General features: G+C 38.0%; 11 protein-coding genes and 1 pseudogene across 18 annotated transcripts in view; 6 read left to right on the forward strand and 6 right to left on the reverse strand.

The window, feature by feature from the left end:
- LOC149379541 (uridine 5'-monophosphate synthase / UMP synthase (PYRE-F) (UMPS)) overlaps positions 1-1,650 on the reverse strand; it is a 3,079-nt gene extending 1,429 nt beyond the window's left edge. Inside the window, exons 1-2 of the mRNA XM_089602422.1 lie at positions 750-1,650; positions 360-443 (exon numbers count right to left, since the gene is read on the reverse strand). Coding sequence (XP_089458548.1) covers positions 360-443; positions 750-1,562 — 897 coding nt within the window. The 5' untranslated portion in view covers positions 1,563-1,650. The remainder of the gene's footprint in view (positions 1-359; positions 444-749) is intronic.
- A 998-nt stretch (positions 1,651-2,648) lies between these two features.
- On the reverse strand, positions 2,649-4,570 carry LOC149379542 (Ribosomal protein L20). Of its 2 annotated transcripts, none has more exons than XM_089602252.1 (3): positions 4,363-4,570; positions 3,829-4,037; positions 2,649-3,075 (listed from the first exon to the last, which is right to left on the reverse strand). In XM_089602252.1, exons 2-3 carry the CDS (start codon positions 4,012-4,014, stop codon positions 2,884-2,886), a joined length of 378 nt encoding a protein of 125 aa, XP_089458378.1. In that variant the 5' UTR covers positions 4,015-4,037; positions 4,363-4,570; the 3' UTR covers positions 2,649-2,883. The 2 variants fall into 2 exon arrangements, with proteins under 2 accessions (XP_089458378.1, XP_089458379.1); XM_089602253.1 differs by having other exon boundaries at positions 3,829-4,026; positions 4,363-4,561.
- Positions 4,571-6,855: 2,285 nt separating this feature from the next.
- LOC149379543 (S-adenosyl-L-methionine-dependent methyltransferases superfamily protein) lies at positions 6,856-9,399 on the forward strand. Of its 2 annotated transcripts, none has more exons than XM_089602354.1 (8): positions 6,856-7,003; positions 7,260-7,485; positions 7,570-7,704; positions 7,788-8,037; positions 8,134-8,320; positions 8,584-8,768; positions 8,943-9,080; positions 9,147-9,399. In XM_089602354.1, exons 1-8 carry the CDS (start codon positions 6,901-6,903, stop codon positions 9,231-9,233), a joined length of 1,311 nt encoding a protein of 436 aa, XP_089458480.1. In that variant the 5' UTR covers positions 6,856-6,900; the 3' UTR covers positions 9,234-9,399. The 2 variants fall into 2 exon arrangements, with proteins under 2 accessions (XP_089458480.1, XP_089458478.1); XM_089602352.1 differs by having other exon boundaries at positions 6,859-7,003; positions 9,172-9,399.
- A 5,619-nt stretch (positions 9,400-15,018) lies between these two features.
- LOC149379544 (protein STRICTOSIDINE SYNTHASE-LIKE 12 pseudogene) lies at positions 15,019-17,680 on the forward strand (annotated as a pseudogene). Its single transcript, XR_016294244.1, has 3 exons — positions 15,019-15,248; positions 15,352-15,624; positions 17,000-17,680. The product of XR_016294244.1 is annotated as a protein STRICTOSIDINE SYNTHASE-LIKE 12 pseudogene (transcript).
- A 441-nt stretch (positions 17,681-18,121) lies between these two features.
- On the reverse strand, positions 18,122-24,994 carry LOC149379545 (uncharacterized). Its single transcript, XM_089604031.1, has 5 exons — positions 23,967-24,994; positions 23,289-23,866; positions 19,583-19,660; positions 18,885-19,215; positions 18,122-18,782 (listed from the first exon to the last, which is right to left on the reverse strand). Exons 1-5 carry the CDS (start codon positions 24,064-24,066, stop codon positions 18,202-18,204), a joined length of 1,668 nt encoding a protein of 555 aa, XP_089460157.1. The 5' UTR covers positions 24,067-24,994; the 3' UTR covers positions 18,122-18,201.
- A 3,317-nt stretch (positions 24,995-28,311) lies between these two features.
- On the forward strand, positions 28,312-30,975 carry LOC149379546 (Calcium-dependent ARF-type GTPase activating protein family). 2 transcript variants are annotated; one of them, XM_089603228.1, is made up of 9 exons: positions 28,312-28,700; positions 28,874-28,948; positions 29,087-29,171; positions 29,271-29,346; positions 29,431-29,594; positions 29,736-29,970; positions 30,047-30,163; positions 30,256-30,351; positions 30,521-30,975. In XM_089603228.1, the coding sequence occupies exons 1-9, from the start codon at positions 28,643-28,645 to the stop codon at positions 30,800-30,802; spliced, it is 1,188 nt and encodes a 395-aa protein (XP_089459354.1). In that variant the 5' UTR covers positions 28,312-28,642; the 3' UTR covers positions 30,803-30,975. The 2 variants fall into 2 exon arrangements, with proteins under 2 accessions (XP_089459354.1, XP_089459353.1); XM_089603227.1 differs by having other exon boundaries at positions 28,868-28,948; positions 30,521-30,974.
- A 38-nt stretch (positions 30,976-31,013) lies between these two features.
- SRR1 (sensitivity to red light reduced protein (SRR1)) lies at positions 31,014-32,023 on the reverse strand. The gene has a single exon (XM_089603230.1). The coding sequence runs from the start codon at positions 31,964-31,966 to the stop codon at positions 31,136-31,138; it is 831 nt and encodes a 276-aa protein (XP_089459356.1). The 5' UTR covers positions 31,967-32,023; the 3' UTR covers positions 31,014-31,135.
- A 989-nt stretch (positions 32,024-33,012) lies between these two features.
- LOC149379548 (putative disease resistance RPP13-like protein 1) lies at positions 33,013-38,134 on the forward strand. The gene is made up of 2 exons (XM_089603522.1): positions 33,013-33,193; positions 33,659-38,134. Exon 2 carries the CDS (start codon positions 33,674-33,676, stop codon positions 37,862-37,864), a length of 4,191 nt encoding a protein of 1,396 aa, XP_089459648.1. The 5' UTR covers positions 33,013-33,193; positions 33,659-33,673; the 3' UTR covers positions 37,865-38,134.
- Positions 38,135-38,447: 313 nt separating this feature from the next.
- Positions 38,448-44,983, reverse strand: FY (Transducin/WD40 repeat-like superfamily protein). Of its 2 annotated transcripts, none has more exons than XM_089603300.1 (17): positions 44,746-44,983; positions 44,594-44,662; positions 44,415-44,519; positions 44,228-44,323; positions 44,041-44,123; positions 43,871-43,942; positions 43,681-43,778; positions 43,389-43,448; positions 43,231-43,291; positions 43,061-43,148; positions 42,888-42,951; positions 42,340-42,418; positions 41,872-41,961; positions 41,447-41,535; positions 40,635-41,167; positions 39,782-40,027; positions 38,448-38,792 (listed from the first exon to the last, which is right to left on the reverse strand). In XM_089603300.1, exons 1-17 carry the CDS (start codon positions 44,845-44,847, stop codon positions 38,721-38,723), a joined length of 2,007 nt encoding a protein of 668 aa, XP_089459426.1. In that variant the 5' UTR covers positions 44,848-44,983; the 3' UTR covers positions 38,448-38,720. The 2 variants fall into 2 exon arrangements, with proteins under 2 accessions (XP_089459426.1, XP_089459425.1); XM_089603299.1 differs by having other exon boundaries at positions 39,782-40,036.
- A 6,558-nt stretch (positions 44,984-51,541) lies between these two features.
- Positions 51,542-54,637, forward strand: LOC149379550 (cytochrome c oxidase assembly protein COX11, mitochondrial-like). 2 transcript variants are annotated; one of them, XM_089604311.1, is made up of 8 exons: positions 51,542-51,705; positions 52,047-52,170; positions 52,271-52,634; positions 53,169-53,221; positions 53,546-53,618; positions 53,705-53,809; positions 54,051-54,131; positions 54,211-54,637. In XM_089604311.1, exons 2-8 carry the CDS (start codon positions 52,097-52,099, stop codon positions 54,310-54,312), a joined length of 852 nt encoding a protein of 283 aa, XP_089460437.1. In that variant the 5' UTR covers positions 51,542-51,705; positions 52,047-52,096; the 3' UTR covers positions 54,313-54,637. The 2 variants fall into 2 exon arrangements, with proteins under 2 accessions (XP_089460437.1, XP_089460438.1); XM_089604312.1 differs by having other exon boundaries at positions 51,544-51,986; positions 52,085-52,170.
- A 4,633-nt stretch (positions 54,638-59,270) lies between these two features.
- LOC149379551 (SNF2 domain-containing protein / helicase domain-containing protein / F-box family protein) lies at positions 59,271-65,337 on the forward strand. The gene is made up of 9 exons (XM_089602974.1): positions 59,271-59,913; positions 60,371-62,908; positions 62,997-63,210; positions 63,324-63,563; positions 63,651-63,710; positions 63,806-63,936; positions 64,088-64,202; positions 64,694-64,846; positions 64,974-65,337. Exons 1-8 carry the CDS (start codon positions 59,354-59,356, stop codon positions 64,838-64,840), a joined length of 4,005 nt encoding a protein of 1,334 aa, XP_089459100.1. The 5' UTR covers positions 59,271-59,353; the 3' UTR covers positions 64,841-64,846; positions 64,974-65,337.
- A 128-nt stretch (positions 65,338-65,465) lies between these two features.
- LOC149379552 (PH, RCC1 and FYVE domains-containing protein 1-like) overlaps positions 65,466-67,690 on the reverse strand; it is a 6,684-nt gene continuing 4,459 nt past the window's right edge. For both annotated transcript variants that reach the window (XM_089602975.1, XM_089602976.1), the window contains 3 exons: positions 67,036-67,182; positions 66,562-66,911; positions 65,466-65,760 (listed from right to left, as the gene is read on the reverse strand). In XM_089602975.1, the coding sequence (XP_089459101.1) occupies positions 65,661-65,760; positions 66,562-66,911; positions 67,036-67,182 (597 nt within the window). In that variant the 3' untranslated portion in view covers positions 65,466-65,660. The remainder of the gene's footprint in view (positions 65,761-66,561; positions 66,912-67,035; positions 67,183-67,690) is intronic.

Here is a 67,690-nt window from a genome sequence, read left to right on the forward strand (position 1 = left end):
GAAACATAAACGCTGAAAAATACATTACCGCACATAACTGAATGTGTCAAATATTAGGTTGAAAACTTGTTGAAAGAAAGAGGTGAAAAGAAGAAGAAAGAGATAACAAAACAAAGGTTGCAATAAATATAGCTATCTCAGAACGGAGAACGGTAAGTGCATCGGATAAAATGATGTCGATTACGGTTAAACTTTAATTCAGAAGTAGAGATCACAATGGTTGAAGTCAAATTCTTTTACGCAGTTTACATTTAACATGTCTAAACTGCAATCCATGAACATCATTCTGAAGCTAATATAGCAACCAAAAGACCCTTTTATCGACGTAAGGAAGTACATTCCAAAGGTCAGAAATATACCGCCCGAAGTTTAGAACCAAAATCTGGGGTGAAATCAGGGAATATGTCCACGTGAGTCTTCAACAGGCAAATCTCTGGGCCAATCTGCAGAGGAAAAAAAAATGTAATGAAACAAAGCTGATTCACATGGCTCCTCCATAACACAGTGATTAGTGTATCAAAACAAGACTAGTGCTTCGGTTAAACACACTTCTAACATGCTGCAGAACAGTGATCCAATAAACCAGTAATTCACAAAAACCTGATCTATAACTATATCTGAAACAGTTTGTATCATAATATTCTCTAATCAAACTTAAACTGGAAGAAATGAACACTCATTATACATTCCTAACAAAAACAACAATACTTCAAACCAAACCCTAAATCACACCAAAAAGTCGGAAATACCTTCTCAGCGAGGTCGAGCAACTCGGCGGCGGTCCCCACATCAGCAGCGACACACAGATTGCTCTTCTTCTTGGCCATGACCTCGAACATCCTCTTCCCGGCGGGGTTCTTCGACATCGCTGCCCTCTCCTCAAACTTCCACACCTTCGCAGGAGTCGGCGCCACCGTCACCGGAACATTCACCCTCCGATTCTCCTCCATGAATCGGAGCACCCGCTCCGCCGTATCATCGTCGAGCCTCCCATTCCCCCTGAGAACTCCGACGATTTCGCTCAACCTCGCGACCGAATGAAGCCGAATCCCATTCTCGGCGAGATTCTCCCTCCCGCCCTGCTCGCGATCGATGAGCACCACCGCGTCGCGGACGACGATCCCGGCGGCGCGGAGTGGCGCGACGGTCTCGAGGACGGAGGCGCCGCTGGTGACGAGGTCCTCGACGACGAGGCAGGTCTCTCCGGCGGAGAAGTGTCCCTCGATGGACTTGGCGGTGCCGTAGTCCTTGACCTCCTTCCGGCGCATGAGCATCGGCACGGCGGAGGAGAGAGAGATCGCCGTGGCGATGGGGAGCGCGGTGTAGGGAACGCCGCAGAGGAGAGAGAAGGGAGTCTGGGGAGGGAGGGTTGAGAGGATGAGGGAGGACACGTGGCGGAGGAGGGAGGGGTGGGAGACGATGACTCGGAGGTCGATGTAGATCGGCGAGGTTATGCCGGACTTGAGCTTGAAGGTGCCGAACTTCACGGCGGAGACGTCGTGGAGTTGGAGGATCAGGGACTCCATTGACGGCGATGGCGGCGAAGGAGGAGAAGATGACATTTCTCTCTTTTTTGAGGGTTTTAGAGACGATTCAGTGAGGGTTTTGTTTTTTTTGGGGTTTAGCGGTAAGGGTCGCTATTGCAGCTCTCAACTTGGTATAGATATGGGTCCGAACTTCCGAATATATTCTATACGGGTCCCACCGGTCATTTTGTGAGATTTGTTTTTCAAGAGGCTGATATTCTTTAATAAGTAATTATACCGAAATCCTGAAAATCAAGTCAATTTCTTTAAATGTTAAAAAAAAAAAATTGGATCAATTTATTTAAATTTTAAAAAAATTCAGCCAATCATCGTGAGCCGACTTTTAAAAACTTCAAATTTTAAGCTCATGATCGTGGACGTTAAATAATAGAGGGTTGATTGCTCCAATGCGTGTGCTGAATTGCAGAACGTGATGTATTATAATAAAAATATTGTAGAGTATTTATATTTTTATTTTACAAAAAATTTGAAAAATAGTCAATTTAAACAATTTATATTGCTAAATAGCCAAAGTTTGGTAAATATTAGATAAATAGTCATAAATGATGACGTGACTTAATATGACAGTTGCTATTTACTTAATATTTACGTTTGTAAATATATAAAATTGACTATTTACCTAATATTTACTAAACCTTGACTATTTAGCAATTCCCAACGTTTAAGTTGGCTATTTTGCTAAATTACCCTTTATTTTATATATGATAACACTTTTTTTTATAATGATGTGCTCACTGGATACTCCTCGATAAATCCAATATGTGTCGGTAAACTACGCTAATAACGATAATTTTATCGGTACAAGTTACCCGTATCCCTCTATTGGTTTACTTGGATTACATAGTCTTAAAAATGCGAAGAGAAGAACTCCTAACGAATGAGAATTTTGTGATAGAAGTCATAGAACATAAAATACATTTTTTTTTTCTTCCTCAATTTCTCCTCATGTTTTCATTGAAAAAAACACTACTAAGATCCTTGTAACAAACAGAACCACAGCATCTTCATTTGTACATGGAGTTCACTAGTCATGTTTGTTTGCTATGTCATCCAAGCTTTCTTCCCTAATGTTTGTTAATTCAATAAACAGAGTCTTAGAAATGGTAGATAAATATCATTCTTGAGTGTGAGGAATTCTAACCTCTCAATTTACTTGGTCCAATATTAACATAAAGAAAGGTAATATCCATTCCATAATTTATTATACCAATGTTCTTTACCTCAACCCTGAAACACAGCGGCTATGTTTATAATAATAAATGAAAGAGAAGAAAACAAAAACGGCTCTTCGGCTGCTATCATTTCTATGATCAAAAGCAGAACAGATATGATGAAATTACAAAACAACGGCAAGGCCTTCCTTCTTTGGAGTAATGGGAGATTTCTTGTTACCAGGGAAGGAATTGCGAGATATGTCGACTAAGGCCTTGAAGCTGTAGGGTTCGTGCATCGACAGCTCAGACAGAACTTTCCGATTTAGCTGAACGTTCTCCTTCATCAGACCGTGCATAAAGTTGCCATACTTAACCTGACACCAAACACCACCAAGAATATTATTATTATCGATATAGTGTGATGGAAGAAGCTTTCTAGATTCCCCTTTCAATTATGACCAAAGACGTGCGTAATGACTGGTGCCCGTCCTTTTTAATTCCGTTTTGATTTAACCGAGAAAAAAATTATAATAAAAAATTGAAAAATCTATTAAAAAAAAGTCTTTTTTAAGTAATTTGTTATTCGTTAACCGTGGGGCGGTGGTTTTAATTTTGACCCAGAAATGCATAGCAGATTTCTAGCTGTGTTGAATAAAAAAAATTGACTTAACCTGCTAATCCCAAATAAAGAAAATGAAGAGGATGGGTTTAGGCATTCTTCACATGTCTAAGGTAGATGATTCCAGTTTTGGTACTTCATAATGAGTATTGCTATTATCATCTTTTGATGGAAACATTTGTAATCTATATTCTATACTGTACTATTCACCTTGAAAAGACTTGGCCAATCACAATTCACAGTTCAGGAAGAAAAGATTTTTTGGTTGAATAATAAAAATTACCCATGAAGCATAGGTCCGTTTGGTCCCATGTGGTTCAGAACTCAACGAGAGACCTATCCGAGCAATTTTACTCAAGTCCCTAGCCACACACAGGATTGTAGGGTTCAATGGGGTTTTTAAACACACAACTCGTAAAGCTACACATTAATGAAACAAGCTCATCATCGCCAAGCTAGTTCAATGAAAGAAGTAATCTGGTATGGTGGAGAAGATAAAAAAAAATACCCCGTGTTGGCGAGTACCAGCGTTGATGCGTTGAATCCAAAGGGATCGCATATCACGCTTCTTTGTCCTTCGATCTCTGTACGAATACTGTAACGCCTTCTCGACCCTCTCTCTCGCTATTCTAATGCAGTTCTTGGCCCTTCCACGGAACCCCTTCGCTAGCTTGAAGATCTTGTCCTTGTTCATTTTTCTTTTACACTTTTTTTACACTACAAAAAAAGCACAAACAAGCACAACAAAAGTGAGTGGCTATTTTTTTTTTTTTTTAGTTCGTTGAGCAATTACTACTCGAACTCAATGATTCGCAATCTATTAAGAACCAAACACCCCAAAAATCAACTCAGAAATTAAATTACACACAAGTAAAGATTGCGAACGAAAAGAGACTTAAGGCATAGCCTCCAGAGTCTTAATCTCGCGAGAGTAACAGCCATGGAATGTGGAACAGGACTAGCCCGTTAGATTGACGAAGCACAACGGAATTATTTGTCAAATCAGCAAGGAAAACCAGAGTGAGTTTCGAAATAGGCATACCGATTCAAAGGAATCAATGGCTCTTCGTTCGCCAGTCGGTGAGAGAGAGTCGAGATCTGCGTCCCCGCCGAGTCGAGAAATGAGTCGCCACCGAGTTAGGGTTTGGCCGCAGGGTACGAGTGGCGAAACAAAAATAGAGAAGTGAGGGACTGTGGGAGAGAATTTTACTCTACTTGTTACTGTTTTTGATGATTTTCGAAAAAAAAAAAAAAAAAAAAAAAATCCTTTAATGGAAAATAGTCGTGCTCTTTTTTTCAAGGCAAAAATAGTCATAAACCCTCTTTTTTTTTTTTTTTTTTTTTTTTAAGGGGATTCTCTATTAAGGAGGATGAAACCTAACTCGGACAAGATTTTAAACATTGCATTTACCGCACCATAAACTGTTAAATTGATTTTGAACTTAATAAAAATTTATTATTGATTTCGAGGTGATTTTGAATTTGAGCCTAATTACGTTTGGTTATTTTGTTGATTTTTGTGCTTTGATTTGTAGGTGATTTTAGTTATTTTTACAATGTATGAATAATTTTCATTTATTTCTTTATAAACAAACTATTGTAATTTACTTTTTTTTTTTTTTTTGCGGTTTACACATGCGGTAACAGTTTACCACACAATAATGATTACCTGTAAATTTAGTGATGATGTGTATTACGGTTGATATGTGATTTATTAGTAAAAACGGAGAACTTGCGTGATAGTGGCAAGCGGCAATTTAATCTTTGATTTGAGCTCAAATATTAGCTTCATCCAAACCATAAAATCAACTCCAAAGTTGCATTTTGAGGGGTTGAAATCAATGTCGCGCTAAATGTAGCATAACAATATTCATCAATGTATTAATTTTTATGTATTTACATTTTAGTCCTTTAAAAATGTCAAAATACATAATTAACCATAAAAATCAAAACAATATAATACACTAATTTCTCTCTTCTTTGGTCATGATCATTTCTCTTTACTCCAAAACTTGCGCCCAACCCTCCCTCTCTCTCTCTCTACAATGACGTCACGCCCCTGCACGATTCCTCCGAAGAACGACTAGCTCGCCGAAAACTCTTAAAAGAAATCGATCCATAGTCTCTACTTATCGTCGTCCCGTTCGTCTCCGTCTACGCTATCAATGATTCTTCTTATATATATGATTTAATTGATAAAGTTCGTTTGCAAACTCATTATATAATAAATTCGAATTGTTCTGCCTATAATTTTTATTATGATTCTCGTAGTTAACTCTAAATCTTTGTTTTTATTTTTTTAGTTAATTAATTTACCAGAAGAGTAAATTCAATTACCGTTCATTTTTTTTTTTGCTGTTTGGAATTGGTGATGATGATATATACATAGTTTATTTGATAATATTCGTTTGCAGGCTCATTATATAATCAATTCCAATTGTTATACCTAGGATTTTTGTTATGATTCTTGTAGACAATTTTGAAAAATTTTCTAGTTTTTTTTTGTTAATTAATTTACCAAAAGAGTAATTTTAATTTATTGTTTGTATTTTTGCTGTTTGGAATCGGCAGTGGCTGTTTGGAATCGGTGATGATGATATTTACATAGTTTAATTGATAATATACATTTGCAAACTCATTATGTGATCAATTCGGATTGTTATGCTGGAGATTTTTGTTATAATTCTCACAAATAACTCTAAAAATTTTCTGATTTTTCTAGTTAATTAATTTACTAGAAGACTAAATTCAATTTACTGATCGTATTTTTGCTGTTTGGAATCGGTGATGGTGAAGACTCGGACCGGCGGTAAATTAAATTAATTGGATAGAAAACTTAAAATTAACTTCGTAATAAATTTAATTAATTGGAAGAGTAAAATTAAATTAGTTACATATTAAGTCAAATAATTTTCGGTAAATTTAATTAATTGGAAGAGTAAATTAAATTAACTCTTCTTCACGTTGGTATAATTGTACCTGCAAAAATATGTGGACTATTTTTTTAATAAAATGAAACTTAGACTAGATCGTTAAAAAAAAGGTAGAGAATTGGCTAATTACAAAAATACTTGTTAATGTATTAACTCTAATTATTTTGTATAATTTAAAAGACACCGTATTAAAAATCTCATGTCTCAGAAAAAAAAAAAAAAAAAAAAAAAAAGGTTAAAAAATTGTACCGTTGTTATAAATCACCGTCAAACTATCACGGCAATATCGTTAGAAAACGCTATACCTCCGAGATTATAATGAGGTTTAAAAAGGAAAATAATCACTTCAGACCGTACTATATAGGCACACTAATTTTTTTTTTTTTTTTTGGTTAGAAAATGGTGTTGGTGGATCAATTCGTTGTCAAGAAAATTTTAGTCGGTAGCCAATCTACCGGTAACTTAAACTTTGTAGACGTTAAATGGCTCGAGTTTGTAAATTTACCACCTAAAGAAAAAAAATGTAAAAGTAGAATAAGTAATAAAGACACACGTCACCTGCCTAATGCATATTGTGTTTTAACTTAAGTTAACACTTCGCAGTTGATAAGGTTTTTCCAGGGTTTAACTGAAGAAGAAAAAAAAAAATGCAGCGACAGGTTCGGATGAGACTGGCAAAGGCTATGGCTCTTTCATCTTTGCCAGCCACGCCAACTCTTCAACAGCTCGCCTTTGCTCACAATCCCAAAGGTCTCTCTCTCAAACCCATTTACAGTTTTATCATATGATTCACAAGTGCCTATTTTCCATTTTTTTTTCATTCAACTCATTCCATTTTGCTGAGAATTTCCAATGAAATCTTGTTTTGTTAAAGTAGGAAAGGAAAGTCCATGCCTTTTTTTTTTGTCAGTGCTTTATGTTAAAATACGAATTTCCAATTTGTAGCTAGGGTTTGCCATATCTTTGATTCAACCGTGGGTTATTTTATGAATCGGGGTTAGGTCAGGCGTGGCGAGAGTGGTGCTGAAGAAAGGGAAAACCCAGCTGTTCAAGAACGGGAGCCCGATGGTGTACAGCGGTGCGGTGGACCGCATCGTAGGAAAACCGCCCCCGAAGAGCGGCGACTCCGTTCTTGTGGCCGACGGTGAAGACAAGCCCATCGGTTGGGGAATTTACAATTCCGTCTCCATGTTCTGTGTCCGAATCATGCAGCTCCAAGAGGAAGCGCAAGGGTAAACCCGTCATTTTTTTTTCACTGCCTTGTTATTTGTCCCTAGTGATGTTATCATGATTTTTTTTTTTTTTTTTTTTTGCAGAGACCCCTCGAGTGCGTTGAACATGGTGAATCTGCTCGAGACGAGAATAGACGCGGCCGCGAGATTACGCAAGGATTTGGGGCTTCCCTCGGACGATACAAACGCCTTTCGTCTCGTTAATAGCGAGGGCGATAGGTTTTTTTTTTAATTGTAACTTCGAACCCGTCGTATTTATTTGTTGCGATTTTTTTTCCCTCACCGTTTTAATTTCGCCGCAGATTATCGGGACTGATTGTCGATGTGTTTGGGGACGTAGCCGTGATAGCGTCGTCCGCGGCGTGGGTCGAGAAATACAGACCGGAGATTGAGCGGTTCGTTTGTGGAATAGGCGAAATCAATCACGTGAAATGGAGGCCGTCCATTGAAATTTTGAAAGAGGAAGGATTGGAAGCGTCGGATTTCAAAGAAGTCGATTCGTCTTCTTCTTCTTCTTCTTCTTCTTCTTCCTCTTCTCATCTGAGAATAAAGGCGAGAACTTTTACCATAAACTTAAAACGCTTTACACTCTGTTCTGTTTCTTTCGTTTTGGCATTTTCTAATCCGGTAATAGCTATTGGAGAATAGATAGTGGAAAACGGGATTCGCTATGCGATATCGCTTGAAGGACAGAAGACGGGATTCTATGCTGATCAGCGCGAGAACCGTCGATTCGTATCGACGATATCCAACGGTCGGAAAGTGCTCGATCTTTGCTGCTACAGCGGAGGATTCTCCCTGAACGCCGCTCGAGGCGGTGCTCTCAGTGTCACCGGTAATTACTTTAATTTGAGAGGCAACCTAAATCATTTTTACTTGCTTGTCTTGCAAGAAATTCGATGAAGAGACCAACATATCGGTTTTGTTAGTTGTATCAGGTGCCCCAAATCAGCTATTCTACTAGACTTTGCATATTTACTTTACCGAGTATAATAACGAAATTTATTCACTAGAGATTCTGCTATATGTTTTTATTTTCTATTATTATACCATCCGTTTTGCCTCTGACCAAGTATACCCAATGTTTCTGTTTATCAGGTGTTGATTCATCATTGCCAGCTATAGAGCTGGCCAAAGAAAATATCGCTCTCAATGGTATGGATCCGGGAAGAATATCGTTTCTGAAACAAGATGCGACAGTGTTCATGAAGGACGCTCTTTCTAGAAACGAAACTTGGGATATCGTCATTCTAGATCCTCCGAAATTGGCCCCGCGAAGAAAGGTATATAGATTTCATTGGTTCCCGCTATGATTTTTTTTAACGCACAGAATGAAACTCGGGTATAATACATACAAACAAGTTGCACTAAATAAGGAAGAGAGATAAAAAAAAACGAGGAGCGGGAAAAATTTCCTACATTAACAACATCCATTAATGGCTGCGTTATGGATTCAGGTGCTACAAAGTGCATTGGGAATGTATAGAAACCTAAACTCGTTGGCAATGCAATTGACGAAACCGGGCGGTCTTCTTATGACCTGTTCTTGCTCCGGTGCCATGACACAGAGCGGAAAGTTTTTGCCCACCCTTCAGGCAAGTGCTCTCTTACCAATCCGATAGCAGAGACTCGTGAATAGTATCTTATTCACTTGAATTTAGGGCGTATTGTATTTTTTCTCTTCAGGCCGCGGCGACAATGGCAAGAAGAAGAATTACAATTGTGAGACAAGGAGGAGTGGCGTGTGACCATCCCACCGACCCAGCTTACCCGGAAGGCACTTACCTCTCTAACATCCTTCTCAGAGTTCTTTGACTAATCACTTTGCTCAATTTTATTTTTATTTTTTTATTTTATGTACAAGTGAACACAATGTTCCAATTCATAGTGGCTAAATCAAGTGTTTTAAGCTCTGTTTTTTTTTTTTCATTATACGAACTTAGTGTCCTCCGGGATTTCTGTTCCACAAAAATATGACGGGCCGCCGAGCATTCTTTACCTTCAGCAAATAAGAGTCTCGTCCTCGTGCGGTGTCCGATCAATCACACTCTTTTGTCTCTCAACACAGTTCCGTCGAAATGGGGGACCCACCCCTTTTTCGGCTCGATAACTCTTGGTTGGGTGATGAGGAGTTTAAAGAAGTAATAATAAGCTAACTAAGCCACCAAAAATAAAGGAATTGTTAGTTAGCTAATGTTTCCTAAATTTTTAGTAAATAGCCATTAGCAATAATTTACACACTTGAAAATACGTAAATACCCGTTGAAACTTTCCAATAATTAGTGTAAATAATTGTTGGTGGTTATTTACAAAAAATTTACGAAACGTAACTATATAATTTTTTTTTATAAACTTAATTATCTAAAAAAAATTAAAATACAAACTTAAGTATATATAAAAAAAAATTATAAACGTAACTATATAAAAAAAAATAGAATAGAAACTTAAGTATATAATAAAAATTTTATAAACTTGATTATCTAAAAAAAATTAAAATACAAACTTAAGTATATAAAAAATTTATATAAACTTAATTATCTAAAAAAAATTAAAATACAAACTTAAGGATATAAAAAAAAATTTATAAACGTAACTATATAAAAAAAATAGAATAGAAACTTAAGTATATAATAAAAATTTATAAACTTAATTATCTAAAAAAATTAAAATACAAAGTTAAGTTAAAAAAAACCCCAATTGTTTACGTTACACACATACACGATTGACACACTTTCCTCCTCTCCAACGGCATACACACGCTGACACACTTCCGACACGTCCTCTGCCGATTCCGCCACGTGTCAGAAGGAAGTCTTCTGCATGCCATCCTCACGGTACACGGAAGTACCGTGAAGCACACGCACCACACGGAATTCCTTCATTCCGTGTGGTACCGAACTGACAAGCCAATGTGAGACCCTACCATCATTTGGGAGATTTATTTGAAAATTTTCATGGTCTTTTGTAGAGCCTTTTTGAGCAACTTCATCAGCACTTTGAAGACTTTTTTTAGCAGCTCTAATAACGTTCTGAAAATCATTCTCCCCCTCAAACTCAAAAACCCCTTTACATAGAGGTGAAAAGCTTGTATTCAAGGTCTTGAACCCCGCAAAATCATCAATTTCGAGATCATTGACCCCACCATCACAATGTGAGTTGGTGAAGTCCATCAATGGAGAATAAAAAGCACGTGGGAAATGACAAATGTGTGATAAAAAAAATGGCATGCAAGAGAAGAGATAGAAAACCCACCTTGAAAAAAAGAGACTTTTTTCAGAGCAAAAAGACTCCTTTTCTCACTACAAAGCTCCACACAACACCTGAAAAATGAAAGGGAGAAATGTAAAAAAAAAAAAAAAAATCAAGCTTAAAAGCTTAGAAAGAAAAGTGGAAGGAAGGAAAAACATATACGAAGCGAAGGCGGAAGGAGGGCGCTCGCCATCAATGCACTCGAATTGGAGATCGAAGGCGGTTGGGGAACCACTGAGCAAGCAACAATCCACCTCGAAAATACGCGAAGTTTCTTGATCAACTAAATCCTCCAAGAAACTAGGGGTTAATGTTATGAGAGATTTTTTCCGATCCAAAAAACATTAAAGCCCAACCCAAAAACAAAGAAGCATGGCGAGCCCGACCCAAGAAGCAGGTCGAAGAGTCCAAACTTAAGACAAACAAGGCTTGCCTCTAACCCCGCAAAGGCGATGCCCCTCCCATCTTGGGGACAGGGGTCGACCCCTACCTCCATGCTATTCCACCTCGGCAACAAGAATCGACCTCTATCCTCATTCTTTCTCGGCGACGAGGGTCGACATCTACCGTCATCCCATCTCACCGACAAGGGTCGATATCTACCCTCATTCCGTGTCAACCACAAGGGTCGACCTCTATCCTCGTCTCGTCTCAGCGACATGGGTCGACCCCCACCCTCAATCCATCAGGGCAATAGGGGTCGACCTCTACCATCATTCCTTCCAGGCGACGAGGGTCAACCTCAGCCCTCATCCCATCTCGACGACGAGGGTCGACCACTACCCTTATTCCGTCTCCGCGACAAGGGTCGACCTCTACCCTCGTCTCGTGGCGACAAGGGCCGACCCCCACCCGCCTTCCATCAGGGAAACAGGGGTCGACCTCTACCCTCATCTCGTCTCGACGACAGGGGTCGACCTCCACCCTCAACCCATCTGGGCAACATGGTCGACCTCTACCCTCATCCCGCCTCGACGACATGGGTCGACTTTTACCCTCATTCTGTCTCGATGACAAGGGTCGACCTCCACCATCGTCTTGTATTGGCGACAGGGGCCACCCTCAATCCATCAGGGCAATAGGGGTCGACCTCTAACCTAATTCCTTCTCGGCAGCGAGGGTCAACCTCTACCCTCATCCCATCTCGGCGACAAGGGTCGACCTCTACGCTCATCTCGCCTCGACGACAGGGGTCGACTTCTACCCTCATTCGGTGTCGACGACAAGGGTCGACATCTACCCTCATTCCGTCTCGGCGACAAGGGTTGACCTCTACCCTCATGGAAATAGAGGTTGACCTCTAACCCATATTAGAAGGGAGGACCCGAGTGAATGATGATTTTACCCGACTTATCACATCTCTATAAATACCTACAATCTTCTCATTTTGAGGTCAGTTTCTCATAACTTAAAAAAACCTCTGCTTCTCTCACATCTGAGACTCTCTCTCTTTAGAATTCTGAAGCATACCACTTGGACTAATGTTGAGCATCGGAGTGCCCGTCGGAGGAAACCCCTTCGCGCATCTCTAGCTCACGTTTCTCTCTTTTTCAGGTGAAGAGCCACCAGAGGTCTCTTTCCGGCACGGCGAAGGCGACGAGTGTTGAGACAACCACCCCGTTCGGCCACTGCGCGGTCATAGGGTCCAGTCCTAGACCGAACCGCGGACCGGTTTTAGTGTTGATCCATTTTCAGGTATTAACAATATCTATACTTGTTTTGGTCATTTAATATCCCTAATATTTAATCCAACAATTACAATGATAAAAAAAGTCCAAAATATTAGTAATTCGACGTCACCAAGTCAAAGTAAAAAAGGACGAATTGATCCAAAAAAAAAAAAATAGATTTTACGATAATATTCCCCTCAATAATTTTTTGTCCCCGAAATTACATAAATCGATGCGGATGACGCTCTTGAATCTCGGACTCAATTTTTCATGTCGACTCTTCGGTTCCATGGTGTTTCCAAAGTAACTTGCCTGGAATCTCACGCGTACACAAAATAACTCGACGTTTCAAAATTCAGCGTTAAAAATATAGTCAACAAAAGTCAACAATCGATGATCAACAGTACTTGGTCAACGTCAAACTCGAATTAACTCGTAGTCAACTAGGTTGGGTCAAATGGGTCATGAATAACCCAACCATTAAACTTTAGTTCCCATTATATGTATTAATTTAAATAAAATAGACTAAATCTTTAATTAAAGATAAAAATAAAATCCACTAATTTTTTTTATATGGTTAACCCCATAAATTATTTATTTTTATTTATATGCAGGATTTGAGCTCAACAGTTTGAAATAATTATTGGTCCAAATAAGTCTAAATGAACAGATATGGGTAGAATCAGATAACAGCCCGAATAAGAGAAACTAATAAATAATATATATACGGTTGAAAGATACTGTAACCTCCCCAAAAAAAAAATCTTACACTTTTTGCCAAATTTTTTAGTCTAAAAATTAACAAATTAATCTTCTCTCAACTTTTTATTTTATTTTATTTTATTTTATTTTTATATTAGCACCTATTTTAAGTTTCTGAATTTGGCTCCGTCTCTAAATAATGCACGTATGGAAAAATATGCAAACATCTGAAGGCATAAAAAAAAAACTAAAATATTCGTATTTATACATAACATATGCTTGGGAATAGATGCTGACTTTGTTAATATATCAATAATATAAGATCATTAAAAATCACCAACAAATATCGTAACTATAAACGGAGCAGCATTTGATTTATCAAACTCACCAAATAGAGTAAAAAAAAAAAAAAATCAAAGCGAACAATCCTTTGACGCAGCCATTATTTAAAAGTTCTGGACATGAATAAATGGAGAACGAAAATTTCAACTCAAATTTCAATCCGAAAATTATCCAATAATATTGATGATTTAGGGCTCTGACACCACATAATATAAATTTATTATCTAAAATCTAAATAACAATCAATAAATTTATACCAAACAATATCACATATCAAATCAAAGTGCAACAACCGTTAGATCTTATCGCGCTAAGCTGGATGTGCACTCTTATGAGAAGATAATGACTATTTTATGAGGATGTGCATTCACCGAGTAAACACAATTGGCCGAACTAAGTTATCATCTCTTATATCTATTTACTTTCATTTTACATTCTCATGCTAATTTGCTAAATTTATACGTTGTTAAGTAAAAACATAATCTAAACAGTAGATCTACTTTTTCATTGACAAATCCAGATCAAGAGAAAATAGTATATACATAAGCTTAACCGATTTTGGTGAATGTTTCATAAGTTTAAATACTTTTTCTTTCGATTATATTTCAATTATCCAGACTTATTATATTTGATTTTTGTATCGTCCGATCTTTAATCAGAGTGGTTAGTTTCTTCATATTTAAATATCAGATTTAAGATATGATTTACAATGTAAATCTCAGTTGGGCAACAAGTGAAGACTGGAGTTTTTGCTCGTGATTCGTGTCGTAATATGATAATAATTGGTTATCTGCATATAGATAAGTAACTCAAAAGTTATTTTGTTGTATTTATTATTGTTTGTTGTCCATTTTTCATCTTCTTCACGTAGAAGTTTTTAGATTTCTTTTACGTTATTTTTGTAATTTAAGTTTTTTGGCTTTTATCAATATATTATTTTGAGCAACCTTTATATAAAAAAATAATAATAAAGGATGATAATGCTGTTAATAAACGTTTTTTTTTTAAAATGAGTCTTGTATGGGTTTGGACTAATTTTCGGGTAAAATAACTATAGAGAGAGAGAGAGAGAGAGAGAGAGAGAGAGAGAGAGAGAAGAGACAAATCAAGATCAAGAAAAAATATACATGCCTAACTTTAACTGTTTTGTATTAATTTATTATTATCTTTATAGAAGATCACTAAAAATCTACGATATGATAAGATCATGATGATGATATTGATATATATATATATATATATATATATATATATATATATATTATATATATATAGGAAGCCAAACACTATATGTATATATATAGGATGCCAAACACTACGCATAGTGTATTGATACCCATGCTGCGTAACAAACTTTCTGTCGTAGAAGCTCGCCCGAATCAATAATTTACGAGTAGAACTTAAATATGCATATTTTAAACGATAACAAAATTTATGCATAATATAATTTTTGGCACAGCACTTATGTAATACACGAAGTCGTTCTATAAATACTAGCAGGTTTGTTTCTGCTATACCACATCATCCAGAAGAAGTAACAACTTTTAGTAGTTACTAAAGACTTAATAATATGAAGATCAAGCTTATTATATTTCTGTGCTTATCTTTTCCCTTCATAGCGCTTTCTCAAATCCCAATATTTAAATTTCGAAGAATTGATCTACCAAGCACTTCAAAAGGCCCAGAAGACACAGCTTTTGATTCCCGCGGTAGAGTCTATACGGGTATTTCCGATGGCCGAATCCTCAGATACGATGGCCGGTCAAGCTTTGTAGATCTTTACATTACTTCACCCAATAGGTAATAATAATTATTATTATACGTGTGGGTGGATACATATTACGGTCTCGTTTTGGATACTGATCATATGGATGTTTTTCTATTATATATGTTTTATTTTCAGGACCAGCTTGGTGTGTGATGGGACTAATGACCCAGCTAGGCTAGGCCTTATATGTGGGAGGCCATTGGGTCTAGGGTTTTATTATAGAGAGAACAAGCTATATGTTGCAGATGCTTTTAGAGGGCTTCTTGTTGTTCGAGATCGGGACAGGCTTGCACTTCCGGTAATCTCCAATGACACTTCCGATGGAGTCAAGTTCGGAAGTAGCTTGGACGTTGACCAACTTACCGGACTCGTTTATTACGTAATTGGTAGTACTAGATTCAATATCAGGTACGCATATACATATGTATAGGAGGAGTTAGACATATTCAAACCCTACGTTAAAATTGTAATGGAATTATCTAAAAAACTAAGAAAACAGCTCAACCTAAAACATAAAGTATGCACCATACTATAAAGCCGTACACATTAACCGGGTTATTTCTATAATTATTTGAATAGTTTGAAAATAATTTTAATTGAGGGCTTCATATATTTTCTTCATTAATTTTGTCAAATAATTAGCGAACTAGCCAATTAAAACTAGATAAATATTTTTAATTAGCCAACGTTTTGTAATTTTAGATAAATAGTCAACGTTTTGTAAATTTTAGATAAATAACTAACGTTTTAATAGAGTATTTCAGTTAATTTACGTGTGTAAATATTTGATCATGACTATTTACCAAAAACTTATTAAAGATTAGCTAAATGATAATCCAAAAATATAAATAAGGTTATATATCTAATAAACCCTTTGTTATTGTGTATTTATGCAATACCATTAAAAATTATGTTTGATTTTTTTCTGTATATTTTCTGAAGTAATTGGTGTGATATCTCTAGAATGTTAATTTCATAATTAATTATAAGATTTGGGCGTGATTTTTTTTAGGGTCAAGCGGCTATATAGCCAAATAGAACTTAAGTTTTTGTAAAATAGACATAGTTTGTCAACTATAAGCAAACTAGCCAAAGTAAGATTAATCTAGGTTGGATTAAATTTAATCCCAACGAACTATAAAGACAGAATGTAAGGTTTATGACGGCTGGATTAAAATTAATCGAGGCAGGATTAAAAGTCGTAATACTCTTAATTGGCTATTTTGCTATACCTAATGAAACTATGGCTACTTTGCAAAAGTCATAGTTTGAATTGGCTATTTCATACCATTTTTCCATTTTTTTAAGATGACTTTTAGAGAAGTTAAAAATTCCAAAAAAAAAAAAAAAAAAAAAAAAAAAAAAAAAAAAACATAAGTGTTTAGATAGACGAACGGCAATACGATATAATGACTAAAAAATAAACTAGCCCATAAGCTTATAGGCTAAGTGGGCCAAAGATACACATTCAAGAAATTAATTCATAACAAACAACTTTGCATTTGCTCTTGAAGATAGTATACAATAATTATTTACCATATATACGTAAATAATTACATTATTATTAATAGTTGTAAAACTAACGTAATTGGCATTGATCAGGTTTTCTAACAAAATTTAATAAAAAAGGATTAATTCTTTTAAATTGAATTGAAGTTTATAAAATATTATGAATCCATCCATAAGATTATTTTACAAGTCAATTAATATTTATTTTCGTGCCTAATAATATATCTTTGATTAATTTATAAAGTAATTAAGTACCTTTAATATGTTTATGCAGCCAAGTCCAGACAATAGTCCAGTCCAACGACGCAACAGGACAGTTACTAAAATACAATCCTAATAGTAATCTAGTGACACTACTTCTAGACAATCTTGGCGGCGCAGCTGGGATTGCATTGAGTTCAGACCGCTCTTATGTTCTTGTGACCGAGTTCGTATCTAAGAGAATCACAAAATATTGGTTGAGTGGTCCGAGAGCTTCCACATCACAAGTGATTACTACGTTTCAAGGTAGGCCTGAAAAAATTAAGAGGACTGTTGTTGGAGATTTTTGGGTGGCAGTGACCGAAATGAGTCCTAATGGCATTAATCTCCCGAAAGCGATACGAATCAACGGAAATGGACGAATTTTGTATACAGTAGATCTTAGTAGGTTTTACTACAATACCACAGTCGGTAGCTTCCAAGAGCGTGGCTTGCAGTACTATATTGGATCTCTTGATGCCGATTTTCTTGGTAAAATAAACTAAACTAAACTAATGAATAAATACCATGTACTACGTATGAGAATAAGAGAATAAGGTACTTGTGTTACTTCCTATACATTAGCTAGATCCTATGATCATAAAATTACAATATTTGGTATGCATTGGTAGCTGTTATAATGCCTGCAATAAACAATTACATACAGTGAATTTAAAGATATCAAATTTATGAGACTTCCGAATAATTTGTACGATGCTTCAACAGTCTAAACATTTACATTCTAATAGTAATGTCTGATGTTTCAAAAAACAAGATTAACTGATTAATTCCTAAAACGTGATAATCAGCGAGTTAATAATCCATAATGTTACCACAATGCCCAAAATGGTGTGTTATTTGGACAATATAGTCGGAGTTAGCTTGGCTAGCTAGATCTAGATCTAGATCTTTAATTGTCTTGGTATGATTTCCTAATTAATATATATTTTCATTTTATGAAATCTCGCGGTATTTATTAGGTGAGATATTATAAAAGTAATAAGTCGAGCTTAAAAAGCTAGAACTCGTTTCAAGACCTCTCGTCTTCAACCATTCTAGTTCATAATTATTTTGACAATATTTATATTTTCTATAACAGTTTAAATAGCTTTGTTAAATGTATATTTTATATTTAACAACTATATATATAATACAATTACTCCATTTTGTGGTAAAACTAAGATTAAGAATTTGTAAAAAAATTATTATTAAATAACCTCCCAAATGGTGAGAAAATCAAAGCCCTAAGTGCGTACGTTCCGGCTGGTGACGAGCCATTTTGTCCCTCTCTAGAACTTCCATCTTCGGCACAACGAGGATTTTGGCGACTGATTTTACAACTCTGAAAGGATTCACAATGTTCCCCAGCCTGAGCTCATGGAAAGCAACGTCTAAGATGGCTAGTCCGGACATGATTTGGTGAGCCAACCGCTTGCCGGTCTTGCAGTGGAACGCAAAGCACTCGCAGTTGTTCTCAGTAAGGCTAAACTCTCCGAACCCACCATTGTCTCCGGCGAACATCGACTCCGCTCGCTGGACCACCGTGTTGGGATCGTCGCAGTGGTTCGTACTGCAAGTCCCGACCCCGGAAAAGACAAAGTGCGACGATGATACGCCGTACTTGAAGAGATACAGCCTGTGGCCGCGGGAGAAACACTCGAGGCATGTCTTGACCACTCCTTTGTGTTTTCTCTTGTCGTAACCACAGATTTCACACACCGGTCTTATTGATTCCGATGATGATGAGCATGAAGATCCACTGTCGTCGTCCTTTGTTCGGTTGAAGTGGATTACTTTGTCGTCTCCTACGTAAATTCCTGCATGGGCAATGTGTATGTTGTCAGAAAAAATAATTTGAAATTATGATTAAAAGTTTATTTCATGATTTTGATGCTAGAGAGAGGATGTGTATAACTTACCGTGGTGGGAATAGGCATGGAGTTTTCTATAGCTGTAAATGTGATCTCCCATTTTGAGGTCGCTTTTCTTCACTTCGTTGGAGTCGAACAACGACGTCATGTTTTTATATGCTCTCTTTTTTTTTTTCTTTTTCTTGTTCTTTTTTTTGTTTTTTTTTTCTCTCACTTTATTGGAGGCGAAGTGGATTTGAGAGAAAGCAAAAAGGACTTCTATTGGAGAGCTGTTTCTGAACTCGTACCTCACATGACGGAGGAGGAGAGGAGTTAGGAAGAACTCAAGAAAGTCGATTTTACCCTTGTAATATGTTTGGTTGTAGGATAAAAATAGAATGGAATGAGAATGGAGATCAGAATAGCAATAGGAATGGAATGACAATGTATTTCAATTGTTTGGTTTGGTATTTAAATAAAAAAAAAACGTGGAAAAGAATCAAAGTGGATTTGACGAAAAGACCCTCGTTATGTTTTCAAAATTTTAAAATATTGCCACTCTCGTCTTCTTCGTTTATCACAGACCAAAACACCTTTGAATAAAAAAAACACAGACCAATACACCTCCACCATAACAGAAAAAAAAAAAAACACTTCCAACATGGGCTCTCTCCGCTGGTGCGCCCGATCATTCCTCACTGCCGCCAAGGCGACGGAGAGTTCTGTTTGACATCGCGATCCGCTCATATTAATCCGAATATCGCCACCTTAAACTCCGTCACGCCTGTCTTCACCGCTGCCGCCAACATGATCTTCAGACCACCACTCTTGGCGGTCGCCATTGACTGATGGATCGATACCAATGAAAAAAATATTGAATCTATCAATAAACTGTAAGTGAGCTTTTTCCCACAAATTTACTAACTCGAGTTTGGTTGGAATTCTCTAGCCTTGCTGAGGGGAAGTAAAGTATTGACCTTTGTCAACTTCTGAGCGAGAATTTATCCCAAATTTACAATCATTAGATTGTATTCAACACGGCGGTAGCTGTTATAATGCCTGCAATAAACTATTACATACGGTGAATTTAAAGATATCAAATTTATGAGACTTCCGAATTTGTACGATGCTTCAACAGTCTAAACATTTACATTCTAATAGTAATGCCTGATGTTTCAAACAACAAGATTAATTCCTAAAACGTGATAATCAGCGAGTTAATAATCCATCATGTCACCACAATGCCCAAAATGGTGTGTTATTTGGACAATATAGTCGGAGTTAGCTTGGCTAGCTAGATCTAGATCTAGATATTTAATTGTCTTGATATGATTTCCTAATTAATATATATTTTCATTTTATGAAAGGGAAAATAACACATTTATACCCTGTGTTTTAGTGAAATGTTGAGTTTAACCCTCGGTTTTCAAAAATGTCGAGTTCATACCCTTTGTTTAACTAAAATGACGAAATTATACCCTCTGTTTAACTAAAATGACGAAATTATACCCTGAAATGAATAACAGCGTCACAAATATCCCTTTCATTGATATTAACTCTTATATAAGAAAAACAAAATCAAATCTAAATCAGTGCCCTAACTTCCAAATTCTCAATTTTGAAATAAAAATAGCCTTAAATTGAAATTAAATAATAAAACTCATACCTCCTAAGAAATGACTTCATTCCATGTTCGAATTGTAACTCTAAATCCTGGATACTCTGTTCGAATATGCGATTTTTATGACTATCAACTATCGATGTTTACCCCTTTGCCTCTTTCTGTGTTCTTCACGATTAAGAGACTGTTGTTTATTTTCTAGTTTTTAAATAAATTACATATATGGCACGAATGAATAAAGATAATTGGTGTTTATATATAAATATTATAGTCAACGTCAATGAAAAGTCAATAAAAAGAATATTCGTGACACTGCTATCTATTTCAGGGTATAATTTCGTCATTTTAGTTAAACAGATGGTATAATTTTGTCATTTTAGTTAAACAGAGGGTATGAACTCGACATTTTTGAAAATCGAGGGTTAAACTCGACATTTCACTAAAACACAGGGTATAAATGTGTTATTTTCCCTTTATGAAATCTCGCGGTATCTATTAGGTGAGATATTATAAAAGTAATAAGTTGAGCTTAAAAAGCTAGAACTCGTTTCAAGACCTCTCGTCTTCAACCATATCTAGTTCATAATTATTTTGACAATATTTATATTTTCTATAACAGTTTAAATAGCTTTGATAAATGTATATTTTATATTTAACAACTATATATATAATTTACGTATCGTAAAAGGAAAATTTATATTACATAACAGTAACTAAAATTAATAAGTAAATTAAAAAAATATGAACTGGTGAATTACATAACGTACAGATTACACAATTTATCACACTACATAAAGAACTAAAAATTATAAAAACACACGGTATAATAGCAAATTATAGTACTTGGGTTTATAAGCACATTATTGAATAGATGAAAGACACTACTCGTAGACTTATAAAAAAAAACCTTAAACGCGTTCAGTCAACTCTGAAAAGTTCAAAGTAGAATATTGTGATAAATGTTTAATTTTTTTTAATAATCTAGCTATTTAATAGAAAGAATAAGCCAAAGTAATATTCTGATGACCTAATCTTATATAAAAATAAATACAGTTTTAGAAATGGGTGACTCTTGAGTGGTCAACGCTTCTCTATCTACTTTCCAAACCTAAAACACAGCGCACATCTCCCTTCAAAGTTGACTATTCAATATGCACATGCACCTCGTCTCGTGATATATCTCAACAAGTCTTCGTCAATCTAGCAAGAATAATTGGCAGAACCTGGACTGAGTGAGGTGTATTGTCATAAATGTTTGGAGACGCGCTCGGTCCTCGGGATTCTCCGTCGGGGTAACTCTGACATAACCTACGTAAATTAACTTTATAAAACTAAATATGAGCCAAATAACCAATCAAATCTAAATGTCTACAGTTAGAATTTCACGGTTAAATTTAATTACGAAAATCACTGTTAATTTTAACCGTGTGGTTATGAAATCATACAACAACGCTTTACTATTGAAACAGTAGTAATCACGGCCTTGCATGTTACAAATATTACTGAAATAATATTTATTTTACAAAAAAATAGACTAACTTGCTAGAAGAAATAAAAAAATAATTCTATCAGAGAATATGAATAAAAATAAGAACAACAGCTATACAATAGAACGGAAATAATAAGAAAAGAAAAAGGAGAAACGCACGCAAAGGTCGGATCGACAGTTTTCTTAAAGTAATATTGATCTTCCATGAGTGCTGAAAACGACGAGCAATTTATCTCTCATGATATAAAGGCGGAATGAGAAGAGGTTAGCACCAACAGAACTTCTCCGGTGAACCAAGACAGTAATAAAACCAACCACCGACTACAAAAGAAAAACATAAAACAATTTCGGAGAGTAAATTAAAGAGAATTCGTTTATGGAAGTATGTTCGAATGAGAGCTAAACCTCTATTATAGCCCACAAGGTCTGAGTGGTATTATAAGAATTTGAACTACAACCGTTCAGCTTTTATGGTCTTTAATCACATTAACGCTCGTTAAATAGATGATTACAACAATGTACAATGTTTAGGAAAAATTCGTTTATGGAAGTATGTTTGAATGAAAATGACCAAAAACAATTAAAATGAAAATAATAGTAACGATATATAATAAAAATGTTTTATATGCCTGGGATGAAGACAGATCAAATCACCAAAGAACCAGCGAGCCGTATAAAAAGGAGCATCAAGGATTCATTACATCAAATAGTACTGATTCATTACACGCAACAAGGATCCGGCACAAAAAAATCGGCGAAATTTTAAATTGGGCTAGAGTACTAGTTCTCATACTAATGATTGAATTTTAAATGGTTTAATTATTTTTTGTTCCAGTTCGGCCCGATCCCGCTTGTATTTATAAAGAGTCTGATCCAGTCCAAAATTTTGAAACCGCGGTGTAAATCGGACTGGTTAGTATTTTAAGAACATACATAATAAAAATTATTTCTATTCTTTGAACCATTTTAGTTTGTAACGTTGACAATAGTTATTTTCTAAGACAGTCTTAATAACTTTGTTAAATATTTTTTTGCGTTTATATTTGTTAACTACATAACATTAACTAAAAAAACTTAAAAAATGAACTGAATTACATAACTTATTAAAATAACACAATACACAATTGATCACAATACATAAAATACTATAAGAATTATACCAACATACGATATAATAGCAAAATATAGTACATGAGACGAGATGCAAATTGTTTTAAAAAATCGATAAGGAAATTTTATTTATACGAATAGACTGATAGTACTCTTTAATATATGATACAATTACTGCATTTTGTGGTAAAACTAAGATTGAGAATTTGTAAAAAATTATTATTAAATAACCTCCCAAATGGTGAGAAAATCAAAGCCCTAAGTGCGTACGTTCCGGCTGGTGACGAGCCATTTTGTCCCTCTCTAGAACTTCCATCTTCGGCGCGATGACGATTTTGGCGACTGATTTTACAGCTCTAAAAGGATTCACAATGTTCCTCAGCCTGAGCTCATGGAAAGCAACGTCAAGGAAGGCTTGCCCATACACGACTTGGTGGGGCAAAGGCTTCCCAGTCTTGCAGTGGGACGCGAAGCACTCGCAGTTGTTTTCGGTGAAGCTGTACTCTCCGAACCCACCATTGTCTCCGGCGAACATCGACTCCGCTCGCTGGACCACCGTGTTGGGATCGTCGCAGTGGTTCGTACTGCAAGTCCCGACCCCGGAAAAGACAAAGTGCGATGACGATACGCCGTACTTGAAGAGATACAACCCGTGGCCGCGGGAGAAACACTCGAGGCATGTCTTGACCACTCCTTTGTGCTTTCTCTTGTCGTAACCACAGATTTCACACACCGGTCTTATTGATTCCGATGATGATGAGGATGAAGATCCACTGTCGTCGTCCTTTGTTCGGTTGAAGTGGATTACTTTCTCTTCTCCTACGTAAATTCCTGCATGGGCGATGTGTGTTGTCAGAAAAAATAATTTGAAATTATGATTAAAAAATTATTTCATGATTTTCATGCTAGAGAGAGGATGTGTATGACTTACCGTGGTGGGAATAGGCATGGAGTTTTCTATAGCTGTAAATGTGATCTCCCTTTTTGAGGTCGCTTTTCTTCACTTCGTTGAAGTCGATCAACGACGTCATGTTTTTCTATGCTCTCTCTTTTTTTGATTTCTTGTTCTTCTTCTTTTTTCTCTCACTTTGTTGGAGGCGAAGTGGATTTGAGAGAAAGCAAAAAGGACTTCTGTTGGAGAGCTGTTTCTGAACTCGTACCTCACTAGATGGCCTATAAATACGAGATCATGAGAGCGCGAGAGTTCGGGTCGCGAGGGCTTGGGAGACGCTCCGAGTCAGCCAAGCCCGGAAAGGCAACCCCCGTCGCGCGGATCCGAAGAGCGAGAGAGCGCCGAAAACAACGGCCGCCTGAGATCGGCCTTGCACGCGCGAACCACCAAAGAAAAAGAACCCACCGAGCTCCGGCGAAGGACGAAAACTCACCGGATCTGGGGAGCGCCGGCTCTCATCGCACAGATCGGGAAAGGCCCGGAGAAGAAGCTCGGCGAGCGCCGACGAAGGAACGCCGGGGGACGGAGACCAGTCGCGCGAATCGGGGGCGGTGATTGCAGGTCCGAGTCGTCGGGCGCCGTCGCCCGGAGAGGCGCGGGAGAGACAACCCTCCTCGTCGCAAGGCGTCACCGGGGCGGAGCAGAGCCGGCCGTCGAACCAGCCTCCGCCGCGCAGATCTGGAGAGTGAGAGCCTTCGTTGCTTGCACCAGAGATGAAGCCCGCCTGAGACCGGGGCTGAGGAGCGTCGCCAGAACCGGAGAAACCCGAGGAACCTGCACCTGGTCGGAGGAGCCTGCGCGTCCACCGCCGAAAAGAGGAAGCTCCGATGGGCTCGGGACGGCGTTCTCCACCAAGCCCGACGAATATGACCCCCGGCCGAGCGCAACTTCCAACCCCAAAGCTTGTTCCTGGATTGAAGAAACCAGACGGAGGAGGAGAGGAGTTAGGAAGAACTCAAAAAACTCGATTTTACCCTTTGGGTCAGTAAAACCAACGAAGAAGAAGACGTGTGGTGTCGGTTTATCGAGATGGAAGAGAGAGGATTTGATCGAGTATTTGAATTTGCTAGGAAATGGGAGGAAACCCTAATAATGACGAAAAATATATTCATTGACTTTTCAAAGGTTTCTTTTTAAATTATCACCGAACAACTACAGATTATCTCGTGTAAGTGTTTGTTGTAAATTGCTAAATTATTTTTTCACACAACCTTGAGGTTTGATTACTTTTTTCCCCCTTTTCGCTATGTTAAAATATTAAAACATAAAGTATACAAAATATATTTAATAAACTTAAGATTCTATATTTACTTTGAAACATGAAAAACTTATTTTAAAAAAATCATATATATATTTATGAAATCACACGAATTAAGTCACGTGAAACGTTGAAATTACAAACTAGCCAACGATTCAACATTGGTCCCGTTTGGTTCAGTTTTTCAGGGCCTGTTTTTGCTTTTTGAAAATAGCAAATTGAAAAAAAACGTTTGGTGAAACAGCTGTTTCTAAAAACATCAAAATCCTTTTTCAATATCGTACGTAACTGCCGAAAGCTACAATTATTAGTTTTTGCTAAAAGCGATTAACATCCTGAACCACAATTACTTGAATGTCCTCATAATTTAATCCCGAAATTATTTCCTAATAACCATCTAACAAACAGACGTAAGACTAACGTACAAAACTATGAACAGATTGACCAACAGATTATAGTAATTGGCTATGTTTGTTTTATCAGAAGAAATGGTAAACAAATATCTGCTGAAATTTCTCAACAGATTATCAAAAATATTTGTATAAATAAATTAACAAATTATTAGAAAATACACAAAAATACACAGTTTCAAATACAAAAATGAAAACCCGTAAGCACTTACGTATTTCATTACTCTGAACATTAAGCTGGGAAAGAAACTGAGAAGAATTTATTCAAGGTTAGTCTATTTTTTTTTTCCAAATAATCTGAGTAGAATGTGAATAAAGTGTGAATGAGAAACACGTCAAATATCTCAAATATTTTAAAATATTTTATTCAGTGAGCTATTTCTTCGAGTTTTTTTCATTGAGCTGTGTCTTTGAGTTCTTAAAATATTTTATTCAATGAGCTATTTCTTCCTAGTATTAATTGCTCTTTATTTATTCCCTCTGCAAGACTTGAGCGGAAACAAACTCAGTGAAAACAAAAATGGTGGAGAGAGAGAGAGAGAGAGAAAGTGAAACAATGAGAATGAATAAAATGAAATAAAATAATATATTAAATAAAATAGGGAACTGTAATTAAAAAGTAAAAGTAAGGATAAAATTGTAATTACATAAATAAATAAAATAGCTAAGGTCCTATTTGTGACTTTTTTTCAAAAAAGTCCAAAAAAGTCAAAACCCTTTTTTTTACTCCTAGTTTGAGCAATTTCCCTAAACTCTAATGGTATATAAACCATACCAATAAGTTCAATGTGAGACTCTTGAAATTCACATCCTTTATACACAATAAATGTGCCTCTTTAAGCATACTTTATGCATCAATTTCTCATTCATTATAGTAATGATTTTGGCAAATAAATAATCAATCTTATACCCGTCGCAACGAGAAATAAGAATACGCAAGAATTAACCAATTTTGATGAGTGGACCCCATTCAAATATTAGCCACAAATTACTCATAGAATTGTTAATAAATACTCTTTATTAACCCTTCTTCCAACAACCCTTAGACCCAAACAGATCTCCAAACCCTTCTCAGCTATGTTCATCTATGTTCGTCCTTGACTCAAACCCTAAAAATCACCATGGATGTACCTTCGAAACTCGGGGTAATGTGCAACTATTGCGGGCACATCGTACCACATATGCGAACGAAGTCCCTCTTCTATGCCGGCGGCGAGATCAGAATTGTTTCCCTGAACCCGAACTCCGTTACGAACCTCTCATCGCTGGTCTCTCACCTCAACTCAAGCTTCGAGATTGCTTCGTCGTCGCGCTCAAATACCAGCTTCTGAATCACGATCTTGACTCTCTCATCTCCGCTCTCACCGATGAAGATCTCATGATGTTGCCGAAAGGAGCTTCAACGCCTCGATTCGAGCTCAAGATCTTGTTCCGTCTTGTCGTCATCATCATTATCAGTCGCAAAGTAGGCTGTTCGTGTTCGATCGCCGTCGGAGATCGAAAGTCGGAGATCGTCGTCGAGTTTTTCTACATCTTCTCCTTCTTCTTTTTCTTTTTCTGATTTATCGCACAGTGGATTAAAAATTTTAAAAGAATGATTAAATTTTTTGACATTTTATTATTCTTCCTTTATTACTTTTGGTTTATCGAATAGTGGATTAAAGTTTTTGAAAGTGTGATTAAATTTTTTGACATCATCTTCTTTCTTTCTACTTTTGGTTTATCGAAGAGTGGATTAAATTTTTTGAAAGCATGATTAAATTTTTTTTTTCATCTTAATCTTCTTCTTTTTCTACTTTAGTTTATCGAAGAGTTGATTAAATTTTTTGAAAGCATGATTAAATTTTTTGGCGTCTTCTTCTTCTGGTTTATCGAATAGTGGATTAATGTAGAAAGTACAGTGGATTAAAATTTTGAAAACTTAGATTAGTATATTAGTATTTTTACATTATAAGTAGCTAAAATTCACTAACTTCTGAAACATTGGCTATTTTGCTAAACACTAAGTTTGAAATGGGTAGTTCATACAAAAATTCATTTTTTTTAATATGCAATTATAGACTTATCTAATTATCAGTTATCTTGTTTTAGGGTGATCTGTACATGAATTCACACTCGATAATTGAATTAAATTACAGGTGTAAAATGAAGGACGAAAAAAAACTAAAAAAATTAGTTTAGACATTAAATTGGAAGAAATGTAAGAACGTGAGAGTGACCCTTAACCCCTCAACATCCGACCATTGGACTCTATATTTATTTTATTTTTTTTATATATACGATAACGAATCTTACAGTCTATATTTAATACGAATAATGATTTTAGTTATGCTCATCACATCTAGATTTCTTTTATTTTAAAATTAATTCGAACCAACATGCATTCCCTGTCTAGTTTTATATATTGTCTTTGATTTGATCTTGTTATTTTAAAATTAATTCGAACCAACATACATTCCCTGTCTAGTTTTATATATTGTCTTTGATTTGATCTTGTTATCCACTTGTTTATAAAAATAATTAACAAATATATTTTTTTTTATTAAAAAATAATATTGTTATCCACTTTTTTTGCACCAATCATTATTCTCAGGATTGACTTTTCGTCGTATAAACAACAAAATGTGAAACATGCACTTTCTTTGGTATTGATCAATCTCCATTTCTCAAAAAAAAAAACTCCATTGATGCAGAGATAGAAAAAAATAGAAGATCCAGTGTTTCACAAATTGGTTATCTTTCATAACTCAGTCCTAATATATCAGATTTAGTATTAGAACATCCCAAATTCCTTCGCCAATCGCCATTGTTTGTTGAGATCTTGGACTCTTATTTTTAGCATTATTCATATTTTATGTGATCGTGAATTGTTTTCTCAAAGGGCTATCAATGAAGGTGGTTCCAAAAAAAATGTCTATTCTCGGAATGTAGATATTTTTTTGTTATCCCATTTTTGTATTTTTAATGCATGATTTGAATGTGAATAAATGGAGAGCCTGGAGATATCTAGCCATCAAGACAACTCTGGTCCTAGAGCAGTTTCAGGTACGATTTCATTTCCAATTTCAATTATTTTAAAAGGCAATTAATAATGTAATTCATGACAAGATTTCTCAATTGGGATTGGATTTTGACATTGCTTTTTAGTGCATTTCTATCTTTCTCTCTCAAATGTTTAATCCTTACATTGGATTGGAATGCTATTTTTGAAGGATCAGGTTCGTGTTTGTATGATCTGTTACGGTCCGATTCAGCGAACTTCAAAGACCAAAGAGATCTAGAGAAACCATGTGGTAATTATTTTTTTCTTTCTTTATTTTCATAGCCAGAAAAGTCCATGAGAGTTCAATTTTTGGAGATGCATATTTGGTAAAACTCTATGGTTGTGGGTTTTTTTTTGTTGCTGAAATAGCTCTCTGATTGGAACGCAGGTTCGCAAGAACGGTTGGAACATTTCATGGACCAATCTGGAAACCGGCGCTGCGCTGATTGTGGAGCGCCGGATCCAAAATGGGTGTAAGAAAAAAAAATTAAATAAAGACCTCAGAAAAATTTTCATTTAAAATTATGTAATTGTTTTAGTGGATTTATATATGTGTCCATGCTTTGGTTCAGATCTGTAACATTCGGAGTGCTGATTTGTATAAAGTGCTCGGGAATACATAGAAGCCTCGGCGTTCATATTTCGAAGGTATAAGACTACTCTTGTGTATTCGAATTTTGTTGCTCTTCGATCCGAAACAAAAATGTGGTTTGGCTTGGTGTGTGTGTGTAGGTTCTATCGGTGAAACTGGACGATTGGTCAAACAACGAGGTCGACACTTTGGTGACATCTGGCGGGAACATGGCCGTGAACCAAAAGTACGAAGCCCATTTGCCCGTGAACATGAAAAAGCCCAAACCCGATTGCTCCTCTGAGGAGCGCTCGGATTTCATCAGGTAGCTAGAGAGATGGGATCGAGAAAATCGCATTACTTGCACTTGGTTTTATAATGATAGGCTTTTGTGCCCTTGCATGTTTTTCTCATAGTAGTGCCTCATATCTGACACAAGGACTGAATTGCCGTTGGAATTCTTCAGGAGAAAATACGAGATGCGACAATTTTCGTTCTCCGGCGAACAGATGACATGTCCGTACGAGCCTCCTCCCGCGGCCCACAAGAGATCGACCTCTATCGGGAGCTCCGAGCAGGACAAGAAACAACAGCCCGAGAAGCAAAACGCGACCAAGAATCGGTTCGGGCAGGCGTTTCGCAACAGCAAAGGAAGGAAAGAGCACGAAAACAAAGCCGTCGCCAAGAAGAACGAATCGACGGTAACAAACGATTCTTGTAGTTTTCGGGCTCAAATTCGATTCGAGTCTTATTGGTTTGAGTGGGGTGTTTCTATAGGCAGGCATGGTCGAGTTTGTCGGACTGATAAAGGTGAACGTAGTCAAAGGAACCAACTTAGCCATCCGCGATGTGATGACGAGCGACCCGTACGTCATCCTCGGCCTAGGCCACCAAGTGAGCCATCTTCTTCTTCCTTTTTTCTGATTCCGGGTCAACTCAATTTCGTTGACCACGATCTCTTTTTTGCGAACGTTTTTTTGTTGCAGTCGGTGAAGACGCGGGTCATAAGGAACAACCTCAATCCGGTGTGGAACGAGAGCCTCATGCTCTCGATTCCCGACCACATTCCTCCTCTTAAAGTGGTAAGTGCAAGCTTTTCGCCCACTTCGAAACCGAGAAACCACTCGTCCGATCTGCAACACTTTAAAAACAGTGTAAAAGTTGAGAAATTTCTATATAACAAATTAATTCTCACTCTTAAATAAGGCTTCACAAGAGCATTATCTACTCATTTTGGTGGTGACATTGCAGCTAGTGTATGACAAGGACACGTTCAAGAACGACGACTTCATGGGCGACTACGAGATCGACATTCAGCCACTGGTCGCGGCCGCCAAGGCTAACGAGAAATCGACGGCCAATCAGACGAACCTGGCTGCCAAATCGGCCACCAGAAAAGACAAAACGGTGGTCAGAGACGGTGTCATCCACGTCGCTGACGGCAAAGTCAAGCAAGAAATCTGCCTCCAATTGCAGAATGTTGAGAGAGGTGTGCTCGAGATCGAGCTAGAATGTGTCCCTCTCACTCAATAGATTGCAAAATTCGATCTCCCTTGTACCTTTCTGTGTTATGCTTCTTGACACACCATAGCTATTCTTTTGTATATTTGCCCCTCTACTTGAAGGTTTGAGCTTTATAACTAACAAGAAATGAATGAGTTATATATATTAAATTCTAGATAACCAACAGAACTATCAAAATCAAAGAACCGAGTTTTCAAAATTCATAGCTATTCTTCTTGAAAGCCTTCGAATTTGAATTTTTGTTATTATTATTATGAAATTAAGATGCAAATTTGCACAGATAAGCAAACAGAATTATATATGTCTATCAATACAAAACGAAAGGACAGAGCTTTAAAAACATTACTGTATTAATGGCAGCTCGGTTTCCATGACGGGGGTGAAAAAGTGCCAGCTGGAATCGTGAAACGCCGAAAAGTATTCATCAGAGACCGTCGCGATTTTGAACTCTGCCGCGAATTTCCGAGACGACAAGACGTGCCTCGCCGAATCCGCGACGGAGCTCTTGAACTTGAACGCCGATAAATCCTCGTAGTTCTCGAAGCTGTTCCCAAACAACGCTACGTTACTCAGAAGCTCCACTCTCCAATTCTCTCTCAGAAGATTGTCGTACAGCTCAGCCTCGCAGTGAGGCATGAGAAACAGCGTCGGCTTATTGGCTCTCCGTCGACCGTTCTCGTTGACGGAGAGCACTGTACATCCGAGAGATTCCATAACCCTAGACTCCGTCGCCGAGAGGACGGGATCGAAGATCTCCACGTTTCCGATCCAATCGAGCTTTCTCTTGAGTAAGAGAGCTAGGCTGAGCTGTAACCTAGGGTTTTCGTACGATTCGATGCTTCCGATTCCGTACACCACCATGTCCATCTCCGGCTGATCGGAGCCTAAGACGCTTCGGAAGCGGAGAGCGATCTCCGGCGACTCGATCTGATCGAGGAGAGCGCGGAAGAACTTTGATGCCTCGAGTTTTTCCGAACAGAATCGGACTTTCTCCTTGAGCTTGGACTCTCTGAGAGGATCAATCTCCGAATCCGCCGGAGCCCACGCGAGGGGTTGCTCCGCCGGCGGTTGCTCTCGGGATTTCGCGGCGGGGCGTGCGTTTTTCTTGCTGCGACGAGGCATGACCATTGTCCATTCGGAATTTAAGGCTGGAGTTTCCGCGGAACCCCCCATCGCAGTATCGAAGAATCAAAGAATATTTTCTCCAATAAAAATAAGTGATATGAAACTCTAGCCAGATAAAAAATAAAAAATAAAAAATAAAAAAATAACACACTAACTATCTTTTTTCTTTTATTTTTAGGGGGAAAAAAATAAATAAAGATAGTTAGTTTGTTTTTTTTTTTTAAACAGAATATTTTCTCCAAGAGTGTATTTTTTTTAACCTTGATCAAATTAAGAAGGTAAACATGAAAAGATAAATAGATACAAAATATCCTCTATTTTTTTTTTACTAATAGAAATCTCCAAATTATTGTTTTGATTGAGAATGAAAATTAAATTATCAAACACTAATAAATATGTCAATTTCTCCAAAAAAAAAAAAATCATTAATCAAGGCCATGCCCGAGGCTTTAAGTCACTTAAATAAGGTTTCAAAACTTTTGTGGAAAAAAGCCCAAAAAAAAGGCGCAAATTTTAAGAAAAATGACTTTAAATTTTGTAAAAAATAATTTTTTTTTTAATGTGTTTAGAAAAACCCTATTTTTTTTTTACTCTTTCCTAAAATCACATAATAGCTGGGATCGATTGCCAATACCTTCTGACAATAACGTTGATCAATTGTTTTAACTTTTTAGATTGTTCTAACTTAGTCTCGAGAGTCCTAAAGCTTCATATCAAACGTCAAGCTATGATCCATACAACTATCTCGAGTCTTACTCCTCCGACAAAAATCTCATGCGTTTAAGCAGATTACCATTACCAAAAAAAATTAAGCCTCAATTCTAAGTGTGAGTCACTATCCATCCTTAAAAAAAAAAAGTGACGTGTAGTCAATTCAATTTGACAACGAAGAGTGCTAAAACATTTATATGTGATAAACACGTCAAATTTCTCTTGGAGTATGTAAGAGACAGCATTCTGGTCAAATAAAACTTTTCCGTTCTTTATTTAAAAAAAAAATAAATAAATAAAGGTTGGCGACTTTTTTTTTGCCTTTTCATTTTTATAAAGAAAAAGTAAACCGGACTTTTTGACTGATAATAATACTACACACCACAGGAGGAACACTCGGAACAAAATTATATGCTTTCAGAAGCTGAACGAAGAATATGACAAGTTTTCAGTTCTTTTAACCAGATTTCATAAGCTTTGTCTCAGAGCCAACGGTGAGCCTCAATTTGGTTTATGCTTGGCAACTGAGAAAATCTTTCTTTGATCCAAGTTCGGCTCTCTTTGGTATGCGTGTTTCTCTCTCTCTCTCTCTCTCTCTCTCTCTCTCTCTCTCTCTCTCTCTCTCTCTCTCTCTCTCTCCCACGATCTATAAGCTGCTTCATTAGCTCGAGTTTTCTTTTGTTCCCAAAGGTCATGAAATATAATCCAGATAGTTTCTTTACTTTTTCAAAAAAAGACATTCAGGAGCTCAGATGTATATGATCTTAAATACTGTTTTGATTTTCTTTTTCTTTTTTTTTACAAGAAAGAAAAAAAAAGTCATCTTAAATGATCAGAGACCTCTTTTTTGAGAATTAGTTCTATGAAGAAATTGGTAAAATATACATGTCACTGTTTGTTAATTTTCAGTCATATTACCTTACAACTATTATCTTCTGTTACTATCAATCATTTCTCTAGAAACGGGCAGTGGTGCTCATGAAGTACAGTGCAAGGCATAATCAGATACGTTTCAAATGGCATTTGCAGAGACAGACATTTGAGATGGCAATAGGAGAGGCGTTTCTCTCTGCCTTCCTTCAAGTTCTGTTCGACAGATTAGCCTCCAACGAGTTCATGGGCATGCTGTTCGGGAAGAGCTACGGCGAGCTGCTCGAGAAGCTGAAGATCACGCTTCTGACGGTCACGGCGTTGCTCGGGGACGCCGAGGAAAAGCAGTTCCACAGCCCCGCGGTGGTGCGGTGGCTTCACGCGGCCAGGGACGGGATTTACGATGCGGAGGACTTGCTCGACGAGCTCGCCACCGAGGCCCTCAAATGCCGTTCCAAGGTCGAGTCTTTGCTGGACCGCGAGGCTTGGAACAGCTTGACCGCCCGGGTTTCGTCGACCCTCACTCCTTCTTCGAGCGGGAAGAGCGTCGAGTCTCGGCTCAGGAAGGTCGTCGAGCGGCTCGAGCTCGTCGCGAAGTACAAGAACGTGCTCGGCTTGAGGGAGCGGGTCGGGGACGGGTCGGCGGAGCGGAGGCTCGAGACGACTTCTCTCGTGGACGAGGGCTCGGTTTTGGGGAGGGGCGGGGATAAGGAAGCGGTCGTGGCCGCGTTGCTTGCGGACGAAGGTAAGTGCGATATCGGGGTCGTCCCGGTAGTCGGGATGGGCGGGATCGGAAAGACGACCCTGGCTCAGCTGGCGTACAACGACGAGAGAGTTGTCGGGCGGTTCGAGATTAGGGTTTGGGTTTGCGTGACCGAGCGGTTCGACCCGGTGAGGGTGACGAGGACTATTCTCGGGTCGGGTGGTTCGAGAAGCGACGCTGATCGTGACGAGGGATTCGACTCGCTTCAGGTCCGACTGAGTAAGAAGTTGGAAGGGAAGAGATTTCTTGTAGTCTTCGACGACGTTTGGGGAAAGAGAAACGGGGACTGGGATCGTCTGTGGAAGCCGATGAGGTCGGGAAAGAGAGGAAGCAAGGTGATCGTGACGACGCGGAACGCTGATGTGGCCGCGAGCTTGGGCACGGAGCCAGCTCATCGCCCGAGACGGCTCTCCGACGGGGATTGCTGGGAAATTTTCTCCCGCCAGGTGTCCGAGGGCGGTGTCGCTCCGAGCCTGAAGAGCGTCGGAGAAAAAATCGTGAAGAGGTGCGAAGGCTTGCCTATGGCTGCCAAGAGGCTCGGCGTTTTGTTGCGCTCCAGAAGCAGAGAGGACGAGTGGAACGACGTGTCGAGCCAGAGGATTTGGGATTCACCGAGCGAAGAGAGCGACATTCTCCGGACTCTGAGCCCGACCTATCTCCACCTTCCTTCGCATCTCAAGCAATGCTTCGCGTTCTTCGCTGTTTTCCCTCCGGGACACGAATACGACAAAAGCTCGCTCGTCTCGATGTGGATGTCAGAGGGGTTTCTACGCCAACCAAAGGGGAAGAAGAGGTTGGAAGAAGTAGGGGACGAGTATTTCCGAGAACTCGTGTCGAGGTCGGTCTTAGAACCTTCCGTCGACAACCCTTCGAGGTTCGTGGTTCACGGGCTTCTAAAGGAGTTGGCCGATTTCGTCGCCGGGGAGTTCTGTTTCAGATTGGAGGAATTGAGTGAAGATGGGATCTTCGAGAAGGCTCGCCACTCGTCGTATATCCGTGGAAACCGCGACGAACTGACGAGATTCGAGACATTTGACCGGGTCAAACACCTCCGCACGTTTCTTCCGCTGGATCCGATGATAGACAACATCGGAGTCAGCTATTTGGCCGACAATGTCCCTCGTGAGCTTTTGAAAAAGCTAAGGTACCTGAGAGTGCTTTCTTTCAGTTCCTGTCGCCTCACAAAACTTCCGAATGCGATCGGCAATCTGAAGCATCTGCGCTACTTGAACCTCTCTCGCACCGCCATCAAAGTTCTACCCGAGTCCACAAACGAACTCTACAACCTACAAACGCTGGACTTGTCACAATGTCGAAACCTCACAAAGCTACCGTCGAAAATGGGGAACTTGAAGTTCCTTCGGGATCTGTTTATCAGTGGGACTCGGTTGAGGGAAATGCCGTTACAGATCTGCGAGCTGCGGAATCTCCAGAAACTGTCGAATTTTGTAGTGGGCGAAAATTCCGGGTCGGGAATCAAAGATTTAGGCGGTTTGTCGCAGCTTCGGGGGTCGCTCCAGATCTCGGGACTAAAGAATGTCGTCGGTTTCATCGACGCGGTGGAGGCTAATATGAAGGAGAAACGAGAACTCAGTTGTATAGTGTTTCAATGGAATAGCTTTGACGATTCGTGTGCCGACGATTCGTACGAAGAGGAAGTGAATTTTTTTACACAGCATCGGGACGTTAGCACGAGGGGTTACAAAAGCAAGAGGTTCCCGACTTTTCACGAAACTGTGAACGAGTACGACCAGGACTCGGTGGGGTCGGAGCACGAAGAGAATCCGAGGGACGAGAGAGCTGAAACGCTGGTCCTTGAGATGTTACAACCTCACACTAACATCACAAAAGTCACGATTCGAGGCTACGGCGGAGTGACATTTCCGAAATGGATAGAGTCTCCTCTGTTTTCCCAAATCAGGTTCCTGAAGCTCAGTAACTGCAAAAAGTGTACCGATCTTCCAGCGATCGGGCAACTTCCTTCACTAGAGGACCTCGTTCTCGAAGGAATGGAGAGAGTGAAAAGGGTCGGGGTTGAGTTCTACGGGGATGAACAGCCGCTGAACTCACCTTTCTCGTCTCTAAAGACGCTGAAGTTTGACAACATGATGAGCTTAGAGGAGTGGCTTTCTTCCGGGACTAAAAACGGCGGAGAAGACTTCCCTCGGCTCGAGAAGATCGAAATGCAGAACTGCCCGAAGATAAGGAGGTTCCCGGTAGGCGTGGGATTCCCGAGCCTTCTCGAGCTTTCAGTATGGGCGTGCCCGAACTTGAAGGAACTTCCGGGCAGTTTTCCTTCCCTGACAATGCTCGAGATAGACGGGTGTCGGGACATGACCAAACTCCCAGACCTTCTCTCGATTCGCGATCTGGAGCTGAGCAACTGCGACGCAGCCACGGTGCAAACCATACCGGGGCTCGATTCCCTCTCCTACTTGAGGCTCTGCCAAATCCCGAATCTCACCCGTCTCTCCGACGAGTTCTTCGAGAGCCTGACAGCTCTCGAAGAGCTGCACATAGCAGACATGAGTGACCTCGGGGCTTTGGCCGACCTGCAAAAAATCCGGTCCCTCGAGCGAATGGAGATCTCAGGGTGTACGGTTTTGGAGGAGCTTCCTCGGAGCCTGAGTGAGTTCTCGGCTCTGAAGGAGTTGAGGGTCTGGGCGTGCCCTTCGCTCGTGTCTTTCGCTGCGACGGGTTTGCCTTCCACTCTCAAAGGCCTAGAGATTAGAGAGTGCGAATCCCTTCAGTCCCTTCCCGACTTGAAATCCTCATCGTCGCTCGAGTACTTGATCATCGAAGGCTGTTCTTCCATCACGTCTTTACCGTGGGACGAGCTTCCACGCACGCTCAAGGAGCTCGAGATACAAGGCTGCGACAGACTAGAGTCCATCACAAAAGAAGAGACGACGATCAACGAGGGCTCTCTCGAGATCTTGACGATCGCAGGTTGTCGTTCGATCACCGGATTCCACTTGCCCGGCTTCAGTCTCAAAGAGCTCATCGTGCACGACTGCCCGAGCCTGACCCGGCTGCCCGACGGCCTCCGCAGCCTAGCCCACCTCGACCGCCTCGAGATATCAGACTGCCCGGACCTCGTGAGGTTCCACGATGCGGGCCCGCCCCGGTCTCGGGCCTGGGCAGCGCTGAGGACCATAAGACTTTCCAACTTATTGGGCCTCGAGTCCCTTCCGGCCCGAATGCACGCCCTCGCGTCCCTCGAAGCCCTGTCCCTCGAAAGCTGCCCGAACGTCGCGGAGTTTCCTGAGGGCGGTCTTCCGGTCAGCCTGGTGTCGCTGTCGGTGCTCAACTGCGAGAATCTTCGGCCGTCGTTCCGGTGGGGCCTGCACAGGCTGACCCGCCTCGCTGAGCTGGCGTTCGGGGGCTGCGGCGGGCTGAAGGAGTTCCCTGACAACTGGCTGCTTCCGAACAGCCTGTCGTCGCTTCAGCTCCAAAGGCTCCCGAACCTCGAAAGCCTCCCGAAAGGGCTCCAAAACCTCTCCGGACTCGCCAATCTCGAGGTTTGGGGTTGCGACAACCTTCGCACCGACAAGGACCAGCTTTCCATGCTTCAGAAATTCGATCTCTGGAACGTACTGTAACTTCATAATTTACCATCAGTTTGTAAGTTTTTATTCTTTATCTTCGTGGAATATTTGGCTCTTGGTTTCCTGTGTATCTGAACATGTTTGTAACTGTATTGAATTCGAATAGAGATAACAGAGAAATTTTTTATATTTTGTTTTCATTTTATTGTCGTTTTGAACTTAGGATGCACCTGGTTCTGTGAAGTTTTTGAAGTCTTAACAATAATGTTAAGCTAATGTCAGAATCTCCACATTCTACAAGGAAATCAGATTTTTATTTTTATTTTTATTTTCTAGTAAATGGATGGAAAAGATACGCTTATTAGCGCTTTTACAGAATATTGAGTTCAAAGAGAAATACAGGCCAAGATATGACCCACCTTTCCGTCAAATAAGACCCATGTTTTTATTTTTTTTATAAATATTTTTCTTTGGTTTGGGATGCAAACAGGAGATGCATTGTTTATTTTGTAACATAATTTGATATATTATGCTCTCTTAAAAAATATTTTGTGACATAAATTTGGATACTCGGGTTATTTAGCAGGTAGTGTAAATCTTCCGTTTTTTTCTTTCTTGTCCGTTCAAATATTCCAAGTAAAACACAAGCATGCTTCAGATTTAAAACTAAATAAAATACATTAGTTCAGACTATGAAAATCCATAAACAAAGAAAGATTATAATATTCTCAAGCATAAAACGCCATACTAATTCTAGACACTAAACCGCAACCGATATGCTAAGAAAAGCGAGAGAGAAAAATACCAAAAAAGAAATTATAGGATGTGTCAAGATGTTAATAGTAAACGTGCAGATTCTGACGATTAAAACAAGTCAGTTATTTTACAGACCTAACATTCAACAAGAAGACTATTGAGGTTGTTGACCGTGAGGTGGTGGCCCTTGCGGCGGAGGTGGTGGCATACCTGATTGACTCCCAGACTGAAATGAAGAAAAACACGAAAACGATATGAAAAATATATACATATCTATGTATTTAGATAGATAGATGGTTTGGGTCTCTAGAATTATGTCTCATAGTCAGTTTTGTCTCAGTAGATTTTGTTTACATCCCAAGTGGTCAAGGAGTCATTAAAAAGGTAAGATCTATTTCCAAAGGAGTCCAATTTGGAAAGTGAATGATACACATGAAGCAGAAGGCAAATTGATGTGTATATTCCAGTAAATTTATGGTGACTAATCTTTTGTTCTAGCAGCTATACACATATTTATGTATTAACATGGTAAGAAGTAAGAACACTGGCAATGTCAAGTGGTACAGTCTTCCTTGGAAAGAAAGCAAGCAATTATTCCAGTGTTTATGGATAGCCTAGTACAACTTGGGTGTGATTATAGAAGGAGAAAAGGGTCTCTTGAAAAAGAGACTTAAAGAAATAAAACAAGATTGACCCTGAAAGGAAAAAATATGCTAAATAACTAGAAAAGCCTATGTCATATTTCTGTATTAACACGGTAAGAAGTAAGAACACTGGCAATGTCAAGTGGTATAGATTACACTCTTCCTTGGAAAGAAAGCAAGCAATTCTTCCAGTGTACTTATGGATAGCCTAGTACAACTTGGATGTGTTTATAGAAGGAGAAAAGGATCTCTTGAAAAAGAGACTTAAAAGAAATAAAACAAGATTGACCCTGAAAGGAAAAAATATGCTAAATAACTAGAAAAGCCTATGTGAAAAATCACTGAATTCCCTACCACACACACACACACAAAACAAACTAAAAATAAATTAATAAATAACTTAAAAAAAAAAAAACTCCTTAAGAGCCCAGCCAAATACATTGTAAGACTCTTTAAATGACAAAATAGACCATCATATGATACTATATCTATTATCGCATTTTTTCCCCTTTTCTGCAACAGATAACAAAAGAAAAAGGGAAATTGAGAAGCAGAGATGAATGTTGAATACCTGGTATGGATTGTACCCCGGCATCATGGGCATTTGTCCAGGTGGGCCTCGGTTAAAAGCACCACCCTGCTGCTGATACATTGGGGGCCCACTTGGGTTTGGTGGGCCCTGCATGTTTGGCATGGCATTTCCGTAACCGCCACCCTGTTGAGGTTGCCCACCCGCACCGGAGTGCATTGGGTTCATGCCCATATAATGCCCTTGACCCATTTGCGGAGGAGGAACACCCATCTGATTCATTGAGCCCTGCATCCCCTGAATTTTAAATAATAAAAAAAAAAAAAAAAAAAAAAGAGAGAGATCAGTTACAACTTATAGAAACACTTGCTGCAAGAGAAAACCTCTTCACTTCTAGCGAATCATCCTAATCAATTCAGAGTTCCGAAATTAGTACCTTTACGTCTCATATAAGAAACCAAGTTCACAAAAACCAAGAAGAATACAGATCAAAAGCTCATATGGATGTTTTCACAAAGAAATCTGACTAGAGAATACGTGCTGAACCTAAGAAGAAACGGCATCCGTAACAGGCTTTTCCTCTAAATAGAACCTCTTAAATTATTTTTATTAATTTTTCTTTTCAGGCTAATCCTGTATAGATGTAACACTCCCACCTATCAAACCTAAATAATGGTATTCATTAAACCAAATCATGCAAATATAGGAATGCCGCACAGGAAATCAACTGACTGACGCAGGAAGAAAGGACAAAGGCCTCTAAGCCTATCATATCCGTTATCCAAATCCTTCACTTGCAAATTATGGGCAGGTTTCATACATTTAAAAAAAGAAAAATATTCATATCGGAAGATAAGGAGAAATAATAACAAGCGTGTATTAAGATGAATCATACCATTGGACCGGGCCCCGGAGGCCCAGGCATGGAATGTGAGGAAGGCATAGGCAAAGATCCCGGGATCGACGATGGCATACCATGCGGGGGCATCTGGGGCGGTGGGCGAGGCAAATGGGGATGAGGGAGCAAGGGCATATGCGAGGGAGGCTGTAGTTGTTGCATAGGCATCGGGACTTGCATTTGCTGTGGGTGTCCTTGGTGAAGTTGTTGGTGTTGCTGTAGAGGAGGCATGTGTTGAGGATTCTGCTGATAGGGTTGCTGCTGATTGGGAGCCATGAGCGAGGGATGAGGACCGGGCGGAAGAGGCGGAGCCCCTAAAGGCATCATGACCGGATGATGCTGTTTTTGCTCTCCCTGGCCCGATGAATCGAGTGATGGAATTGATAATGGCATCGCAACTCCGACGCCGGGAATGTTGCCTTCAATTCTGTTCAGCCCGGGAGGGAATGGGCCAGGAGTTGTTGGACCTTCGGGCCCCGGAAAGTTGCCTGGGAATCGGCCAGGAAGTGCAGGATTTTGGTCACCAAAACCTGAGAAGTAATCAGTTATGAAGATTTACATTAAACGCAAATTATTATAGTTTTTTTGGTACACTTTGTTAGGAAAACTGATTTTAGCCAAACATATCATGCAAATGCATGAATCACATGTTATCTTCTGTTTTCTACCAACTAAATACCCTTTAAGAGAAGCATCAATGCCTGCATTGTGACTTTACCGGATGCCAAAGTTCTAACCAAACATAGCATGTAATATTTGATAAGAGCATGAAATGAAGTAAATAATTACGGAATTCATAAAGGGGTAACCTTGATTCTGGCTGGGATTAAATTTGTCACGACCACTGTCCCCAGGTCTGTTTCTGCACCAGAATTTTGTCATGTGATCGTTGCTGCCACTGCAAGAAAAGAGAAACAAAAGTTCACAAATGGAGAAATTTCATAGTATTAGATAAAATATAATAAATACTTCTTGCTTGTAACAAATGTTTTTAGCAATTTAGTAATAAATTAACCAATAATAGACAGTGCAGGTGCAGTAGCATGGTTGTTCGAATCCTAATCAAGCTTTTTTCACTTTCGTTTTGGGGATGTGTAATGATTGTCTAATGTGAATTTGTTGTACAAAACCTCAGTAGAATTTCTATATAACTAAAATAGCGTAACTCATTGATATACATATAACTATTGTCACAACACAAGATTATCATATCAAGAACAAATAAAATGTTCACCTGCAAAGAAGATATCCTATAGGATGCCATGCAAGATCCCACACACTGTTGTCATGTGCATTCGGAATTTCAATCTGAGGAGTATCATGCCTGTGTATCAGAATGAACAAGTCATAAGACTGGACATCATTCTAAAATTACTATCAAACTCTAAAGAACTCTACAGGAGAAATTCAGTAGTAAATAGTTTACCAGACTGGTATATCAAGCAAGACCATGAACACTCACAACCAGAGACACTACCTTAATTAGATACATCAAAAGTAATAAACGAGTAGAATGCATGCAATAACTTCCTATTTGTTTTTACTTTTCCCCTTCAGTATTCTGTCTGCTAATTATTATACAGGAATATACCATTAAAATAACGTGAGATAGATTTCCATACTGAATCTAAGGTTGACAATGAAAGCTCAAAAGACTAACTGATCATAATTAGCATAGTTTTTTAGTGAGATAATGCATTACCCTACAAGCCAATGAAAGATGGATCCATCATAACTCCCACTGACAAAATATTCTTCATGGAAAGGATGCCACGCCAGAGCTAGCAATATGAACAAAGAATTATTATTATTACAGAAATCCAAAATATACTTGCACAAGATCCTGATAAAGAAAGAGTGGAACAAAATTTTCTTTTCTTTTTTTTTCTAAAGCCTACAGTTTTGAATTAGACAAATGCAACTTAGTTCTGGAAATAGGTGTAAAGCTTACAGCTATAGTACATAACTTAGGTAGCACCAAAGATTTTACTTCAACTAGTGATCAAGACCTTCACGTATGCCAGCTCTTAAATTTCTTTCTTTTCTTCTGTTGATCATCAATCTAAACACGGCCTATCAAACTATTTTATTCTTCTGACTAATATTCTAAACTAAGCAGAAATCTGGGTCTATGATGCGGAGGTAAATTTATCGAACAAAATTTTAATTTCCCTACTATAATAGTCCACGCAACCACATCAATAATATTCTTTAAAATAAAAAATACAAAGAAAATGATATGCCACTAACCGGTTACATCTTTCCGATGTCCACGAAAAGATTCAAGCTCCTTCATAGCCCTAATGTCATACAGCTGCAAATTCGACAGCAAGTCCACGAGAATCAATTATAAAGTGAAGAGGGAAAAAACTCTAAAGTTCAGTTAAATCGATGTAAAACAGAAAACGGTAGGCCATGTGCACCTTGATGATCTGATCCTTTGAAGCTGTTAGTACCCAATTACCATTTTGGTTCCATTTGACAGAAAGAACTACAGTTTTATGGCCATGACTGCAAAATAAATTCAAAACGTTCTAAAGGAGTCCCATAGAATAAACTATTGCATGCCGAAATAATTAAGCCCGTAACTTACAAAGAAGCAAGCTCTCTCCCCGATTTAGCATCCCAAAGTTTTACAAGGCTGTCTTTCCCACCTGAGGTACACAAATTCTCACATCAACGAATTCAGATACCAGTCCATATAAGTGTCCTACAATACACATATCTTCATACAAGAACTTTTGGACGCACCTGAAACAAGTAAGGACTTTGTAGGGTGCCAGTCAACACTCTTCACATCCCAACCATGGCCTGCCTGAGTTCAAACCCAACAATAAACTTCAACGGTTACTTTATGAGCACTTTATATGATCTAAACAAGAACTTTACAGCAGCATATGGTGAGCACATGCATACACACGAACAGGGTCGGATCCTGATTTTAAGATGATGGATTATAACAGGTAAATCTACATAGTAAATTACCCATCTAACCAGAAAATATCCTCATTGCCACATCTCTTAAGTATTCGAATCACTTTACCGGTTAAAGAGCGCTCTTCTACGCACCGACCAAAGTCCCAAACTTTGACCGTATTATCGTCGGAACAGGAACAGAACTTCAAGTCCGTCTTACAAAAGCTGTTTGCAAAAGATCTTTATCAACACGCCTGCGGTCGCATGGTCACGCAAAAGTTACGCGCAAAAAAAATATATATATATATATATATGACCTCAAGTCCCGAACCGACTCTCTATGAGCATTTTTAGTGGCTTTCACATTATTCATGTTGTCCTGCCAGTACCTAACAATTTATACCACGCGCACACAACATCACAATCAGCAAATAAAAAAGCACCAGAAACAATTCAAACTATATTAAGTACAACCCAGTACGCTTACTTAATCGTACCCCCGTCATCTCCAGAGACCATATAGTTGTCATTGTGACTCCACACCATAGACCTGATTGCTTGATCATGGGCCTAAATATCAGGAAAAGAATGAATTTGTAATATAAATAAATAAAAGACTAGTCACAACACATAATCCAGAATCGATGAAGAACAAGATAAACAGTATACTCTACCTGAAGGATCATTTCAAAATTAAAAGACTGTCCATTCCACAATGTGAATTCCCCACTCTGCGACCCGGTAATGAGGCGTCTTCCAGTCGGAGTCCACTTCGAGCAGCAAAGCAGAAATTCAGAAGACAACATGACCAAAAACAGACACACACACACACAGAAACACTCAACTCTTCAAATCACATACCAGGACCCGATTGATCGAACAACGGTTCTTATTCAGGGAAGTGTGTACGAATTTCGCTGCGAAGCTCGTCGATGGATTATCCGAATACGCCACCGTAGGCAATACCTGTGAGAAGAACACACGACAAAGCGTAATCAGAAGACGAGAGAGAGAGAGAGAGAGAGAAACGAAGCACGGACATCAATGGCCGCCGCTGGAGTGGGCTGCAGAATCGTCCTGTCCCTGGAATCTCTCTGGAACATCCGAGTCTGAGGAAAGAATGAAAACAACGCATCGAATCAGAGACTCGAAGAACAAAATGAAAAATGCGAAACGGAATCGAAGAGCTTACCTGAGTGTAGCGGATAACCGTGTTGGTGTAGTCCACGGCTCTTCTCTGAGTGAGCTTCCGCATCCTTTTCGCGGCGAAACCGTCATTATCGCCGCCGTACATTATTCTTCTTTGTCTCTCATTCACGGCTCTGAAAACTTGCTTTTCAGCCGGACCGAAGCACGAATTGAAACTCGGAGACGCTGGAAATTGCGGTGTATAGCGATCTTTACAGTGGCGAGGGCAGTGCACAAGTAGAAAATCGTTTTTAGGGTAGCTATTTGAAATGTTTTATAAAAAAATGTGGTTAAAATAATCATATTAATTATTATACATAAAAAGATAAATAAAAGGTTAAATGGTATAAATAAGTAAATTGCCCTATTTGTCACCAATTTGATAACATTTTTACTTTCCACCAAAAGACTAATTTGGCCTAAAATGTCACCGATATTTCAACAATGTTGACATCTATGCCATCTAATAGTGGACAACGAAAACCTTATTGTCGAGGAGATTACCAGATTTTTTTCCTCGCTTTTCTCAGCGCAACCGTCCGCTACGATAGAATGGGATGAGGTTTTGTGGCAGCCTATCGACTTAGAGAGCGCGGGAGAGCTGTCAAGACCTTTTACAGAGGAAGAAATTAAGGAAGGTGTCTTCGGTTGTGCTCGAGGTAAGTCTCCGGGGTCCGACGGCTTCACCATTGATTTTTTCCAGACTTTTTGGGACGTGCTCAAGGCCGATCTTGTGAAAGTTTTCGCAGAATTTTGGACCAGCGGGATAGTCAACAATATCACCAACGAAACTCTTCTTTGTTTGATTCCTAAGAAGGTAAACTCTAGCAAAGTGAAAGACTTTAGACCCATAAGCCTTGTCACTAGCCTCTATAAAATTATCACGAAAGTTTTAGCCAATAGAATCTCTTCGGTGATGGTTGAAACGATCAGTGAAAATCAGGGGGCATTTGTTAAAGGCCGCCAAATTACCGACCTGATCCTTATTGCCAACGAGGTTGTGGAAGAAACCAATCGAGCGTGTAGAAAGGGAGCGGTCCTAAAGCTGGATTTTGAGAAAGCATACGACAAGGTTAGTTGGACCTTTTTGGACTTCGTATTGGAGAAAAAAGGCTTCGATGCTCGGTGGAGAAGTTAGGTTAGGGGTTGCGTTGAGTCGGTTTCGTTTTCGGTGTTGGTTAACGGAAAACCTCGAGAAAAATTTGTCGGATCGAGAGGCATTCGTCAAGGGGACCCCTTATCCCCGTTCCTTTTCGTTATAGTAGCGGACGCTCTTTCGCGTCGTATCTCTAGAGGTGTGGATAGAGGTTGTTTCAAGGCCATCGGGATCGGTTCAGGGGCTGTCAAGCTGTCCCACCTTCAGTTTGCGGATGATACGTTGGTTTTCGGCGATGCTGACCCGTCGAATTGGGTTTCTCTTTTTTCTATTGTTAAGGATTTCTGTTATGCCTCGGGGCTGTCCATTAACATAGAAAAAAGCAGTATCGTTGGAAATAATTGTTCAGAGGTGGAGATTACAGCGATCGCCGGGGCTGTGGGCTGCCAAGTTGACAGTTGGCCGATCAGTTATCTGGGTATGCCTTTAGGGGATAGCCCTATAAGGAAAAGTTTTTGGGACCCGGTGCTGGCTAAGGTGTCCACAAGATTGGTCGGATGGAAACGGGGTTTTCTTTCGAAGGGAGGAAAGATGACGCTTATTAAATCGGTTCTTTCAGCCTTCCCCACTTACTTCATGTCTATCTTCAAAATGCCGAAAGGAGTGGCTGATGAGATCGAGATGTTGATGAAATCTTTTTTCTGGGAAGGTTTCGATTCGAAGCGAATGCGAGCGGCCGTGTGGGATGTTTGTTCGAAATCCAAAGAAAGAGGAGGTTTGGGCTTCGGAAGTGTTGTGAACAAGAATTCAACGCTCCTTGCTAAATGCCTTTCGCGTTTCCCCCTTGAGGAAGATGCTTTATGGCATAAGGTGATCTCAGCGATTTACGGAACTCTTCCTAACGGTTGGGATCCGGGAGTAGCGGTAGATCACTCTTTTCGCAGTCGGTGGAGGTCGATCTCTGTGGTGCGGGAAGTTTTTTTTCAGCCGTGTCTCTTGGAGGGTTCTAGACGGGTCAGTGGTTCGGTTTTGGGAAGATGTTTGGGCTAGTGATAGATGTTTCAAGGACCGTTTCCCGGGGCTGGCCAGGTTATGCCCGATTAAGAATGGGAATATCCAAAGTTTTGCGTCTCTTTCTCCCGAAAACCCCGACCTTGTCAATTGGGATTTCTGTTTTCCCAGGAACCTAACGGATAGGGAATCTCGTGAAGCTGCGGTTTTGATGGATTCTTTGGAGTCTTTTAGGCTTTGGGAAGGTGTCAGAGATCGCCGAGTATGGTTAGGCGACAAGGAAGATTTTTCGGTAAGGTCCATGGTGCCTGATCTCTCAGGCGACGGGGAATATGTTTCTGTTCCTTTTTTCGAGACGGTCTGGAGGTCTCCAGTCCCGAGTAAAGTCCAGGTCTTTGCGTGGCAATTGGCGCTCAACAGAGTCAATACGGCTGATCGGGTTCAAAAGATTAACCCGCATATGTCTTTGATGCCAAGCCTCTGTCATCTTTGCGTCAGAGCGAGTGAGGATGCCAACCACCTTTTCATCCTTTGTCCCGTGGCGGTGTTAATATGGGAATGGCTGTTTCAAAAATTGAATATCCAAACCTTGCCTGATTCTATCGAAGGGCTGCTTCGGATCCACGAGACGACGGGACGTAACGACAAATGGGTTGAAGCGTCAAAGGCTGGAGTTTTATCCTCTTTGTGGTGCATCTGGACTGCCAGGAACAATCGGATTTTTAACGACGAGGCTTGGAACAGGGATAAGTTGATCGACAGAATTAACACCTGTATTGCCTTATGGCTTCATTATAATAGTAAAGTTTTTGGGGCGTTTTCTCTTACAGATCTGGGTAAGGATTGGGTCAGCGCTATGTAATCTGTTGTACGGGTTTTTTTCCTCGCTCTTTCGGAGCTGGTTTTGAGTTCTTTTCAGCTCTTTTTGCTGTAATCTTTTTGGCTGAGCCGTTTTTTTAATACAGGATGAGTTTCTTTTAAAAAAAAAATAGTCAAGGGCAAAAATAGATGTCAACATTGTTGACATAGATGGTGGTATTTTTGCCCAAATTAGTCTTTGGGTGGAAAGTGAGAAAATGTTATAAAATTTGTGGCAAATTGGGCAATTTCAAAATTCTTCTTAAAAATTTCATGAAGAATATGTATTGTGCAATAATTGAGATACCATTTACCGCTATCACCTCGGAACTCCAATTTTACTGGTAAATTTATGTATCGGTAGAATTATTCTGCATATATTTAGGAATTTTGAATGTATATAATAGGGATTTCTAAATATATAATCATATTAAAACTTATGTTTTGTTATATAACTATTTGTTGGTCAATTTCAAGTAAACTGCCACGAAATTTCATTAACGAAACCAAAAAGACATTGATAGCTGTAAATATTCGTAAATAATTATAAATAATCATCAGACTCAAAAAACATAAATAGAATGCTAAAAACTTTCAAACAAAGTCACATCACCATAATGACTATTTACTTAAAATTTACAAAAAGTTGGCAATTTAACAAATCAACAAATTTTGGTGATTTTGTCACTCAATTAATTGTATATTGTATATAGAAATATATTATATAAACATTAAAAAATAATTAAATTAACAATGTGAACGAATCAAATTAACATTAAAAGTAATTTTATAAAAGTACACGTGAAACATCCACATTTATAAAAAATTAAAAATCAGACACAACAAATACTTAGATCGAATCAAATCTGATATTTAGTATAAGTGTTTTTTTAATACGTGTTTACTTCTAACATAAGAAAAGTAAGAAGCACTGGTGAAGAGATTCAAGCAACCGCGATTCATTAAGTATGTGTTTAAACCAGAAAGCACGAGAGTTTTGCTGCCTCGAGAGCTCCCTATGCCCGCACTAAATGCATCGATGAACCTTTAACCAACATTCCCACACTGCCACCAACGAAAGAGACAAAAAATACATTGCACCACGAGCTACGACATGGCCCCACCATCGACTTCAACACTACCTATTGGTGACGACCCATACCGCATCACCAACTCCAACGACCCTAGTCATACCACCACTAGTGGATACACCCGCAATACCCCAATGGATAGGGACCATCATCAAACCATAGCGAAAGTTGATGCTCGTAAGACCATCACCAATGGAGAACCTAGGGACCACCTCCGACGGGAAAAAAATATGCACCATTGATCTCGTCGTTGTATATGTCATCATTCTATCATTGACTTTGCCACACTCTTACATCATCCTTGTACATAAGACTGAACCTATCTTCACTCTCTTTCCCGTAGATGAAGGAAGGATGAAAGGTTGTTGAAGCCCCAAGAGAGAAAGATCATTAGGTGAGTGTAGGTTTTTTTCTTCATTGAAGATCTAATCACTAAACTATGTAAAGAGAGAGAGTCATGTAATTAAGTATAGAGAAAGTTAGACATACGAGTCATTTAGTGTTTTTACGTTGAAGCTCTAGTTTAGCTACTTCATAGTTAAACCTAGCTCTCTAATATCAGTTCGGATATTAGTTGTTGAGGGAAAACATTGTTTATAGGGTTTCTAGCTGCGATGGTTAAAAAACAAATTATAAACCTCATATTATACCCTCTGGAGCTCGCAAATTTACACTTACTTTTCAATGTGGGACTTTTTTTCACTTCTCATATTTTGCCGAAAACTCAACAGAAAATTGATCATTACATGTTTTCAGGAGAAATTGCCCCATTTGTCACAAATTTCATAACATTTTCCTACTTTCCACAAAAAACTAATTTTTCCCAAAATGTCACAATCTATGTCAACAATGTTGACATCTCGGTGGCATTTTGGACCAAATTAGTCTTTTGGTCGAAAGTGGAAAAAATGTTATAAAATTGGTGACAAATGGGACAATTTCTCTATTTTCAGAAGATAACCAAAATAATAGTGAAAGAAGACCAGCCTTGATTGAGATCATATTATAGGCCATAGCTTTAGTTGAAAAACATACAATAAATGTCAGGTATTGGTACAATTCTCGTTTCCGCACTTGTATCACACAATGTTTTTTTTTTTCACGCGTAAGTTGTTGTAGCTACCTCATTAACTTTTATCCGCAACTAATATCTCGAAGCAATTTATAAGCAACTAAGCCACATCAACTTTATTGTTTGCTAAATAGTCAACGTTTTTAATTAATTATAATTAAATTAGGCACTGATTCTATTAACAACAATTAATTTGGTAATTTCGCCCTAACAATTTTTGTCCATTAATTGTTCAAGAGAGCGAGTTATTTAGGCAAAAATTGTCAATTAATTGTGAAATAATTGGCTACGTAGTCATCTTAAAAATTAGCAATTTGGTTTTAGCCAACTTTTCGTTAATTTCTCGTAAATAGTCATCTTGCTTACGTGGCATCTTATTAATTGAATTAGTTTTACACATTTGCCCTCATTCATTACACCCGCTAATTGAATTAGGCAGTTTTTTTTTAAATTTTGAATCTAACCGATTTGGAAAGATTGTTAATGTGTATTTGGAAATTTTCAGCATTGACTTTAATTAATTAGTTTCTATTTTCGTGGAAATTTATTATGGATAAAATCTGTAAATATATTCTTCATTTATTGATATTATTTGTTTTCATAATTTTAGAACGTCCAAAATATTTCCATAATTTTTTTCAGTTTATTTACACGAAGATACTGTAAATCATCTTTGTATTTACAATGCCTTTTACGATAAAACAATTGGTATTAAGTGTAAATCAACGACGTATTTATAATTTTGGATAAGAATTCACCAGAACCAAAATCTCAGCAAATTCACAATCACTGAAACAAATCTCATACACTCAAAACCACCAACAATTCCGATGAAAAAGAAGAAGAATAAGAAGAGAGAAAAAAAATCATCTTTGTATTTACAACGTATTTTACGATGAAACAATTGGTATTAACTGTAAATCAATGTTGTATTTACAATGCTGAATAAGAATTCATCAGAACCAAAATCTCAGCAAATTCACAATCACTGAAACAGATCTCATACACTCAAAACCACCAGCAATTCCGACGAAAAAAAAAGAAGAAGAAGAAGAAGAGAGAAAAAAAATGAAGGATCTTCATTAATAAAAAATAAAACATTTGAGTTCTTCTTTCCCAATTCTTCTTTCCGTAAAATATTTGGGTTCTTCTTTCTCAATTTTTCTTCTTTACAGACGACGGAGAGTCCTTCATCGCTGGATCATCGCCGCTCCGACACCGAGACTCACCTCTCCTCTTAGGGTTTTCGTTAGAGAGGGGTTTTTTTTTTTTTTTTTTGGCTACGTGAAGATTTGGTTTTGGTCAGATGGTTTAATATCCCGTGTTAATTGTATCCCTCAATTTGCGCGATGTAGTTATGGCCAATTAATTTTTTTTCTTTTTTAATTAATGGGTTGAAAATTTTGGGCGGGATTTGACTGAATTCTAATTAATGCACGATTTTTTTTTTTAATTTTGGGGTGAAAATGGGCGAAAATTATTTGAGGTCATTCAAGTCTTTTAACATGCTGTAAATAGATTGCTGTGACTATTAACAGGAAATTAACAGAAGGTTGGCTAAAATCAAATTCCTCGATAGCCGCGTGGCTATATACCTATATCACCCATTAATTGTGTGTTAATACTTAATAGAATATGTGGCTAATTAATTATAAAAAAAAGAAAAAAAGAAAAAAAAAAAAAAGAAATCGTATCGACAAACTTTCACGAAACCTGAGCCCTATCAGTACTGTGAACATAGAGGAAATCTCCGGGAAAGAAGAAGTTGTTGAGGTCCGTTGATTCGGTCTGCTGGCATAGTCATAGGAGCCGGGTCCAGGATTATCTTTCGTTCAGGTAGTGCATTTCACTCCGATACGCCCGCAGATACACGTCGGAACTCGTCGTCGCTCAACTGGTCTTATCTCAGCCTTAATTCCTTGTATTCGGCGCTCGGACGAACTCAGACTAGACTCCATCGCAATTATTTACTCGGTCTTAGGATTGAATCGAGAAATCTTGAATTGGCGGATTGACCGCCGCCGATCATCTGCAGTTTTTAAATTGGCGGATTTTTTTCAGTTGTCACTTTATTGACCCAAAGTTTTTATCTCGATTTTTGTATACTCTCTGATTCTGTAAGTTTAAGAAATTAAGATTAGGTTTGAGATTTTCTCAATTACGTGTGTCTCTTCTAGGATGGTGATGAATGTGCTGTAAAATTCTTTGAGCCCAGAACTCTCCAAACATGTCACTTTCGAGACTAGCCAGACGAGCACATTACATTCCGGGCCTCTTACAACACAAGTCCCTTGCTTCCAGGTATACCGAATTTCAATGAAGGTGATCCTAAAATAATAAAACATTTGAAAAATGTTCAATTTTACTGTCATGTTACATTTTGATTTTGTTGATGATACAGTTTTTTACCCAATGAGTTTGTCGGGTCTAGCTATAATCTCATCAGAGGTACTAGTGGATACCGGAATGATTTTGGCTGTACGTTATGGAGAGCCGAGTTCGTATGCGAATACAATACAAGCTCGTTGAATAAGTGTCGTCCCTTCACTCCGTTTGGTAAGAATTGTGTCGGAAGAGCTCATCCTTTGTTTCAAATTCAGCGTCACTATGCAAGTGTCGTGTCTCAAGAACAGAAATCGAAGAAGATGCTTATGTATCTCACAGCTCTGGTCTTTGTTATGGTCGGCTGTACTTACGCCGCGGTTCCTCTATATAGAAGGTTCTGCCAAGCCACCGGGTACGGAGGCACTGTTCAGCGTCGTGAGGTCTGAATTACTTAATTCTGGCTCTCTTATTTTTTTCATGCTAACTATTAAATGACCTATTCAATGTTATGATATTTTATGGATGCAATGACCTAGATAGGTTCTGATGTTTTTTACTTTACGTAGTTATTGTCGAATTGCCCCTCAATAATGGGTACTCTTCGTATGTTGTATATGGAATTTATAGCTCAGGTTTATGTAGAATTAGGCGGCAAGGACAACAGTTAGGCAAACGGAGGTGTTGTGATATTTTGTGGATATAAAAACTTGATAGGTTCTGATGTTTTTTTTTTTTTTTTTTTTTTTTTTTTTTTTTTTTTTTTTTTTTTTTACTTTGCCCTTGATAATGGGACTTCATATTTTGTATTTTGAAATTTATAGCTTGGTTTGATGTAGAACTAGCCGGAAAGGTTAGGCAAACTGAGGTTAATTCCGTGATCATATTCGTGAATTGAAATGTTGTGTTTTGGGTTTAGTATGTTTTTAGTTTTACCTTCAATCTCTCATCCCAATAACTTACCCTTGTTTTTGTAGACTGTTGAAGAAAAGATTGCTCGACACAATAAAGATGGAACAGTACCGACAAGGTGTGGTATAATGATGGTGTTCGTTGTTTGTTGTTTGATTTCATTTTTTTTAGTACTTCTCAGCTGTTTTAGAGGTTAGTCTATTATAGGTTTGGAAGATTTTTAGCTGAAACTAGTCTTGTAGATATAATCCAATTCCAGTACTTTTAGTTTCTACCACCTCTGGATCCTATTTTCTGTATGATTAAGATATTAATTAGGTATACTTTTCTCATAAGAAGCACGATTTGAAACTGATCAAGACGGTCTCTGTTGTGAAAGTGTATATGGGCTTCAGTGGATTACATTTTCATGCGATGTTTTAATTTCTTTTACCCTTTGCAGAGAGATTGTGGTTCAGTTTAATTCCGATGTGGCTGATGGAATGCAATGGAAATTCAAACCCACACAAAGAGAGGTTTATTTTTATTTTACTGTTCCCTATATGTTTATCATTCTCGTTTCTGCGCTCGAGTTAAATAAAATAGTACTTGATTTCTTCAGGTTCGGGTCAAGCCCGGAGAAAGCGCACTCGCATTTTACACTGCTGAAAACCAAAGCTCAAAGCCAATAACCGGTGTCTCCACATATAACGTTACACCCATGAGGGTACCCGATTCACCAACTTTTCTTTTATAATGCTTAAGCAATAGAGAATTTTTAATTTTTTTTTTTCCCATGAAATGGTTTTACAAAAAAGTTGTTTGTATCAGAAATCGTAGCTCCTTCTCTTGATTTTTTTCGTTAACGCTTAAGCAATAGAGATTTTATTTAACCCATAAAGCGTTTCTAAAAAAAGCTTGTGTAAGAAATCGTAGCTCATTCTCTTGATTTTTGTTAATTTTTGAAGGCCGGGGTTTACTTCAATAAAATACAATGTTTTTGCTTCGAGGAGCAGCGTCTTCTTCCTGGAGAACAGATCGACATGCCTGTGAGTAAAATCTAATCTTCTTTGTTACGAATATCACAGAAAGATTCACTTCACCAAATCCATTTTCTTGTGTTCCCAGGTCTTCTTTTACATCGACCCGGAGTTCGAAACAGATCCCAAAATGGATGGTATCAATAACTTGATTTTGTCATATACCTTTTTCAAGGTTTCCGAGGAGTAGAATACAAAGTCGGTACTTATTCTTTTCTTAAAATACCAGTAAGGTTAAGATATAGCATGAACTCCATTTAAATTATTAATATTCTAATAAGCAATTTGATTTGATTGCCTTGTAATATGGAGTTCCCTTATTTTAGTAGTTCGTTACAAGTCCACATCAAGAGTTAAGATTGCAATGACTCTGAATCATGTTATCTTGTTTTTGAAAAGAAAAGGAAACTGTAGTAGCAAGTGCTATGTTTCTTTTTCTGAAGCTCATGACATTGTGGGACACTGTTATAAGAGAAAGACCATGAACTGATTATATCAAATTATTAGTTTGGAACTTTGAAATCCAACCAGAGTTACATGAATAAACCACTGTGTACATAGTTTTAATTTTTATTTTATTTGTGACCCCTCGTTACAACTTTCTGCTACCATGTTTTTTCAGTTGTAACAATTTCATTTACTGATCATAAACAACAATTCTGGTGGTGAGAAGCTGAGAAATCTTGAAATTTTAGTTGCATAAACTCAGAGCTGTCTCATTTTATAAGATAGAAGGTTTGAAAATAGAAGATATTCTAATAATTATCTTCTTCAAATAACATATTTGTGAAATTTTCCCTTTTCTTCTAAATTATAGAGATTTATTTCTCTCGTTATGGCTCAAAATTAAAAATACAATTCGAGGCGTATCAATCAAAGGTTCCTCTTGAAAATCAAAATGAAGAGTACGATTCCAAGATACATCAACATCATCATGGAATAAGGATTTTTTTTTTTGCAAGTTTATGAGCAACAAATTGTAATATTGCTTAGAAAGAACCATATCAGCCGCAAGAGTAATAATATCCGGAAGGGAAAATAACACATTTATACCATGTGTTTTAGTGAAATGTCGAGTTTAACCCTCAGTTTTCAAAAATGTCGAGTTCATACCCTCTGTTTAACTAAAATGACGAAATTATACCCTGAAATGAATAACAGCGTCACAAATCTCCATTTCATTGATATTAACTCTTATATAAGAAAAACCGAATCAAATCTAAATCAGTACCCTAATTTCCAAATTCTCAATCTTGAAATAAAAATAGCCTTAAATTGAAATTAAATTATAAAACTCATACCGCCTAAGAAATGACTTCATTCCGTGTTCGAATTGTAACTCTAAATCTTGGATTCTCTGTTCGAATATGCGATTTTGATGACTATCAACTATCGATGTTTACCCCTTGCCTCTTTCTGTGTTCTTCACGATTAAGAGACTGTTGTTTATTTTTTAGTTTTTAAATAAATTACATATATGGCGCGAATGAATAAAGATAATTGGTGTTTATATTATAAATATTATAGTCAATGTCAATGAAAAATCAATAAGAAGAATATTTGTGACACTGTTGTCTATTTCAGGGTATAATTTCGTCATTTTAGTTAAACAGAGGGTATAATTTCGTCATTTTAGTTAAACAGAGGGTATGAACTCGACATTTTTGAAAACCGAGGGTTAAACTCGACATTTCACTAAAACACAGGGTATAAATGTGTTATTTTCCCTATCCGGAATAACAAGGCAGAGATTGGGTTTCATGGAGATCAAAACCATGCTTAAACACAAACCTTTTTTTTTTTTTTTTTTTTTTTTTATGAAGCTTGAGTTTTGGATTTATTTTCCAAGTCGAGTTCAAAGTTTTATAGGTCTGGTGTCATATATATCTTGCTTAATATTTAGCTCATATAAGGGAAAGAACTAACGGTCATATTTTATTTTCTTAATTTAGGGAATTGGAAATAAATATTATAATTATTTTTGTGTTTTTTTTTTCAAAAGCAACCAAAATTATGTTTTCAGCATTATTTAATTGATTTTTTCATTTCACATTAAAAAAATACAGATTAACCCCCCTAAAATAAAAATATTTCATTATACACATGCAGTGCTCGCTTATTCTTACATAATTGTAAGAGATAATATAAGAGAATATTGTCAGATGTGCCAATTTTATTTTTCAGACCATTTCTTTTGGTGTATATATAGTTTTTCTATAATCTAGTAGTTGAGTATAGATGAAAAAATTCTACAAAATATAACCCAAGGTTGTACTTGTACAAGTGCATAATATTTCTGCCATTTGAAGATTTAAACCTTATCAAGAGCAAAACGAAGAGTTATTTTTTTCAGCCAACATTAAGATTTTCTTAAAATTTTATTTTTATATCTATATTAGAGACAAATTCAAGATTTCAGCCCTTCGACTTATTCCCTGTATCTAATTTTCTATTTTCTTGAATAGACCTCAACAATAATATATAAATTTTTGACCTCAAGGTCCGTCGAAAATTCTTGAATAAAAAACAATATTTGAACGCGCTGGAAATAGGAATATCATTGGCTGCTTCTTAGGAAGCCCAAAAATAATTAACGAATAAATAAAATGAAACGGATAAACATGGGTGTATTTCCATGAACTTGTAAACAGATAGTCATGAGTTGGACTTTGTTAAGATATTAATAATTAATGATGTCGAAATTGGTCTCGACAATCACGAACAAATTTTAATATTGGAATTTCGTTGATATTTGTGTATGGATCTCGAGATCTCGTAGTTATAAGAATTAAGTTAAAATTTTATTGAATATATGAATATAAATATGGACAATGTATCAAAATAGTTCAAATGAAACTATGAATTTGTCTTTAGCCTACGTTTCACAACTTTTAGTGAAATAACCAATATATTTATGTGGCAATAATTAATGTCTGATTTGCCCTTATTTATTAATAAATTCGTCATTTGATCTCTCCTACTTTTTTCTTACACATTTTTTACATAAAAACTTCAAAAAAAACCATATCTATCTTATATGAACTCGAAATTGAGTGATTCCAAATCCTAAGGATTCGTGACGCCAAGATCTTCAAAAATAGATCTGTTGTGTTTTATGAAAAATCATGTTTAATACCATATATGTAGAAAAATCACGTAACTACCTTAAATATGGAAATAACTGAAATTTTTTGAAATTATCAAAAAAATAAATAGAAACGTAAATATGATGCATTAAACATAATTTTCATCAAACACAATGGGTCTATTTTTGAAGATCTCGATGCCACGAATTTGTAGGATCTGAAATCACTCAATTTCGAGTTCGTATGAGAAAGATACGAATTTTTGAAGTTTTGATACAAAAAAAATTATTTGAAAGAAAATAGAGGTGAGAAAGTGACGAATATGTTAATAAATAAAGGCAAATCATACATTAATTATTGCCACATATGTCATTTGGCTATATCCCTAAAAATTGTCAAACGTATGCTAGATCCAAAATCACATGTTTAAAGTAGCCTAGTTAGTTACAAATCTCTTTAAATAATATGTATTTAAGTGTTACAACTCGTAAACGTTGAGTTTTTTACCGCCATTTCCTCATCTGACAAAAGTAAACGCATGATCGCTCGTCAAGTGATTAATTGAGTAGTAAGAATTCGAGTTCAAGCGAATAACCTCTTATAATAAAATTAATTAAAAAACCAGTTTTTTTTTTTTTTAAAGATGAACTTCATTCAAGTAAAATCCCATGAAATCAAGATCTTAATATCAGGAGAACACCTTCCTCCTCGAAAACAATATAATATGAATGAGAACTTGACGCAACAATGGCTTGAGCGACAGAGCTTGCGGATCGTTTTACAAAGTTCAATGATACATTAACAAGTTCAAAAAATAAAACCTTACAAAATTTGGATCGCTAAATTGTTTTGAAATGAGTAGTTATCTAGAATGCTCTATGAGAAATTGACATGGCACAAATAATTCATATTATCGCACATTTGTTACAACTAGTCAATCTCCTAGGTTTTTTTTTATTAAGATTTTAACCAAAATTTTAATTTATTAAGAAAATAGATTATCAAACCGAAGTAAATTGAATTAATTATTTTAGTTAATTTAATTTATTTCGGCCTGACCAAAATAAATTGAATTAACTGTTTTAGTTAATTTAATTTACTTCGGTCTTGACAAAGTACACTGAATTAAATGTTTTAGTTAATTTAATTTATTTCGGCGAACTATTTTCTTAATAAAATAAAACTTGATTTAAGAAAACTTTGTTTTTTTCAAAAAGATTGTGGTTATTGATCTACTAAGCTAATTGCCCCTAATATTATTTATACGACAAAATAAAAAAAAATGGTCAAGTGATTAATATTAAGCTCTTATAATAAAATAAAGTCAGTCCTGAATTCTTCGTCATCTCTTTTGTAACCATTCGCTTTCCTTGCAAAACCATAATAATAAATTATAACTGAATAGGAAAAAGTAACGATTTGTTTAAATTACGTAACCATTTGTTTAAATTACGTAACCATTCTAGTTTTTCTTCGCTAGTGATTGCAATCCCGCAAATTACGTGCTTAAATTTGATTAAAAATCATTCTAATAAATAATTCAAATGCGTATAAATCACTTAAATTTTAAAACAGTTTAGAGATCCGAGGTGATACAAAGGAAAATAATTGGCATAATAATTATCCCTAAAATTGTATAACAACTAACAACCCGATTGTTCAGATCTAAAAGCTTAAGATATTTTTGAAGTAATTTACTCATATATATATATATATATATATATGTTATGTTTTTTAGAATGATCACTATTCTAAAAAAATATAAAATCTTATCTTCGTAATCATCCTAAGTGTTTCCAAAAAAAATATAATAGCTAATTACTTATATGGAAGGGTAAAGATTGAGAAGGAAATTTACTTTGTTTAGGAGGCTGTGAATGCGTCAAAGATATTTTTGTCAAAATATACATATATTCTAAATTTATATTATTTACCCTTTAAAAAAATAATTTCCTTAAGCTAAATCATCCCCTAATTATAATTCTATTTCCTAAAAAAAGAAAAGAAAAAGGGAGAGAGAGAGAGAGAGAGAGAGAGAGAGAGAGAGAGAGAGAGGACCCAATCGTATATTACCCAAATTGATATAACACTTCTTCTTCTTTCGCAAAAAATATAAAAATAAATAATACTCTCTCTGCTTATTCAATGGACGACAATCACAATGACGACGATGATAACTGTCCAATTCCAGGCCACAAGCTCTGCGGTTTCCTCTGTGCTGTTCTCACACTCACGTCCTCCTCCGACTCATCCCCGCCGCCGAGCGTCGGCGCGCGCCTCCAAATCTCCCGCGATAACGGCTCCGTCGCGTTCAGCTCCGGCGACGCGGTTCTGGTCGCGCTCGTTCCGGAAGGATCCGACGGCGCTCCGGCGGCGGAGGAGGAGGAGGAGGAATTGCCTCGGAAAACGAAGCGGATCTCCGGGAGAAAGAGGAAGGGGAAGAGAGACGTGGCGGCAAGAGGAACGGGGAAGAGAAGGAGGAACGTGGGGATGGTGAAAGGAAGCGTGAGCGCTTTGGAGCAGATTCACGCTCTGGTGGCTCACCGATGTATTCGGATCTCTGCGAGGTTGGTTTGGGTCGGAGATCGCGGAGGAGAGCTCAGGGCGGTTGTGCTGGTTGACATGTTTCTTCCGATGGAGCTTTGGTCGGGATGGCAATTTCCGAGGTCCGGTTCTGTAGCCGCGGCGGTTTTTCGGCATCTGAGGTACGTTTCTGGTTTCGGGATATGTATAGAGTTTCAGTGAAGTACTGGCTAGGGAAGTGAAATTCGGTGATTGGATAGATAATTACGTCTTTCTCTCTGACTAAGGTCTTTCCAAATTTTGCTGCAACCTGACTTTATTTAGTATTGAAGAAATTAGAGAACATTTATATTGGTTTAGCTTGCAAAGTAAGTAAACAATTAGTTTCCTTCTTTGTTGATTGCATTTGCATCTTAGTCATAGATAGGAGCTGTGTTGTTCTGTATTGTTGATTAAGTCCCTGTTATTGCCGTAGATAGGAGATCTGTGGTTCGTAGTACGTTTTGCTATTTCTTTTTTTGTATTTATGTAAACCGGTAGCTCATAATTTGACAAGAGCAATCTGTATATCGAACCCGGAGTGTTAAACCTTGTACTTTGGTATTGGGTATGATCAATTCATGAATATTTACTCTGCAGTTGTGATTGGGGGATGAGAAGCTCGATCATTGCAAGTGAAGATTTTGTAAGCAATACTTTAGGAGCAAGCACGGGCGTGTGGGATCTCTCCGATTGTCACGTTCTTGGTTGCAAAACGCACTGTAACGCCACTGACTCGTCAAAGAAAAATTTATATGAACTCCATGAGATATTTAAAGGCCTACCAAGCGTTGCAAGTGTGAGGTACACGGATTCTTCTCGTGTAGAACCTGCTGAAGACTCTTGTCAATCTGGAATTTGGGAACTATCTGATGACATTCTGATGAAAGTACTAGTATCTCTTGGCCTTAAAGAGCTATTACGAATCGCAGCAACTTGCCGCCATTTGAAATTCTTGGCATCATCGATCATGCCGTGTATGAAGCTCAACTTGTTTCCTCATCAACAAGCAGCAGTGCAGTGGATGTTACAGCGTGAACAACACTCTGAAGTCTTGCCACATCCCTTGTACACATCTTTCTCAACTGAGGATGAGTTCTCATTCCACATGAGCACTATTTCAGGTGAAATAGTCTTGGGCGCCGCACCCACTATCAACGATTTCCATGGGGGAATGTTCTGCGATGAGCCTGGCTTAGGCAAAACAATTACTGCTCTCTCTCTTGTTCTCAAGACTCAAGGAAAATTTGCTGATCCACCAGGTGGGGCACAAGTTACCTGGTGTACTCATAATGGGGATCAAAGATGTGGCTATTATGATCTTTGTGGTGCTTATCTTGGTGGTAATAATCTGTACCCGGGAAAGAAGGATGTGGGTCTGAATGCACAAACAGGCTTAGAGCAACCTGGCTACCACTCAAAAAGAGCCAGGTCAATTTTTCCCGATGATCAATTAGACTTACCAGAAGCTTCATCCTCTCAGCCGCAAATGCGTGTGCTTCGTTGCACTAGGGGCCTGAATAGCATAAAGAAAAATCTTAGCTTCACATTAGAGGAAGGTGTTAGCACGAAAGCTGCAAAGGCACAGAAGTTTTGCAGCACAAAGCGTGCTAGGGATAGTCTAGCATATGCCACAGGAGAAGATTCAAGCAAGAGGCCACCTGGAAGTGTTAAAATAATTGATCAGTTCGAGTATAATGATACATGGGTTCAATGCGATTCATGTCGCAAGTGGAGGAAGCTTCAAGAAAGTAGGGTATCTGATGCTAGTACAGCATGGTTTTGTACCATGAATTCTGATCCTCTTTACCAGGATTGTAGTGTTCCAGAAGAACCTTATGACAATCAAGAGCCGGTTATGCATTTGCTTGGATTTTATACCAAAGGAACATCCGGAGCCGAGGAACAAAATATTTCATTCTTTTCCAGCGTGCTGAAGGAACATAATTCTTCGATAAACCCCTCCACAAAGAAGGCCTTGAGTTGGTTAGTTAAACTTTCACCTGGCAAGTTATTAGAGATGGAAAAAAATGGCATCCAAGGTCCTTTTGTCAGCACTTTCTTAGAGCCTGAGGAAAATGCGCTTGCCTTTCAGAAAATATTTAAATCATTTGGTCTCAGAAAAGGAGTAGAAAAGGGAATTATTAGGTGGCATTACCCTCGAAATCTTCTCAACTTAACCTTTGATGTGGCTGCTCTGAGAATCGCTCTCTGCATGCCAATAGATTCAAACAGACTATACCTATCAAAAGCAACCCTAGTTGTTGTCCCTGCGAACCTTGTTGATCATTGGAAATCCCAAATTCAAAAACACGTGAGGCCCGGACAATTGAAGGTCTATATATGGACAGATCTCAGAAGGCCATCCGTGCACAATCTCGCCTGGGACTATGATGTTGTGATAACAACCTTTAGCCGGCTAAGTGCAGAGTGGGGTCCCCGGAAGAAAAGTGCAATGATGCAAGTGCATTGGCTGAGAGTCATTTTAGATGAAGGACACACCCTGGGATCCAGTGTCGGTTTGACAAACAAGTTGCAGATGGCTGTTTCCTTAGTGGCTGCGAACCGTTGGATATTAACAGGAACACCAACTCCAAATACGCCCAACAGTCAACTATCTCACCTTCAACCGTTGCTCAAGTTTCTTCACGAGGAAGCTTATGGGCAGAACCAGAAGTCATGGGAAGCTGGGATTCTTAGGCCTTTCGAGGCAGAGATGGAGGAAGGGCGCTCCCGTTTGTTGCATTTACTTCACAGGTGCATGATCAGTGCAAGGAAGCTGGATCTAAAAAACATTCCTCCTTGCATCAAGAAAGTTACCCTTCTTGATTTTACGGTTGAACACGCAAGAAGCTATAATGAATTAGCAGTTACAGTGCGCCGTAATATATTGATGGCTGATTGGAACGATCCTTCCCATGTTGAAAGTCTGTTAAATCCCAAGCAATGGAAGTTTCGAAGTGCCACTACTAAAAATATTAGGCTCTCTTGCTGTGTGTCTGGGCATATTAAAGTAACAGATGCTGGACAAGATATCCAAGAGACTATGGATGATTTAGTTCAAATCGGTCTGGATCCAATGTCACAGGAATATGCTTTGATAAAGTATAACCTCCATTACGGTGGAGATTGTGTTCGGTAAGCGATCTTAAGTTATTCTTTTTGGTCTATGAACTGTTTATAAGTAACAGGTTCAATGGTAACAATTTTTTTAGTGTTCTTGTAGGTGCTCGGAATGGTGTCGTTTACCTGTTATTACACCCTGCATGCATATACTGTGTCTCGATTGCGTTTCTTTGGACAGTGAACGGTGTACTTATCCTGGCTGTGGCAACATGTACGAAATGCAAACTCCAGATACCCTAGCTCGGCCCGAAAATCCAAACCCAAAATGGCCTGTCCCTAAGAACCTTATCGAGTTACAACCGTCTTATAAGCAGGCAAGCTTAGCTTATAACTTACCAATTTTTTGCTCTAATAGTCTAATGCTTTTTAATTTGTGTGTAGAAATAGTTTTGGCTTGCTTATATGTTGCATTTGGGTTTTTATGCAGGACAACTGGGACCCCGATTGGCAATCAACGTCTAGCAGTAAAGTTGCTTATCTGATAAGTAGGTTGAAAGAATTGCAGGCCGCTAACACTGTGAGCTGTCAGCCAAAACAAGACAGCACTGATGTTAACGATATTCAGGGCATGCCTTGCCCTTCTTGGATGAGAAACTCCAACAACGTCATAGAAAAAGTTTTGGTATTTTCGCAGTTTCTGGAGCACATACATGTTATTGAGCAACAGGTGATACTTGGATGCCATTCATATTTCTGGTGTTCTGCGCACTAAAATATAGGTTTCTTTTGACTAATCCGTTCCTCTCTTTTCCAGTTATCCATGGCCGATATAAAATTTGCTGGTATGTACAGTCCAATGCATGCTAGCAACAAGGTTAATATCTTTCCGATATCCTCTTTTTTTTTGTCCTGATGCTTGTTAGTTACAGTTATCTTTTTTGACCGGTTAAACTTACCTTTATTTTTCAGATGAAGTCCTTGAACAGGTTCCAGAACGATGCAACATGTATGGTGCTTGTAATGGATGGTAGCGCCGCATTGGGTCTGGATTTAAGCTTTGTATCACATGTGTTTCTGATGGAACCAATTTGGGACAAAAGGTTAGTCCCATAACTGTTTTTTTTTTTTTTTGCATCTTTATATCAGTTGGTTTTAGCGGCACTCAGTCTCTTTGAAAACCTATATAGAAATAATTATTTGCGAAGTATGGAAGAACAATAATATATTCATGGATTGTTGAAACCTGATCAGCATGGAGGAACAAGTGATTAGTCGCGCCCATCGGATGGGTGCTAGTCGACCTATTCATGTAGAAACTTTGGCGATGCGTTCTACTATTGAAGAGCAAATGTTGGCATTCTTGCAGGTAATAAGCAGTCAGGGTTACTATGCCTATGATTTAGAAACCTTGCTAACGTGAATGAGTCATATACACGAATTATTGTGCGTTTACAGGGTATCTTTCTTTTTTTCCATGTAGTATTTACCATATATGGATTTAGTAAGTATGAAAGCTGAATTTAGAATAATATCTATTTTTTTTTTTCATTCAGTATGTACTTAAAGCATTAAAGGGGTTGTAGTTTATAACCCTATCTATATTTTAACCGAGTGCTCTTATGTTCTTTAAAAAAAAAAAAAAATAAATAAATAAAAAACCTCTTACATTCTTATAAGCTCTTGTACCCTTGCAGTAGTTACGCAGTTATATATCTATATTTCTTTAATTCCTTTTTTCTCGATTGGTGATCTATTTAACGAAGTTATGGTCCAAATCAATGTCGATCTCTGCTCAACGTATCAGGGCCGAATCATGTATTTTCTTTAATATTTGTTATTCTTCGTTTACTACCCCAGGATGCTAATGAGTGTAGACGAATTTTGAAGAAAGAGACTGACAAGACCGAATCCGAAGGGGCACGAACTCACCGCTCATTGCATGATTTTGCCGAGAGTAATTATCTCTCGCAGCTCAGCTCTGTGCGGACAAACTCTAAAGTATAAGAAAAGGTCAGTAGTTTGTGGTACATATCTCCATGTTCACGGCCAAAACAAGCTATACATACTAAATTGCATGACGGTCTCTGGCATATTACTAATTGTTTGTACTTGCATGACCGTGCTCGCTCTCTAACAGGACTATCGGCGCGAAGAGCGTAATCGGGTTCACTCCTTGGATTACCATTTTTTTAACAAAAGCTAGGACATTGATTTAGACCTATCAGATAAATTGAGTCATTTTGGCTGGGGAAAGGACTGCGATGTATATTTGTTTAGCATATTGGAGCTTGGTTTTGTACGCATTGATTTGCAAGCTCATGGGGGACAAGGAAGGAGTTATTTTGTACTGAATACTAGTCACAGCTGATGTGAATACCAATTTATCGCATCTTTTTTCATGCGTATATTGTAGGAGATCTCTGATTTTTCAGCTATATATATATTTATATATAAACAAATTAAATGACGCAAAATGCAGATTATCCATTGTTACTTAGAAATCCGGTTAGATTTATGTGATTAATCTGAAGTGATGAAAAGTCAAATTTCTGATATCTCGGTATGATTTCAATTTACAGTAGATTTTCATTTTTTTTTTCTTCCATGGTTTGTGATATAATGCTTAGTGTATGATAATCAAATTTCTCAACTGTAACGTAAAACGGCTAAGAGTATTCTTTAACCACCCCCTGAAACAATAATACAAAGAGGAATGGTAAATGAAACATGGCTCGAGTAATAATCTAAAAAGGGCAATTATTTGTTATGACATCTGGATATTGTCACATCACTGTTGAAATAATAAATTAGCTGCTCTCTCTGGCTAAGACTTGTCCGTTACTTGAACGTTGAAACGCTGATACACTCTAGACCTGTTAGCCGTCCACCACTGCTCTGCTTGTTTCTCGCTGAACCTTTTCCGACTGACAATAACAACAGTTTTTTAAGGAGAAATAAGTTAGTATGTTACCAATCTGGTTATAAAAATAGGCTCAATCGAAAGTTAAGAGAAAAATGTGTATACTTTATGCTGGAAAGTAACATATTTTACTTGGGCATCGAAACCATTTGTTTGCAGCCGAGTTCATCGGTCCGAGTATTATGATTTTTCGAGCACATGGTTTAGATAGTAAAAGTGACTTGATAATGAGAAAACAACTAAAGCTACAGAGGCTTCAATGTGCATTCATTGTGTTCTAGACTCGTATAAATAAGGTATTTTAGTGCAAATAGTTATTAACTATTATGTGAAATTTTAATCCTTAAATCACTTTCATGAGCAAAATGAATGTTCAAACTACTAATTTTGTAGCCTTTTATTTTTATTTTTATTTTTATTTTTATAGAATAGTGCATTTAATCTTAACCCTTAAAATAACTAAAAATGTTTTTACAAACTTAAAAAACTTGTTTATAACTTCAAAAAGTTTCATTAAAACACAATCTTAGTGCTAACAACCCAAAATGTCTTGCTTGGATTATAATCTAACGAATCAATTTTATAAATTTAACAGGTTTTATAAGTTAGCAAATAGCTTTAAAGTTTTTTGGCCATAGATTTTATTAAAAACAAAAAAAATAAAATTGAAAAGGACTAAAATGCCACAAAACAAATAGTTCAAAGGACTATTTTTCTCAAAACAATTAGCTTAGCGCCCAAAACGCCACTCGTGTAATAATTCAGGGACAGTCTGCGCTAAAAATCCGATTTGGGAGGGACATACCTGAAACGGACACGCTTGAGGTATTTGAGACCTCCAGGCAAGGAAGAAAGAGTAAGATAAACACCGGTCTCGTCTTGCTCAACCCACTCATCGCTCGTGTCAGTTTTAGCTGCCCTGTTCTTACCCTTGGCCGGTGCCGGTGCCGCTGAAGGAAATACTTCGGTATCGGCGGAACAATTGTTAGTGTTACTAGCCACGCTTGACATGTCTGTAGCGACCGAGCTGTTCATCTGAGTTGAAACCGATTCACGGCATGTGACCGGACTGCTCAATCGATCAATGGTTGTTGTGGGTTGATCCGGAGCCATCCTTTCTGTTCGAGCGGGTAACCTTTCAGCCATGTCCTTAAGCTGCAACGATGGGAATAGCAATTATGAATGTGAAAGTTAAAACTGAATAAAAATAAAATAAAATAAACACCAAAATTGTCATTATTTTTCACTTCTAAATTTTTATGACGAGTGTGGAACTTACTTGAGCAGTAAGTGACTTAATTACTTCCTTTGCCGCCTTGCATTTGGTAGTTTCTTCTGATGCAATTGAAAGAGCCTCTTTTAGCTGTCTGGTGGTTTTCTCAAGTTCCGCTTCTTGGAGCTGAGATTTCGAGGTCAGATCTTGAACCTACACCAATTTCACCACATTAACTAAAGAACCATAGCTTCTCATCGACGATGCATTTACAAAGCCAACCACCACAAGTCAAAAACAAAAACTAACTGCGTAACCTGGTTGTAACTATGCAGCTTATCCTAATTAAACCAAATGGTTCATAAGACATAGCTTACAGGGATGAAAGTGCACACGTATCCTAGTGTCAAGTAACTGCGGAAAATTTAAACTTGGCAGCATAAACTTAGGTTTATTTTCCAATTTCATGCCAAATCATACATTTCAATTTCTAATAATTAAATTGTGTATCAGAAACAAACTCTAGTTATGTGGGAGTCAATGGCTACCAGATATCACTTGTAATTCAGCATCATACACAAAATTCTGATAAGAAACTGGTACATATACTAAGACTAAAAACCCTTGTTCTCAGGTAATCAAATTTTGACGGAAAATTGAACTTCCGACAATCAAAGTTCTGAATAAGAAATGTGGTATAGCAATAAGTATTGGCTTATAC

Source organism: Urtica dioica, chromosome 12, assembly GCF_054948205.1.
Source record: "Urtica dioica subsp. dioica isolate 48M chromosome 12, U.dioica_male_clone48M_v1_H2, whole genome shotgun sequence".
Lineage (NCBI taxonomy): Eukaryota > Viridiplantae > Streptophyta > Magnoliopsida > Rosales > Urticaceae > Urtica > Urtica dioica.

Bases quoted from the DNA above. Each gene is read 5' to 3' on its own strand.
- LOC149379542 (XM_089602252.1), bottom strand. From the start codon at position 4,014: ATGAACAAGGACAAGATCTTCAAGCTAGCGAAGGGGTTCCGTGGAAGG. The intron at 3,076-3,828 runs GTATTTTTTTTT...GTTTGGTGTCAG, and splicing joins CTGGTACTCGCCAACACGGG to GTTAAGTATGGCAACTTTAT.
- SRR1 (XM_089603230.1), bottom strand. From the start codon at position 31,966: ATGGGGGGTTCCGCGGAAACTCCAGCCTTAAATTCCGAATGGACAATG.
- LOC149379543 (XM_089602352.1), top strand. From the start codon at position 6,901: ATGCAGCGACAGGTTCGGATGAGACTGGCAAAGGCTATGGCTCTTTCA. The intron at 7,004-7,259 runs GTCTCTCTCTCA...GGGTTAGGTCAG, and splicing joins CTTTGCTCACAATCCCAAAG to GCGTGGCGAGAGTGGTGCTG. The intron at 8,038-8,133 runs GCGAGAACTTTT...ATTGGAGAATAG, and splicing joins CTTCTCATCTGAGAATAAAG to ATAGTGGAAAACGGGATTCG.
- LOC149379550 (XM_089604311.1), top strand. From the start codon at position 52,097: ATGTCACTTTCGAGACTAGCCAGACGAGCACATTACATTCCGGGCCTC. The intron at 52,171-52,270 runs GTATACCGAATT...TTGATGATACAG, and splicing joins CACAAGTCCCTTGCTTCCAG to TTTTTTACCCAATGAGTTTG. The intron at 54,132-54,210 runs GTGAGTAAAATC...TTGTGTTCCCAG, and splicing joins GAGAACAGATCGACATGCCT to GTCTTCTTTTACATCGACCC.
- LOC149379546 (XM_089603227.1), top strand. From the start codon at position 28,643: ATGGAGAGCCTGGAGATATCTAGCCATCAAGACAACTCTGGTCCTAGA. The intron at 29,172-29,270 runs GTAAGAAAAAAA...GCTTTGGTTCAG, and splicing joins GCGCCGGATCCAAAATGGGT to ATCTGTAACATTCGGAGTGC. The intron at 29,971-30,046 runs GTAACAAACGAT...GTGTTTCTATAG, and splicing joins CCAAGAAGAACGAATCGACG to GCAGGCATGGTCGAGTTTGT.
- FY (XM_089603299.1), bottom strand. From the start codon at position 44,847: ATGTACGGCGGCGATAATGACGGTTTCGCCGCGAAAAGGATGCGGAAG. The intron at 44,520-44,593 runs GTCCGTGCTTCG...TTCTTCTCACAG, and splicing joins CTCCAGCGGCGGCCATTGAT to GTATTGCCTACGGTGGCGTA. The intron at 44,124-44,227 runs GTAGAGTATACT...CCTGATATTTAG, and splicing joins ATTTTGAAATGATCCTTCAG to GCCCATGATCAAGCAATCAG.
- LOC149379548 (XM_089603522.1), top strand. From the start codon at position 33,674: ATGGCAATAGGAGAGGCGTTTCTCTCTGCCTTCCTTCAAGTTCTGTTC.
- LOC149379551 (XM_089602974.1), top strand. From the start codon at position 59,354: ATGGACGACAATCACAATGACGACGATGATAACTGTCCAATTCCAGGC. The intron at 59,914-60,370 runs GTACGTTTCTGG...TTTACTCTGCAG, and splicing joins GCGGTTTTTCGGCATCTGAG to TTGTGATTGGGGGATGAGAA. The intron at 62,909-62,996 runs GTAAGCGATCTT...GTGTTCTTGTAG, and splicing joins TACGGTGGAGATTGTGTTCG to GTGCTCGGAATGGTGTCGTT.
- LOC149379545 (XM_089604031.1), bottom strand. From the start codon at position 24,066: ATGACGTCGTTGATCGACTTCAACGAAGTGAAGAAAAGCGACCTCAAA. The intron at 23,867-23,966 runs GTAAGTCATACA...TCGCCCATGCAG, and splicing joins CCATGCCTATTCCCACCACG to GAATTTACGTAGGAGAAGAG. The intron at 19,661-23,288 runs TGATTTTCTCAC...TCGATCCATCAG, and splicing joins AACGTACGCACTTAGGGCTT to TCAATGGCGACCGCCAAGAG.